This window comes from Phascolarctos cinereus, unplaced genomic scaffold, assembly GCF_003287225.1.
Source record: "Phascolarctos cinereus isolate Bilbo 61053 unplaced genomic scaffold, phaCin_HiC Scaffold_7;HRSCAF=346, whole genome shotgun sequence".
NCBI lineage: Eukaryota > Metazoa > Chordata > Mammalia > Diprotodontia > Phascolarctidae > Phascolarctos > Phascolarctos cinereus.
The window spans coordinates 155,929,272-155,992,665 of record NW_027556180.1 but is presented as its reverse complement, the minus strand read 5'-3'; the positions used below and the strand labels follow the sequence as shown (position 1 = coordinate 155,992,665).

Genomic DNA, 63,394 nt, shown 5'->3' with positions numbered 1-63,394 from the left:
AGCCTAGAATGGGGCAACCCAGATCTTAAAGGCACTGAAGACTGTGCCACCAGAAGTCTGATTGAAGGAACTGCCAGCCATTCAGCAAGCATTTATTCAACACTTACTATGTGAGAGGTCCTGTGCTAAGGAGTTAGAAGTGACATGAGGTTTGACATGGTCAGACTGTAAAGAATTTTAAATCATGTTCTTTTTTTCCTATTTTGGAGTCCTTGTGATAATATTAGAAGACAGAAGGGCTCATTTTACAGTCATGGATTTTTTTTCCCTAAGATCCTTCATTGTGGTGGATGAAGGATGAAATAACTGAGGAAAACAAAGATTCTGTCTTCTGAGCATATATCAGTTTATTGAGCAATGCAGGCCAATTGCCTAACAAATTGGGACCAGGCCTCTTCTTCAGCTAGGGGCTAATTTGTTAAGCAATTGGTCTGCATTGCTTCATAAATTGATATGCTCTAAGACTAAACCTTTGTTTACCTCAGTCACTTTTCAGCTTCCACCTGCCACAATTTTTGGCCAGCCATGCTAAGTGGAGTCAGAACTCAGACACCTGGCCAACAGCCTTCCATAAAAACTCCCTGGAATGCTGGGGTTTCACTTGGGGACTTTTTCTTGGAAGACTGCCTTCAGAGGTAGGATTTCTGCTCAATCCCTCCTTCTTCTGTGCTAAGGTAATATTTAGGTTTAGTTTTAAATTTAATTTATCACTGCGATTGAAGTGGTGTAGATTTAGATTAAGTTTGCTCCAGGGATTGAGACTGTTTAAATTTAGGTTAAATTTGCCCCAGGGACTGATACAGTTTAGGTTTGGGACCACCTCAGGGATTCCCAAAGTTTAGATTTGGATGGGGCAGCTAGTTGGTACAGTGGATAGCGTCAGGAAGACTAATCTTCCTAAATATAAATCTGGCCTCAGACACTTAACTAGCTATGTGACCCTAGGCAAGTAATTTAACCCTATTTGCCTTAGTTTTCTCATCTGTAAAATGAGCTGGAGAAGGAAATGGCAACCTACTCCAGTATCTTTGCCAAGAAAACCCTAAATGGGGTCACAAAGAGTCAGACATGACTGAACAACATGAAATTCCAAAATATTGGAAAATCTATCAATTATTCAATCAAGAATCATTTATTAAACACCTATTATAGGCCAGTCACTGAGAATGCAGAAATAGAGAATAATATTAAAGGAAGCAGCTTGACAGTGCAGTGGATAGGGTGTTGGACCTGGCATCAAGAAGACCTGAGTTTAAATCTGGCTTCAGCACTCGCTAGCTGTGTGATCCTGGTCAATTCACTTAACCTCTGTTTGCCTTAGTCCAATGCAGAAGGAAATGACAAACCACTCTAGTATCTTTGCCAAGAAAACTCCTAGGACAGTATGATCCACAGAGCAATAACATGAGCAATAGGTTTAGATTAGGTTTGCCCCAGGGATGGGGGAAGTTCAAATTGGATTTAGTTTGCCCGAGGAATTGGGGAGGATTAGGTTCAAAATAGGTTTGCCCCAGGGAATGGAGACCAGTTAACAATTTTCTTGGACTGTTGTAGTGGGGATTTTTGTTCCAGTATGGGTTAGAAAAGATGGCCTCCGAAATCCTTTCCAACTCTGATCTTCTCAATGGAACAGGCAACATAAGCACTAATGTTCTGTTTTCTTGGATGAGACATGTGTTTTCATTTATACGAGATCAAAGATTTACACATTAATGACCTTGGTAATGATCTAATCTAATAGAGGCCCAAAGAAGGTAAAGGACTTGCCTATGGTCGAAAAAAGTAGTTAAGTGGCACAGCCAGGATTTTACTCAAGTTCTTTGATTTTAAATACATCACTCGTTCCATCATGCTGTCTTTAAGTAACACCCAGTATACAAACTCCGTCTTCTCAATGCCAGTCTGTACCTACTTTACAAGTTACCTGGAAACATTGAGAAGTTAAATGATGAACATATGGTCTCATATCTAGTATGTGTCAAAGGTAAGACTTGATCCTAGGTCTTCCTGATTCTAAGGCCAGTTCTCTAATCATCGTACCATGCTTTCTAACTGTCATAAGTCGTAAAAGAAGAGGAACTAGGACTCATGGGTATTAAGTGATTTGCCCAAATTGTAAAGTGGGAGCTTGCACCTGGCAACTTATGATTCTAAGTTGATTGTGATTTTTCACTAGACCATGATGTAGCTTTTTTTTTTTAAGTACTAAGTTTGCATTCCCATTTTGAATAGTGAAGAAGGTACTTAGGAAGGCTAGGTAGCTGTACTCATATTGTAGTGGCACATAGTAGGTGTCTAATAAATGTTTATTGACCATAGGGATGCCAAACCCAGTGCCACATGTGGAATTAGAAGGGAGCATCTGGGAATATATAGCAAGGCTTTATTTATGAAGGGACTGATACCCAAGTGAGGACACAGTAATATGCAGTGTCTCTGTCTCCTTCATGTGGGAATTTATTATCAGAGACTCAAACTGAACTCTGAGATTCTATGTGGCTCCTACTTTTTTATACTTAGACCACTAGAAAGAATCTTCTGAAGAAAGCTGATGAATGGAAACCTGAATAAAGTCTCATGAAGGTAACTATTATCCAGTTTTCTCTAGCATTTCTTCTCTTACCCTCTGACCCTGAATCACAGGTGTTCCTATCTTCTAGGCCACTGTTTAAGAAGCAAAGTTAATTATTGCATTAAAAAGACTAATATATTTTTTCTACAAACTCTTATCCTCATTTATTGTGAGGTCTTATAACTTGAGGTGAAATATATAAAAACACACCTTAACCATGATCCCTAATCTGTATCCATTCAGGAGGGAGCCTGCAGTACACAAATTTAAGGCCAACTTTGATCTCTATCCATTCCCTTTGCCCCACTTAGTTTGTCCTGCATGTTTAATGGAGAAGATCTCTGGTCACTACAGCAACCCAATTCAGTCCAAACGTACTACAACTTCCAGAATGCAACCTTTCCTTCCCTCCCTCCCTCTTTCATTGTCTCACTCAAATCCTATCCTATGGGACGCTGGGCATTGAAGTTTCTTTTCCTATCTCTAGAAGACCCTCCCCTCCCACTACTCATCCCCACACCTTTTGAGGGTAGTAAGGGAGAGGGAAGATATTCATAACCAAAGAGTTCAAGTCTTTAATTAAGAGTCATTCAATTCCGAAATGATGCTTTATCTTTAAGTTCCGACCTGTGAATATAGAGCTATCCAGTGATTATGAAAGTGTAAATTTCTGAGATAGTTGAGTTTTGGGGAAGCAAACAGGATTCTTTGTGATGCCAAACTGCAGTGCTTCATATTCTGAGTATTGATTAGTATGAATGATAATTTTTCTTCTCACTGAAAACAGGTAATGTGTTGAATAAATGAGATTCTGTTAAATGCTATCCCTCTCAGATTTCCGGTATTTCATTTACATGAACTACAGATCCCAGAATGCCCCTGAAGCCAAAGATATTTAACAATTACATCCATTTGGAAAAGAGATTATTTAGCAAGTCTTTGAGAAAAGAGCCAATCACTTTTGCTTTCATCTTTGGCTGGTCCTGGGGGCCAACTCACCCAAGGTGATGCTCTTGCTGCAAGAGTGTAAAAGAAAAGTTCATTTTGTCCGTTGCAAAAGGAACAGTGTAGTGCTTGGTTGAAACCTCTGTAGGTTTGGCATACTTTGAAGAGAATCTCCATCTCCTGCTAATTCTCCTGGAGGAAAGTAGAGGTACTCGAACTTTGAATTATTATTTTTAAGGAAAATCTACTTCCTATGTACATGCTGTTGGAATTGGCAGATATATTTGCAGCTATAATTGGTGAATGAGCGTTTCTTCACGGACAAAGTGGCACGTTCCCCACTGGTGCTGGCCGAGTTGGAAACTTCATAGTCAGTGTGTTGTTTCACTAGTAAATTTTGTAAATGTTTAGCATTTTGTTGCTTTGCTACCTCTTTCTGGAAACAACTCCAGCATTTGCTGCGACTGGTGAAGAGCGACGAGTAAACCCAGAAAACTGTTTAATATGGGGACCTGGCCTAAAAGCCAATGTTGTTCTGCCTGCCCGGTATTTCTATATTCAGGCTGTGGATTCCGCAGGTCAGAAGTAAGTAACACAGCTTCTTCTTAATACTATTTTTGAGCATGGTTAAAATCTATCCTAATTTCATAGGTTGTATCTGGGAAGAGAGAAAAAGAAGAAATAAGGGAGTAAACAAGGGAAATTCTTCAAATAAATTTTATTTTCTAGAATTTTTAGATTCATTCTTTTTAAAATTTGCTAAATTCCTCTACTGTAAGTAGTGTTAACCTTATAACTGCCAGTTCATTCACCTTCTGCCTTTTATTGACCAATAAGGCTTGACCACTAAGCCTTTTATTGATACTTTTTCCTAAATGTGAGGGAGAATAATCTCAACCGAGGTTGGAAACCCATCCATCCTGATCCATCCCGATCCATCCCGATCCATCCCGATCCATCCCGACTCATCCCTCCTATATCTGATTTATTTGGAGAGAGCCTCCTTTGTTTTAAATCTCTAACATTGTCAGCAGCAAGAACGTGAGCTTCTTCAGAGGAGGGACCGGGTTTTTGTCTTTCTTTGTATCCCCAGTGCTTACCCACAGTGCCTGGCACATGGTAAGTGCTTAATAAATACTTTTTGGTTGACTGATCTAGGGTTTAAAACATCTGAAATCAATTTCAACCCCTTTACTCTAGAGTAGACTACAAACTACATTTCAGCTCCATCTAGTGGTCTCCCCTTTTTTTTCTTCCTTAGATTGTTCTCTTCCATTCACCGGAAGTTAAACATGTTTTGAAACTTAATGTTTGAAGGAAAATTACAACATTATTTCTAACATAGAAGTAGCAAAATATGAAACCCCTGAGTTGTTTGTTACAAGAGCAGTGTTTCCACGTTAAGATGTTCAATTCACCAAAAGTGTTTTATAATCAGTGCTTTTTAAAAACTATTTTTAAACAAATACATCTGAATTCATGGCTAATGGATACTCTACTAAGTATTCTGTAGAAGTAGAATCTTTGTAACTGGCCAGTTAATACAGATATGGAAAAGTGTGTTTTGGAGTAGGAACAAATAATTCTTTATTGGGTTTTAAAATTAAAGGATAGTGACTTTGATCACCTGGTGACTTAACTGCTCAAACATTCAGAAAAATCAGTGTCCTGATGCATATGCACAGAGCTTAATAGCCATTCCTTTTAAAATCTTCACTTCTGTTCATTTGAAGTAGCTGGTGAGGTGGGAGTGGTACATAAATGGAAGTTACAGGTCATAGAATATAATAATGTACCAACTGTGCTAAGATATATTTTGTACAAAATTGATCTTGCTCACATAGATATATCTAACACTACTCTTGGACAATTTTGTACTGAAAACATTATTGTTACTACTTCAAAAACTGCCTTTTTTTCCATCTTTCTGCATTTGTAGCTCATCTTTGCCACTTCTATACCAGAAATGCACAGCAGAAAATGGAGAGGCAGAGAGTAAGATAAAAGGCAAAGGAGAGTAATAAAGGCTATTTACTGTCATGATCAGGCAACAAATTTCCTGTGGGTACAATTTGGAGAACATTTAGAGAACTTTATTAAAAGATAATGTTATGTCCTTACAACTTGTCATAATTCCTATTATAGGTTCACTACCTCTCCAGGTGAAAAGGTATTCCAGGTTAAGATCTCAGCACCAGATGAACAGTTCACACGAGTGGGAGTACAGGTTTTGGACCGAAATGATGGATCCTTCATTGTGAGATACAGAATGTATGCTAGCTACAAAAATCTGAAGATAGAAGTTAAAGTCCAGGGTCAACATGTAGCCAAGTCTCCATATATTTTGAAAGGTAATTTAAGAAATGGTTAATTGCAACATTTTTGTATGTTATATTTCTTAAAAACCCAGAAGCAAATACTAATTTCTTATTCTTTAGTAGAAACATCTTGACATCAATTTATAAACATCATATTTTGAAGGCCTTTAAAAGCAGTAAATTGAAGCTGAGTGTGAGGGTGTACTTCTGTAATATCTGCTACTGGAGAGGCTGAGGCTGGTGAATTGCTTGAACCTGGAAGTTCTGAGCATTAAGTCTGGCATTCCTTTGGTGGGCCCTGGGTTAGGGGAGGCCACTAGGCTACCTAAAGAGGGGCAGATGAGCCCAAGTTAGAAGCAGAGTGCCCTTTAAGTGCAGTGGCATACCTAGCCTGATTGAGATAAGGAGATCAAGCCTCCAAAAAAGAGGAGTAAATTGAAGACATCCATATGAAGGAGGGATTCAGAAGCTTGACAAAAGGAGATAAGGTCTTTCAATACTGCATCTGAAAAGAATTTATAGCTTAGCTAAAGAGGAATAGAAGTGTTTAGAAAAAAGAACACAATCTATGAAGAAAAAACTAGACAAATAAGCAGTTGTGGTTGTTTTGTTTTGTTTTCTCAGAAGATCCACAATTATTTCTTGGATATAGGTGCTATCAAAATATTCAAATCACAAGCCCTCCAGCTATTATTAGATTGGCTTCATGGGTTCTTGAATCCCCAAAAAATCCCCACCTCATGAATGGGCATCCTCCTCTGAACCTAGTTAGCCTGGTCTTGGCAGCTAAGTGAGGAAAACCAAACATTCTTGCAGCTAAACATGTCATGTTTATAGATTAGAAAACAATTTGATAGTTTTTAAGATATTTGGTCATTTTTAATAAAAGGTATTCATGGAGAAGCATAAATGTGGTCAGTTTTTTCTTCTCCTACCTAGTATTTCATTAAATATTAAGTGATGTTCAAAACACTATGCAAGATATTGTGAAGAATACAAACAATAAGATTCCCTGCCTCTCAGGAGTTTACAATCTAGTTACAACTTATTTCACCCAGATCACTTAGCATAGGTTAAATAGTATTGGGGAAGCAAAAGAGCATTTTAAACTTATCAGGAGAGTGGCATAGCTACCTACAAAGGAAAGAACTACAAAACTTTGTGCTCCCAGAACTGGTACAATTGGTGATTCTTGAGACAGACATAACCTCTATTTCAGCAAGTAAAATAAGAAAATAATGCTGTGTTTCCCAGAGGGAAGTTCACATCCAGGATGGAAAATGGTCAAATTAAGTAGCTATTTATTTAACAGCTTAGGTCTCTAAGTTTGTGGCCAGAATGCTGAAGACAGTATTTGCCTTAATAGTTAGAGGATTTCTGATTTCATTCATGTGGATATTCTTGCTGATGCAAATAGTGACCCTTCCACACCTTAGTAGAAGACAGTCTTCTTGAGTCTTGTGGCCAAAAAAGTAATCATCCTGGGGCCAGTTGGGGAAAACTACGTGTCCCTATGCGCCAAGTTTATCTATGCAATTCCTTGCACAACAGATGTGGAATCTGTCCTTGAGGTTGGTACTCAAAGCCTTTCCAGCTTGGTAGAACCAATCAGTGTTTGTGATGCTCTTTTATAGCCTTTTGAGACATAGAGTCACCTTCGTGCCTTAATGACACATCAAAATAGGATTTTGGTTAGGTGTGGGGGGGACAATATATTAAGTAACTATTAAAACTTTGTGTCTGTAATTTCCAGTGGAGACCCAAAATCTAGATTACCAAAGGGCAAAGGGGTTTTTTTGTCTTTTTAATGAGGAGAGAAAATAGATGTTTGTTAATTAAAAATAAAGTTAAAAGAGAGAAAAGAAAAAGAAATGGAAAAATTCATGTAGTCCGAGGCTTTAAATTATCAGTGAGAGAATTGTTAATACTTAGCAGTAATTCTTTATCTTTGAATAACTTTTTATAATTTACAAAGTGCTGTCATGTCATATGGCAAAGAATAATTTCCAGGTTTTCTGACTTTGTCTTCCACACTTTTTACTTTCTATCAATTCATATTCTTACTCATAAAGTGCCAACTATAAATTTAGACCTCTAATCTCTCCAATAACTCTGTGAATCAAGTTCAGTTCAGGAGTTCATACAAACCACAGGAACAACTTTATATAGTCTTATGTTTTAAAAATAAGTGCCCATTAAAATTAAGTTCATCATCAGTAACACAAGAATTCTGCCCTGAATAGAAGAAGCCCTTTATTTAGACACTGTATTCTGATATTAACAAAGCGTCCTAACTCTACCAATTACTGCCCAAATGACTAAGGCCACATATCCATCTGGTCTATTAAGTTACCTATAAATACAATCATTTTTACTTTTAATATAAGAACTTGTCCACAGGTAGTGGTGGTGGTGGTAGTAGGGATTGTCTTCATGGTTGGCTTAGTAGAGGTCACCACATGAACTCAAAAGGACAGTACAATTGTAACAATATATTTTTTTCAGTACATAACAGAATTTGGTATATAATGGGTCTTTCTTGACCCCCAGATAAGTTTGGTTCCTATCATCCTGGAAAATTGGCACTAAGAATATTCTAGCATAATAAAAAAAAATTTAATAGTCTATCATTCCCCTTTAATTTGTCCAAAAGCTTTTATTTATATGTAATGGTGGTAATGTACTGTAATTGTGAGAATACTAAATGACATTATTGCTGCTACATTTTGACATGTGACTTGTATGTAATTAGGGCCTGTCTATCATGAGAACTGTAACTGTCCGATTGAAGACAGTGCTACCTGGCTAGAGGAGATGAACTGCCCCCAAAGCATTCCCCAGATCCAGAGAGACCTTGAACCTTTCCCCACAGTGGATCCAGATAAGATTGCAGTAGAAATTCCACAGAGGTTTGGACAAAGACAGAGCTTGTGCCACTACACTGTGAAAGACAACAAGGTACTGTTGAAAGGAATATTCTATGTTGGGGCCTTCATCCTGATTAAAGAGGCAAAACTCAGTGAGATAAAGTCAAAAAGGAGTTTATTAACCCCAAGGCAGAGTGCTGGGGCTACCCAGATTTAAGGAGTGAACAGCCTTTATAAACAGAAGTAACATCTTCCATATAAGGGCAAAGGCATTTTGATTGGATCATAGAATTGTGAGGAGGTGAGATTAGTGCTGCCTCAACTTTTCTCTGTGTATTTTTGACTGGTCTAGGATTTTAATATAGAGATAGGGTTAGGGAGCTTGAGTAGAACCTGCCACTACTGATTATGAAGAAACTGACTTAGTGATAAGGAAATACCATTAGGGCTAATGCATATTTCCTTTTCCAGCAGGACCATCCTCCCCAAAGTCAAGCAAGATTAAAACATGGGGTCACTCCCAATGACTCTGCATTAGTAACTGGTTTTACACAATACGATAATGCATGCAATAATATTTTTGATTTGTTTTCAATTTTTCTTATTATATGTGGGTGTGTGTGTGCATACCTCACTAGCTAAACTTTGGTCAAAGATCACAATAACAATCATATTACCTGCTTGCTCTTAATGAAGGCAATACTTTTTGACTGGTATGACTGATTTCAAATTTTCTTTCAGATTTATATCAAGACTCACGGTGAACATGTAGGTTTTAGGATTTTCATGGATGCCATACTACTTTCTTTGACCAGAAAAGTGAGTATATTTTATCTCTGAATTGGAATGCCCATCTCAAGCTCAGGTTTCTTTCTATGCAGGTGCTCTATATTATAGCATTGTTTAAATGCCACCCCTTACAGTCCAAGTCAGAGGACAACCTTGCCTTAGAATGAAGTGTTTTGGATACTTTGGTACATAAAGCCTACATGCATTGGGAGGGGGGAGGGAGAAGATTCTAGTGCAATATTTTGGCATCAATATTTAAATAACTCATGTTAGACAGTGCTGATGACCATCAGACACTAACTGTTGATGCCACAAACTGCCTCCTGGGCATCTCCAACTCGATTTTTCCATATGTTTGAAATTTAAAAAAAAATCTTTCCCTCAGAACCACCTCACCTTCCTAATTGCCTTATTTCCATTTAAAATTCCACCTAGTCACCCAAGTTCACAATCATTCTCAACTCTGCCTTCACCTTCTCCCTTATATCCAACCAGTTGCCCAGGCTTGTCAATAGTACCTCCACAGTCTCTCTGATATCATTCCTCTCTATCCAGACATATGGCAACTATCCTAATTCAGGACCTCATTACCTTTCACCTGGACAATTACATTGGCCTCTGAGTTGATCTCCCTGTCCCTCAATGCATCCTTCACATGGGTTAGCAAATTGATATTCTTTTTTTTTTTGGCTAGGCAATGGGGTTAAGTGACTTGCCCAGGGTCACACAGCTAGTAAGTGTTATGTGTCTGAGGTCGGATTTGAATTCAGGTCCTCCTGAATGCAGGGCCGGTGCTCTATCCACTGCATCACCTAGCTGCCCCAGCAAATTGATATTCTTAAAACTATGTTCTCACCACATCACTCTCTGGCTCAGGAAGCTCCAGTGACATCCAATTGCCTTTAGGATAAAAACTAGATTTACTGTAATATTTTAAACCTTTCACACCCTAGCTGCTGCCTAACCTTTCTAAGCTTATTGTACATTTTCCTCCTTATAGTACTTTATTTTCCAACCAGGTCTACATGCTGTTCCTCATACACATTTCCATCTCCTCTCTCTTTGCCTTTGAACAGGATGCACCTAATGCCTGAAATGAGCAAGCTCTTTACCTCAGCCACCCTTAAATAAATCATTAGCTTTCTTCAGCTCAAATGCCACCTCTCATAAGAAACCTATGTTGATTCCCTATGTAGCTAGTGCTCCCCAAATCATCTTCTATCTCATTTGTGTAATATATTGCTTATCTGTTTGAATGATGCTCTACACTACTCCCCCTTATAACTCCTTAAGGGCAAGAGCCATTTTGTTTTTGTCTTCTCATTCCTAGTACCTAGCACAGTGCCTGCTACATTGTAGGGATTTAGTAAATGCTTGTTCATGTTCACATTCATGTAATGGTGGTAATTAACAAATTAGTTAAATAATCACAAATATTTATTGAACTAAAGGCACCTTTCCTGTTTGATTATATAATATATAATATAAATGAAATATAATATAACAAAATTTATAAAGCATCTTCTACAGGCCAGGCAAATAGACTAAAGGATCATGAAGCACTTGCAAATATTCTGTATGTATGGATCTGTTTAGGAAAAATTCCTATCTTTCTTTTACAGAAGAAACATTGAAATTGGTTGCACAGTAAGAGAATCAGGAGAGAGAGAGAGAGAGAGAGAGAGAGAGAGAGAGAGAGAGAGAGAGAGAGAGAGAAGAGAGAGAGAGAGAGAAAATAATAGCCATGACTCCAATATTCTACTCCATTGCATTGAACAGTGGGCTGAGTTTCAATTGTCCCCTGCTTGCTAACTCAATGCAGATACTCAGGAAATGAATCTACTTTACAAGTAACATAAGTATGTAATTAGATGTCATTTATATTTCTGAGCCTAAGTTTCCTGATCTACAAAATGGTATAATAGTATCTGTCCTATCAACCCCACCAGAGTATATTAAGGAGCTAATGAGATTATTTTTGCAGTACTTTGTAAATGCTACAAATTATTTTTATTTTTAAGAAAAGTCAAAAGAGCAAGAACTCTAATTTTATCACCAATATAAATGGTAATCCCTCTAAAATTTGGTAGATAAATCTGAGAAACTTGCCTGAGGCTCATGAGAAGTTAACTGCCTTCTCTAGAGTTAAAGAGCTTCAGATCTGAACCATGGTCCTTCTGACTCCAAGTTCTTCATTCTGTTCTGCCTCATTATTATTAAGATAGAGTTAACAGGTTTATATAATACATTAAGTATAACTTATTTTTCAGCCAGTAGAAAAAAATCAACTGGTTGTATTTTTAATGATTTAAACTGCTAGATCAAAAACTGAAGTTTAAAAAAACCCGAACTTCTCTCCCTACCACAGTGTCTCTTTCCCTCCCTACTTAATCCTCCTCCTCCTTCCTCTCCCTTCTTTCCCTCTCCCTTTCCCACTCTCCTTCCCCTGCTTCTCTTTCTCCTTCATTCTCCCTCTGCAGATGATTTCACAATTTCTTATTTTGTTGTTTCTAAATTATTCTCATTTTTCTTTTATAGAAGAAATGGATCTCTTTTTTAAGAGAAACACTTATCAATCAAAATCAGTAATAGAAACTCAGTGAAATGATGGGTCCCCAGGCCATGATGTGTGGGCCTAAGCAAGTTTAATAATAATTCCACTTAGCAAATATATACTGTGTGACATTTTTTTTTCAGCCAAAGACAAGGTTTATTGAAGATCCGTGTTTTAGCTAGACTCTTAAGGAACCTGAGCATCTGTGGGCTATTGGCTAGATTGTGAGCTATTGGCCAGATTGTAAAAATCTCAGCAGTGGCTAGATTATAAGAATCCCGGTATCTTAATGCAGACAAGAGGACTTTATATACAGAAAGACTGTGGGAGGGATCTAGGAGTGGCCAGGTCCTTGAGGTAATAGAATTACCAAAGGTGGGAAGTGGCCTGGGGCCATAGGGAGGCAAGACAATGGAGGGGAGATTGGCTACCCTGAAAGGCCAGTTGATGGGATTATAGCGAATGCCACAGATTTGGCTGTGTGGGAAAGTCCAGGGTTTTTCCCTTTCTGGGGTCTAGATCCCATCCTCATCATTCCCCCCTCAAACAAATGGGACCCAAATTCTTTTGGAATAAGGGGAGAGGGTCTCAGCTTCTGAAACTGCTTCCTGCTGGCAAGGGGTATAGAGTTGTCCCTGCCTCAAGGGGGTCTGAAAGAGGAGGTTGACTGGAACCAAGCAGAGGCTGCATCAAGGGAACAATGTGGAGGCATTGGCTAGTACCCGCTGTTTTGAATGGTCCATAGTCTAGAAGACACAAATTTCTAAGTTTAGAAGCTAGCTTCATTACCTTGAGCAGGATGTGCTGAACCTGGGTGATGCTTTCAGGCAAAAGTTGCCCTAGAGTGCAAGGCCATTGCCAGGGGGGTCCACGCTGTGGCTGCTGCCCCTCCCCCCTCCTTCTGACGCAGTTTAGGGGTTCAGAGGTGCTGGAACCACAAAATCACCACACCTGGGTCCTGGCCAAAAGAAGCCTTCTTTCAGCCAAAGACAAGGTTTATTAGAACATCCATATTATTGGGCAGACTCTTAAGGAGTCTGAACATTAGTAAACTATTGGCTAGACTTTAAGAATCTGAGCAGTAGCTAGATTAGATTATAGTGGCTAGATTTTAAGAATCTCAGCCCGTGTGACAAAGTGCTTTCATGCACTATATATTTGCTGAGTGGAATTATCCTTATTATTATTAAAGCTGCTTGGGCTCACACATCATGGCCTGGCAACCCATCATGTCATTGGATTTTCATTTCTGATTTGACTGATAAATATTATTCTAAAAAGAACTATATGACACACCTAACTACTCTAGTGGCAGTCAGTCACCAGAATTATTTTTGTTTTCTTAGGTGAAAATGCCAGATGTTGAGTTTTTTGTTAATTTAGGAGATTGGCCTTTGGAGAAAAGGAAATCCAATGCAAACCTCCATCCCATATTTTCCTGGTGCGGATCTACTGACTCCAAAGATATCGTGATGCCGACCTATGACTTGACTGATTCTGTTTTAGAGACTATGGGCCGGTAAGTGGTCACTTAGAGTTTTCTCAGAGTAGGAGTTTTATTTCTCTGTTGACTTTTATCCAAATCAAGGTATGATCTACTCAGGTTTATATAAGCATATGATTTTTAATATAAAGAACCTTTGAATTTTAGCAGGGAACGTCTTTTGATTCTTCTGTCTTCTAGAGTGAGTTTGGATATGATGTCTGTCCAAGCTAACACAGGACCCCCATGGGAGAGCAAAAACACTACAGCCCTCTGGAGAGGGCGAGACAGCCGGAAGGAAAGACTTGAGCTTGTAAAACTCAGTAGAAAACACCCAGAACTCATAGATGCTGCTTTTACCAACTTTTTCTTTTTTAAACATGATGAAAGTTTATATGGTCCCATTGTGAAGCACATTTCATTTTTTGATTTCTTTAAGGTAAGACATCAATAGTTTCATAAGTTCTCAGGGTTTTAATTTTTGTAACTAACATTTATAACACCCAAGTTTCTACCCTCATTTAAATTCTGTATTCTGTTTTATTAAAGCATTTTAACCCAGCTTATATTTTTCCTAAAGCCATACATATTGTTTACAACTGGCTCAGATAAGAATTACTTGGCATCCAGGTGGCTATTCCCAAGCCATCTGGTGGGAAAGATGCCAAAAGCTACATCACCTCTGTTTTCCTAAGATCAAAGGAGGCTTCTTATGCCTAACATGTAAATTTCTCTTACATCTGGGGAGTATCCCCAACACACCATACCCTTTTCCAGTTTGTGGAATACTTTACTTCACATTAGGCTACCAAGTAACCTTTGAAAATTCTGTGGCGGTGGTAGAGGTGGGTAGGTAGGTGAACCAAGGCAAGGGAGTAGCCCTATAACTAGGAACCTGCATGCATACTGGGTTTTCCACTACAGCATGTCTTCTAGCCTATCAGATTTCTTTTTTGTATGTGAAATTATCAATCATCAACAAACACACCATTTTGCTATACAAAGAATAAGGAGCTTGTATAAGCAACTGAATTGTAACAGTTTGTTCTGATATATATTAAATTTAACAAGGTGATAACAAAACTTTTATTTGTATCCCCTTCTGCACTTTTTGTGTTTTCTTCTGCGCATTAAAAATATTTTATTGATTTTTCTTTTTTTTTTAACATATCTATCGCTATCTACTGGTCAACCATCCCCCCATAACTCCCCAGTAGAATCTCATACATGCATACACATATACATATGTGTATGTATGTGTGTATATGTATGTGTATATGTGTGTGTATTCCAGCAAAAGAAATCAACACATTGACCATGGCTGTGAATTCCTTTCTCAGTCTATTGTCTGTCAAGAAATAGAAGGTATGGGGCAGATGGTGCAGTAGATAGAGCACCGGCCCTACAGTCAGGTGGACCTGAGTTCAAATGGGGCCTCAGACACTTCACATTTACTAGCTGTGTGCCCATGGGCATATCACTTAATCCCATTGCCTAGCATATAAAAAGAAATAGAAGTTATGTTTAATCATCAGTCTTTTGAAATCACTAGTGTTGGTTGCTTTGATCAGAGACTGGAAGTCTTTTAAACTTGTTTTCCTTGACATTTTTTTTGCTGCCATTAAGTAAAATGTTCTCTTGATTTTGCCCATTTCACTTTACATTGATTCATTTTTATAATGAAAATAGGGTTTTGGGGTTTTTTTTTTTTAGCTCTACCTATATTTTGTTAATCATTAAATGTTTTGTTGTGTATCTCCTACCATTGACAGCTGCACAAAACATTTGTGAAGCACTTTAGATTAAGGTACTGTGGTAGGTGCCAGCAATACAAATAGTTCTTACAAATCTCCTATTTTTCTGAATTCATGTTTGTCATTTGCTATGGCTGCAACATTATTCCATTATGTTCACATAACACAATTTGTTAAGCTATTTTCCAGTTGATGGGCTTCTATTTTCCATTTTTTTTGTTATTAGAAAATGTGTTGTTAAAAATATGCTCATAAAAATGGATCCTTTCTCTCTGTTGTTGCTCTCTGGACTATATCCCTATAATTAGTATTTCTGAGTCAGAGGTTAATACACTTTAGCACCTTTTTTTTTTAAATATAGTTCCAATTTTTTTTTCCTAAAGTGGTCACACCAACTCACAGTTCCACCATTAGTGTACCTACTTTCCTTCTGGTGACTGAGTTCTCAAAGGCTTCTGTTATTTTCACATTAACTTTTTTATTTTTTTTAATCCAAAGCATTTTCTACATAGTACAAGCTTCCAATTATAACAGTTCTGCAAATGTTCAGTTTTCAAGCTCTTTCATCCCAAGGCTTGTTATTCCCAGAAGACATTTGTGTAGCCATCTGGTGTTTAAGAGAGAGAGTTAACATAGTACAGAACGTGATCTCATTAGGCACACGAGTGAAGTAAATAAACGACTGCAGACATTACACTTTCACAAATAAACACAATGTTCCTTATGCTGTCACCTTCTGAGTACAATCTTCAATTAAAAAAAGGTTCTTTCAAAGTTAGCCTTGTTACTGATTTCATGATCTCCAGGGCAGCGTCTAAATTGAACATTTAGTTCCCAGTCAGTATGCATAGAGAAATAGAACATTAACAGAGTAACATTAACTAAATGGTGAAAGCAGGGAAGAAAATCAGCTGCCCAAACTGTGTCTTGGGGAATGAGAAGGAAACCTAATTGCAATTCTCGTCTGGTGTATCTTGTTCTACAGCACAAGTATCAGATTAACGTGGATGGTACTGTTGCAGCGTACAGGCTGCCTTATCTACTAGTTGGCAACAGTGTTGTGCTAAAGCAAGACTCTATTTATTATGAGCACTTTTACAAAGAGCTTCAGCCCTGGAAACATTACATACCAGTGAAAAGCAACCTGAGTGATCTCTTGGAAAAACTTCAGTGGGCTAAAGACCATGATGAAGAGGTAAGACAAAATTCAACAAATATGTGTTAAGCATTGACTGTATGCAGAGCAATGTGGTAGTTAAGGAGGTGGAGATTTGAAATGTAGTTAAGGTGTCAGTCAGCTAACATTTATTAAGAGCCTACTATGTGCCAGGCACCATGCTAAGTGCTAGGGATACAAAGATGAAAAAGAAAAACAGTCTCTGCCTTCAGGGAGCTCACAAACTAATGGGGAAAGACAACCCACAAAAGGAAGCTAAAAAGGAGGCATGGGGAAAGGTGGAGAGAAGGAAATGTACTGGCAGAGGGGCCCAATGGAGAAGTCCAAAGATGTGTACCAAATGGGTCACTTAAATGCTCTGGATCTGGCAAGCCTTTAGGATCATATTGTATAGACCTTCTCCAGAAAAGAGTAAACTTTTCCCCATGGAAGCTACTTTATTTCCCTCCTCTTCCACCTTCAGAATTTACATAGAAGATGCTCAGTCTAATTCCCCATCATACGCTTGTGGCTGAAAAACCAGTCTTTGTGGTCTGCAAACCAGCAATGACAGCTGTGCCACCTAATATAACAAATGGATCACTGCTGGCATCAATAAGAAAATGAGAGGGTCATTAGGCACTCCATTAGGGAGCTAGCACTCCTCTATCCGTAGGGGAGTAATTGTAGTTTTCATTGAAATGAGGAGTTTTAGGAAAGCAGCCTCTAAAATAAAAGAATTGAAATTGGGTTCTTACTCATTTCATGAGGCCATTGTCTCCTTGTTTATTTTATTTATCCTTGGGGAGGGAGAAGGGGACTTATTTCTTCCAATTTTGGGGTGGGTACTTTTCTTTTCTCTCTAATTTGAATTCCCAAAACACCTTGCTTTAATATGCATTTGCTTAGCCTGTGAGGAGAACACCCTATTAAATGTCTCCTCTGCCAGATAAGAACCCCCATCCTTCTGTTTTTCTGGCTTCACCTCATTACTCTTCTGCTGTATCACATACACAAACTGGAACATTTTATTCACTTCAAAAAGAAGCATATTGTAAAATTATATAATAATGAAGAATGTCATTTTCTTCCATAGGCAAAGGCAATAGCAAAAGCAGGGCAAGAATTTGCAAGAGACAATCTCATGGGTGATAACATATTTTGCTATTATTTCAAGCTTTTCCAGGTCAGTATTTGCAAAGGTGATATGAACATAACTTGTGGTTGTAAATGCCTCTATGGTATAGGTGATATACTGCTAGATAATTTGTAAGCACACACACACACACAATTGTGCAACTATATCTTTTCACAATTGTGAATGATAGAAAGTCAGACAATGTAAATAATCAAAAACTAAAGAACAAATAATGGAAAAGGTCACTTTCAGTTGATAATATGTCATTATCCTTAGGGATAGGTGGTGGTCCATTTGTCAATGAACTGGTCTGTAATCATACAGCACTAAACATAGATTCATATTTATTCCTTATGAAATATTTCTTGCAGTAAGATCTCTTTGTTTAAATGCTGCAAATTATGTTTTGACCTGTTGCTATGCTTCTTTAAAAAAAAATAACCAGGAAGGAACCTAGGAAATTGTTGCCAAAGACACAAACTCTTAGGGCTAGTATTCCAAACACAATTGACAATAAAAGCTGACAGCATGAAATGCCTTCTGCAGAACAGAGAAGTAATAAATAATTTGTATTTAATAGTTCTCCGTGTTCAGAATTTGTTTCAGCATTGAAAAATTCAATGTAGCTTCACTCTAGTGTGCCTTGCTGTAGCATAAAAGCTTGGTATAGCAAGGGTCTGTAAGGATGTGCTTCCCAATACCCATTTTTTCTTTGATTTAGAAGATAGTACATCACACCTGTGGGTCAAGGAGCAAGTGAACAATTTGCATTGTTCAAATGGCTTGTGAAAAATTGCTGCTTGGATTTCTTCTGTCCCATTCATTCATAGATGTGTGAGCTATTTATTCATTGTTTACTCTGTATAGGACATTATGTTACATACTGTGCAGGATTCACAAAGGCTAATATGTCTGCCCTCAAGGAACTTATACTAAAGCAGGGGAGGTAAAGTACACATACACCTATTTATAACACAAGTCAGATCAATTCCCTACTGTGTGTAGAGCACTGCTAGCAGCTAAGAGAGATGCAAAGTTTAGATAAGGTACCATCTTTGCCCTCATAGAACCTATTGCCTAGTTTGGAGATATGACACATACAGAGATAAAGACAAATTATGATATGTGTTAAGTGATAGATGAATAGGGCAAACCAGGTGTTAGCTATACAGAGAAAGAAAGAATCAGAAGCCAGTGCTGTGTGTATGCTCAGAACAGTTGGAAGCTCTCCCTGTCATCTCACACTTGGCAGAGGAGGGTGAGGGATCTCACCATGTCAGAAGTCTGTAGCATGGATCTTGTTAGCAGAGATTCAATTCAGCAAACATTTATTATATAAAAGGAAAGCTCTAGCATTTTCATTTCTTTAGAAGGTATTGGAAATCCTGTATCTTACAATGGAAATGTAGTGTTTTTTTAAAGCTATTTAGTATTTAACAATTTTTAACATTTGTTTTTAAAACTTTGAGTTCCATATTCTCTCCCTTCCTCCCTCCCCACTCACCTCCCATTGAGAAGATAAGCAATTCCATATAGGTGACACATGTTTAGTCATGTAAAACATATTCATAATGGTCATGTTATGAAAGATAGACAAGGGAAAAAAAATCAAGAAAAATAATATTTTCCTTTAACTAGGAATATGCTAGTTTACAAGTGACTGAACCCAAAATTCGAGATGGCATGGAGAAGGTGGAATCTCAGTCTGAAGATGACCTCTTTCCCTGTAACTGCCACAGGAAAAAGGTGGGTCTGGCTATTGTTCTATTTCACCAAACTGGTCTTCTTCTGACTTTGCTCTTTTTACTGTTAACTACCATACATTTAGTCTCCCATGTTTGAAACCTTGGTGATATCCTTGACTCTTCCCTTTTACTCATCCCAAAATCTGATTTGCCAAGTCCCTTTAATTACCTCCATAGTACCTTCTCACATCTGTCCCCTCCTCTTTATTCTAGTTACCACCCTAGTATGGGATTTCATGGACTAATCCTTGGAATATATCACTTATATCTCTAGTTTGGCATCAATGTATTAATCATTACATTTTAGATACTGTTAAGAACTAGTTCTGAATTTGCCTTAAGTAAATGATTGTCTAGCACATCTTCATTTTGTCCACAAAGAATGAGAGATTTTGTCAAATGTCATGTAGAAATTCAACTGTATTATTGGCTATAGCATTCCCCTGACATACCTGTCTTAGTAACCCTATAATGTCAGTCTGGCATAAAGGTCACATAGAAGAAGGTTAACTTTGGTTTCTTGTTCCCAAAACGCTATCACTCAGATCAGTATGACACAGAGGGAATCTTTACAATAGATCAGTTAAAAGTATAATAGGCTATTTGGGGAAATGATGGGTTTCTCATCACTGGAAATCTTAAAGCAGAAGTTTAATGATCACAATAGCTATAACTATAATAATAGCCAACATTTGTATAGTGCTTTAAGGTTTGCAAAATGCTTTACATATGTTTTCTTGTTAGATTCTCTGGAAAACCTTGTGAGGTAAGTGACTGTATTTTCCCCATTTTACAGCTGAGGAAGTTGAAGTTAAATAACTTACCCAGAGTCACACAGTTAATATATATATGTGGTTGTGGGATTTTGACTTAGGTCTTCAAGATTCCAAATCAGACATTCTGTCCACTATACTCTGTAGCTGCCTCCTTAGCTGATCACCTAACTACTTATTTGTCAGGGATGTTGTGGGGGGAAGTCTGTTCAGGTTTGTTTTGAACTAGTTAATTGCAGAGGACCTGCTGAAGAGAAATAAGATGATAACTTGAGGGCATGGTATGGTCAAGGGAAATGTTTGTTTGTTTTAAAGGATTCCTGAGCTGAGATTTCTATTTTCAAAAAGTGGAAAGAAAGCCAGAAGAAAGGGAGAGACTAGAGATGATAAAGCAAAATAGAATGATAATTAAAATAGCAAGATATTGGAAGGCACAAGTGGAAGGGTTGGTGCTGACAGAGAAAAGAAGTACTTTATTCTCAGAGACTAGAGGATTTGAGGTGGAGAGGAAAGGAAATGAGGAAGTTCATAATAGATGGGCTCAATCTTTTTAGAAGGTAGGGCATCTGTCTGGAGGGAAAAGTGTTGGACAGGGTGTTAGGGGTAATAATAGAATTAGAACCTAGGTTTGAAAAAGCTACTGTGGAGAGTTTGTTAGGGAATTAATCAAAGATAAATGAAAGGATTGCTGTGCCCTACTGTATGCCTGGGCAGTTAGGTAAAGCAATGGATAGAATGCTGGCCCTGGAGTCAGGAAGACACCTTCCTGAGTTCAAATCTGGCCTCAGACACTTCCTAGCTATGCAAACCTGGGCAAATCACTTAACCCTGTTTGCATCAGTTTCCTCATCTGTAAAATGAGCTGGAGAAGGAAATGGCAAACCACTCCAATATCTTTGTCAAGAAAACTAAACAGGGTCGCAAAGAGTCGGACACAACTGAAACGACTCAACAGCAACATCAAATGCCAACTGGATGCCCAGCTGAAGTTAGATAAAATGAACATGTAGTGAATCCATTCAGCATCCTTTTTCAGTGATTCAGGAGATGGCCAGTGACGAGGGTGACTCTTGGGTATTGAGTATCAGAATGGCAGTGTCAAGATAAAGGATTCAATGGCAGAGGATAGGTCCTTGTTGCATACACACACACACACACACACACACACACACACACGATATATAGATGTGGATCTTATGAAAAGGCCAAATAAACTTTTTATGAAAGGTCTCTGAGATCAAGGGAATTGAGAAGTTGATAAGGTTGAGTTTTCCAGGATCTTATGTAAAACTTATGATAGCTTTTTTTTTAATCAAGGTGTATATAGTTGTTAGAGTCTTTTACATTTTTTTAAATGAGCAGTTCAGTATACCTCAACTTTACTTATTTAAAAGTTTCATATATATATATATATATATATATATACACACATATATATATATATACATACATATATATATATATATATATATATATATATATATATATATATGTATTCATGGAAAGTATTTTGATGTTATTTATCTTAATAAGTCCCTGGTGCAGAAATGCCAGTTAGTAGAATATATAAAGACTTCTATGTAAACATGCTTTGAAAGTGAGTAGATGTCCATTAACATCTATTTTATCATATTTTTAATGCATGAAGACTATATTTCATTTTTAAAATAGATTAACTGATTTCCCATGTAAGTGTTTATAATAGAACAGAATTGATTTGGGGGATTATATTCCTGGATTCTCCAAACTTTATTTTTTTTTTAAATCTTAGAGCTAGAGCCTCTCAATAATGAGTTTTCTATTTTTAATGTAGACAATATTAGTCTTCTTTAGGTCCCTAGTGTAATAATAATATAAAAAAGTTACAGTACCCACATTCATGTCTAGTCAATCATCCCTCTATACTAGCATAATGAAGGACTAGGTTTTTTTTAGGGATGATTTTATAATGTAAGATTATTGAAATCCATTACTTACAACTGTTATAATTATTGCATAATTTGTTCTACCACCCAACCCAACCTTCCCTAATGGCTGACTAGGCAAAGACCTGGGAGGTAATTGGTAGGAAAAAAGATAGCTCACTGCCAGTTAATGGAAAGACAAAAAAGAAGAAAGATATTAGCTATTCTACATAATCAGGCTATAATTATACCCTATGTGCATTACTTAAGCAAAGTAAGGACTGGGCAGTAAGACTGCCTCTCTTCCAAATCCTGCCTTTTTATGATTTGAAGTAAATACAGAAAACCTTAGAGATTATCAAGTCTGAGACCTTCTTTTTGCAGGTGGGAAAAGGGAATCCCATAGAGTTTCAGTTGCTTAAGGTCACACTTCCAAGTATTTGACAAGATTATAATCAAAGCTAGCACTAACCCCCAGATCTCCCTACTCCTAGTCTCTCTTCTTTTTTCTCTCTGCCATATTCTCTTTTCTCCTTAGTGACTGCTCTTGGCATTCATTTTCACCCAATTTTTCCTAAGCATTTAGGGTTAAAGTTAGAGTAGGAGAGTCCACAACATTATTTACCTTGGGTCCAGAGGCCCCATAGTGAGAGCCCTGGCCTCCTTCCTATTTTGCGTACTAAGAAATAATAAAGAAATATAGTAATAGAAATGAAAGGATTGTGTAGACATTAATAACTTTGTTCTTTGTAATTTCAGGCCAAAGATGAACTCTGAAGTTAAGAAATGTCTTTTCTTGGAATGTTGGTGCTCAGAATAGTTCCTTAAGGGAAAAAAAAGATTATTTTTATTACACTACTTAAGTGAACAAAAATAAAACTTTGCAGTGCAATGTTTCAAATTATGAAAAGACAATTTTTTCTTTTATTATGTAGTGTTATTCCTAGGACTTTGTTTAAAACACATTTTTACAGTTTTGTAATAAAAGAATAAAATCATCATTATGTTAAAGCCTTGTGTTATATGAAGTGAATTGTTTATTATATCTATACAATGAAAGAATTTTTTTTACCTGAATAATATTTCCTGGAGAATATAACAGATTCAGGGTTTTTCTCAAGATGAATTTGTCATTTCAGGAGATGGACTCATTCTTTCAAGTCACTAGTGATCCATGTCATGCCAAATATTAAAAGGTAATTGAATAATAGAATTTTAGAATTGGAAGGAATACTTCTTAATCAAATTTAATTTTTTCAATTAACAAACATTTATATTTTCTTCCTCTCAAACTTCTTATCCCCCAAATTGGTTAAAGAATAAAAAGGAAAAAATTATAATTGAACATTTGTAATAAATATGCCTAGTTGAGTAAAACAAATTGCCTCATTGTCCATGTCAAATATATGTCTCATTCTGCACCTTGAATCCAAAATTTCTGTGTCACAGGGTGGGTAGCAGAATTCAACATACTTGGTCATTGTATTGATTAGAGTTCTTAAGTGGTTCAAAGTTGTTTCTTAACAATGTTGTTGTTGTGTAAATTATTCTCCTGGGTTTTTTTTTCACTTCACTTTGTATCAGTTCATACAAGTCTCCCCAGATTTCTCTAAACCATCCCTTTTGTCATTTCTTATAGCATCATAATATTCCATCGTGTTCATACTAATTTGTTCAGTATAATAATAGTAATACTAGGCAAAAGGGTATGCACAGTTTGGTGACTTTGGGGGCATAGTTACAATTTGCTTTCCAGAATGGCTCCACCAACAGTGAATTAAAGTCCCTGTTTTCTCAAAGTCCTTCCATCACTTTAATTTTCTTTTTTGAATTCCTGTAACTCCTATACATTAGCCCAAGTTTTGCCCTCTAGTGCCACAGAGTACATACTTAATAAATTTTGTTTTGTTTTGTAATTAAGATTGTGGTCTGCTGGAGACAGGTTCAAGAGCTTCCGAATTTCAGTTAAGACTCACTGAAACTTCTTCAGATGCCTTGGTCATTAATCTCTTAGCCTTTTTTAATGGGATACTTTTACTTGGGAAATATAGTTGTATAGATGGAGGTGTGTCTTAGGTATTACCATTAAATGTGTCTGCTGTTAAATAAGCCGGATGCTCCTCATGCCTAAATGTCACTAGAAAGCACCCATGTGTGACTGAGATACATGGTGTGTTTTTGGAAGACATTTTTTGTATTTATCAGGCAACGCTATTTGTTACTGAGAAATTTTGATGTATGAGATGCTTATACACTGTGCAACTGAGAGATGTTCCATGTGTCAATGGAAAAGAGAAAATACCAGAGTGAAAAGAACACTGAACTTGGAGTCAGAAGACTTGTGTTTTAATATCAGCTCTACTGTGTGCTAGCTGTGTGACCTTGGGCAAGTCATTTAACTTCTCTGGGACTCAGTTTCTTCATCTGAAAAAACAAAGTGAATTTTTTTAAATTATGAAGTTAATAAGCTTTCCTTATATAAAGAACAGAAAAATTAGATTGTATAATATTATGAAATTATATTATAGTGGTTCTTATAGTCTGTGGACCCCAAAGGATATATACACACACACACACACACACACACAATGTATAAATATACAATACACAAATGCATATATGTGTGTATATGTATATATGCATATATATATGTGTGTGTGTGTGTGTGTATGTATATCTCCTTGTGGTAAGCCAGATTTTCATGTACTTCAACCAAAACAATGTATCACCACAGATTAAATAAAAAGGCAGATATGAGAATCTATCTGTTTTTTATTAAGCCAGACACTAGAGAGGTTTGCAAGAAATATATAAAGAAATGTCACTCTTCTCACTTTTTTGTGGGGGCAGAATAGTTACTTTTCATAAAAAATGGTATTTATATTAGCATACAATAGATTTATTATTGTAAATAAATTAATATTTTAAAAATATATCCATTTTCATTTATGATATAGTAAATATCAATAGATATAAGCTCTTTGGGGTCCTCAATTTTTAAGAGTGTACAGGGTCCTGAAAACAAAAGTTTGAGAACATTTGCTACATGCCTCTTGGAATTTGTTTTTTAAGTACATATTAAACACATTGGTTCCAATGCTGTGCTGCTTGCCTGTGTCCCTTTTCTTCTTTCTTCTGCGTATTTTAAAAAACATTTCCACGTATTTTCCTCATTTTTTTCTGGTATCACTAGATTTTTATAACTACCTTCCCCACTTCCTCCCTAAGAAAAAGAAGAGAAAAGGTCTCCTATAACAAATAAATATGGACTTGATATCTACAGGTCTTTCCTACAGGCCTACCAAATTAAACCACCTAAGACAGCTTTAGAAGCTTTGTTGGTTCTCCACCATTGGGGTGGCATTTAGTATATGAAAGAAGTAACTTACTAAATTCATGTCTACTTAATAGCATCTCAATGTGTTAAGAGAATTAATCTACCATCTAGAAGCTCTTAATCTATTACCAGTAAGTAGTTATTAGGAGAATTTAGCTCATTGTTTCTAAAGTTAAAGGTCTGTAAACTGAATTCTGAGACTATATTTTATCTTCTACATATGATAGTAAGGCCCTGTTATAATTAGTTATGGGTGGTTTTAACCCTACCTTTTACACTATCATACTAGTTCAGAGATGGAAGGACCATTAGAGATCTGCTATAGCCATTTTATAGAGAAAAGAGCTGGGGCACAGAGAGGGAAGGAAGGAAGGAAGGAAACATGTATTGAGCATCTACTATGTCAGGCCCTATGCTAAATGCTTTATAAGAATTATCTCACTTGATCTTCATCATAACCAGGAAGTAGGTGCTACTATTATCCTCATTTTATAGTTGAGGAAACTGAAGCTGAGAGGCTAAGTGACTTGCCCAGGGACACACAACTCGTAAGTGTCTGAGGTAGGATTTGAACTCAGCTCTTCCTGACTCCAAGACCAGTACTCTCTCCACTAGTTCCCGTGAGAGAGGAGGGAAGGGAAGCCTCATAGAGAGTAAGGACTAGACTCCAATTCTCTTTGGTTCTTTCTAAACCACTCCTCAACTCCCACCCCATATCAAAACACTAGTGCTTTCCCATTCCAAAATTAGCTTGTATATACTTCATATATATTTTGTATTAAATGTTAGGTCCTTTAGGGCTCTTTCTTTTTTGTCTTTGTATCCCCAACACTTTGGAACACAGTAGGTACTTAATTAATACTCATTGATCAATATCTCCATTAAGGAGGACCTCGAAATCTGAGGGGCTATAAAGTGGTAAGCAGTCACTAAGTCCTTTTGAATGGACTTCCTCCCTCCACCCCCCATACTGATTTTAGGATGTGATAAGTAGAATTTCCAGGATAAATTATTATTATTATTTTTCCAACTTAAATGGATTCACCAATTTAAAATTTTAATAACTATGTTGATTTTTTATTTATTTTGTTAAAACATTTCTCAATTTTAATCTGGTTCACATCTCTTAGTTGATCTTTTCACTTCCCATCCTGCTCTGCTTTGTGAATTGGCTTCAAGCTTTAGTAATAATCAAGAAGGCACTAAAATACTGGCTTTTTAAAAATAGAATGATAGTGAGCTTGCTGTCTCAGGAGATATTCAGGGGAGTTTTGTAGAGGGAATTCTTCCACCGTGAAGAAGGTTGGAATAGATGTCCTCCGTGACCCCCTCCAATTTCAGATTTCTGTGATTTTGATCTTTTTATCAAGGAAGCCTCTGCTAAAATCCCCATTGTCCATATCTCACTGTGGCTTTAAAGTGAGCTTGGGATCTCAAAGGCTATGCCAGTAGAACCTAAGCTCTGTTAGGTCCTACCAAGCAGGGGAAACTTGGAGCATGAGCCTAGAAATAGTCTGTGTCTTTGTTGTCTAAGGATTTGCCCTGAAGGGGCTTGTCACCATAAGGTTGGCTACTATGTTATAACATTTTCAGCAGTAGCAGAAACTGTCTCCTGTGCCATGGATGGTGTTGCCCTCTGCATCTACATCATGGATTCTTGAATGACTGAAATTAATACAAAAGCAACCAGAAGACTAAGTAGGATTTGGAAGAGCAAGAGTAGTTTCAGGAAATTTTACCCCTCAGGTGGTGCTAATTTCTGCAATCCTTCCAACTGCTTCTCCTCAGGTCACATTATTAAGCATTGAGAGGTATAGATAGATACATCCCAATGTTCAAAAAATATGTCCCAATCTATACTTAAGTAGGTCAGAATTCTTGAGTAATTCCGTCGAAGTTGCTTGTCTTTACAACGTTAAACTATTTTCCTGGTTCTTTTCTCTTCACTCTGTATCATTTCATAAAGCCCTCCCAGGTTTCTTATCCCTTTTACCATTAAAAAAAATTGTATTTAAATAGTATTCCATTACAGCAGCTAGATTGGTTCAGTGGATAGAGTGCTGGGCCTGGAGTCAGGAAGACCTGAGTTCAAATCTGGCCTTAGACACTTAGTAGCTGTGTGACCCAGGTCAAGTCACAACCTGTGTTTGCTTTACTCCATTGGAGAAGGAAATGGCAAACCACTCCAGTATCTTAGCCAAGAAAACCCTACGGACATTTTGGTTCATGGGGTCATGAAGAGTTGGACACAGTGGAACAACAAAAGTATTCTATTATATTCATATACTATAATTTGTTCAACCATTCCCCAACTGACAGGTAATACCTTAGTTTTCAGTTCTTTGCCAACATAAAACAAGAGCTGCCATAGATATTTTTATACATATAGATCCTTTTCCTCTTCCTTTGATACCTTTGGGCTATAGGCCTAGTAGAAGTATCACTGGGTCAGGTTAAGTCAGGTCAACAAGTAAAGTAAAAATGCATTTATTAAGTACTTACTAAGTCAGGCACTGTGGTTAAGTGCAGGAAATACAAAACACAAGAAGAAATACAATCCCTGCCCTCAAGAAGCTTATATTCTAATGGTAGAATACAACATAAAAAGGAAGCTGAAAAGTAAGGTAGGGAGGGGGAGAGATGAAGGTACAAGGTTGGAGAATGGTAAAGAAAGTCTAGATATTTAGGAATGCATCTTGTATAGAAATGAAGACATGGCTAACTTAGGCATTCTTCTTAAAATAGAGGTTATGAGGGGAACCAGACAATCAAAAGGTTGGATGTTACTTTCAACCTTTGAAATTCAAAGTGAGTATAGATTTTCCAGGGTAAAGCAGTTTCTATGGAAGGGGAAATAAAATCTAGAGAGTCAGGAGTACAGACATTTTAGTGACTTTTGGGGAATAATTCCAAATTATTTCCTAGAATAGTTGTTCCATTCATTTCTGCATCAGCAATGCATTAATGTGCCTGTTTCCCCTGCAGCTCCTCCAATATTTGCCATTTTCCTTTTTTTGTCAACTCTGCCAATCTGATAGGCATGAGTTAGAACTTCAGAGTTGCTTGAAATTTGCTTTTCTTTATTAGTGATTTGAAGCACTTTTTCATGTAGTTGTCAATAGCTTGGATGTCTTTCTTCGAGAACTGCCTGTTCATAAAAAAGTTATGTATAAAGACATTTAATTATAAAGTCAATTGTTTATTATGTGCATTATTTTTTATATAAATCATGAGTTACTGGGGAATTGAGGCAAATGGGATGGAGAAGAGAATAAACGAGTGAATGAGTAAAAAAAGCATTTGTTAAAATGATAAAGTTAAATGCCTACTATGTGTCATACACTGTTCTAAACACCCAGAGGAAAGCATGAATTACAAAGTTAAATGCCTACTACATGTAAATTCCTAGAGAAAAGCATCAATTATTTCATTCCAAAGCCCAATAAATCCATTTTAGATTATTTGCTGCTTTCTGATCTTTGTCCTTGTGGTCTTTTGATATCTTCCAATGATGTTGATGTGAAAGAATGACTTTCTACATACAATCTGTATATCTAAGGACTAACTCTTCCAACCTGGACAAATAAAACAATCTCCTTTGGAACCTTCAGTACTGTTATTACTCATCTCTGGAATTAGGGCTACTTTATGCAGCATTAAGTGTCAAGAAGCACAGGACTGATTACTGAACTAAAGAACATTTAATCTTCTAGTACTTTAAATCCTGAAAACATTTCCTAAATGCTATCAAATGCTGAAAATTGCTTTCTCACTGCCTTGCCCCAGGCCCTTTACAAGCTGAGACATGGTTGGAGAATCTTGTAGGAGAAAAAAAGAACTCATTTTACCTTTTGATTACTGTGAAAATTTCCCTCTTGTGAAATTTCATTAGCAAGTTTTTGAGAAAATTTTTAAAAGGATACACTTGTCAAGGCAATTATCGCTGACTTAACTAGACTAATGAATGCTCTCAGTGTACTTCCAAATTTATACTCTAGAATCATGTGTTACTTTCCATAGAGCTATTTGAAGGGGGGGGGAAGTCTGACAACAAAATGCTTTGGCAGTTTTGTTCCTCTATATATACTACATGCAACAGAAAAGAGAGCTGGAGCCGGGCCAGCAAACTGGGGAAAAGCAGTTTTGTTTGCTTAGAGAGCGGGCCATGCCTGCTGGGAGGCATGGGGAAACAGAAGATAAAACCAACCGCAAATCTGAGATTAGAGTAAGAGGGCCCCCCAGGTTGGATCCCTTCTCTGCTATTGACTATCTGGGTGACTTTGCCCATTTTCCCTCTCCCAGCTCCTTCATCTGCAACTTGACAGATTTTAGCTTAGAATCCTTAACCTTTTTGTTAGTGTCGCGGATCTGTATAGTGAAGCTTATGGGACCCCTTCTCAGAATTATGTTTTTACAATAAAAATGTATGATTACAAAGAAGACCAACTTCGGAAATACTGTTATCAAAGTATTAAAAAAACTTCATGGACCCCAGGTTGAAAAACCTCCTAGTAGATGACCTCTAATAGATCCCATGGAGCCAGGTAGGTGGTGAAGTAGATACTGGCCCGAGCTTGGATTCAGAAAGATCTGAGCTCAAATTCAAAGACACTTACTAGCTGTCTGACCCTGGACAAGTCACTTAACTCAATGTTAAATGCCTCAGTTCCTCAGTGTGTAAAATTCAGACACACTAGAGGAGGAAATGGGGAACTCCAATATCATTGCCAAGAAAATGCAATGTACAAAATAAAATAGGACACAACTGAACAAGTTTTTCATTTCTTTTTTAAAATTTTATTTTTATTGGGGTAGGGGTCAGCGATGGATGGGGCTGCAAGAAAGGGGCGTGCTATGTGTCATCGTCTTACAGGACGGTAGCAGTGAAGATGAGTGATTGCTCAAAGACATCTGTGCTAGCAGTGGATAGATCTCCAGGAGCTGGGAAGCCCTTAGTTCATATTCTGCCTCTGACAGTTAACTAGTCTTGGGACCTGGGGCAAGTCGCTTAAACCTCCCCTGGCCTCCATTTTATCAACCCCAAAATGCACCTCACCCCTTCCCTATCGTCAAGAGGTTTGCTATGTACTCGGGACATAGTAGGTGCTCAATAAGGGCACGTCCCCCTCTCCCTTTACTTTTCCCCTTCCAGCTCTGAATCCAATGAGAGGCTAAAGTTTTTTCTTTCTCTGACGCTGGACGAAGCTCAGGAGCGCCGCTAGTCCACCCAATCCGCGGATTCACGTGACTATTAGCATCTGACCATAGAGCCTGGCATTCAGAAGGCGCTCAATAAGTGTTCGCAGACTGTTTTATTATAGAGCAGCTGCGGCAGCTGAGAGAGTAGGGGAGGATCGTAAACGTTAACGGCTGCGTGCGGCGTGGGGAGGGGCCAAGATACAGGAAAAGACAAATCAGACCCAGGGTCTACCATCGGGGAGGGTGGGAGGTGGGGTAGCAAAAGCCAAGCTCCCAGAAGCCCGCCCGTGGACTCACGGCTTTTTCCAGGTAAGCAGGGTTTGGAACAAAGCAAGTGACCTCCTCCCGGATCCTGTGCACAATTGCCCCTACGTGCACACAATTGCACCAGCGTGCAAACGCTGAAAGGAACCTTCAAACTAGCTTGATTGATGCATTCGGATTCACCTAATCAATTTCCCGGGCGGGTCTCCCGGCGCCTTACTCCTTCCTGGGGGTGTGCGGTGGAAGCTGCGTGCCGCGCCCTGATTGGAGGAACTGGCATCTGGGAGGAAGCTCTCCGTGCTTAATTGCAGCTCTTTTAGTGACCTGGAGAGAAAGCGCCGTTAGATAACTGTTACTTTCAGGACTGCAGTCTGCGTTCCCCAGCTAGACTGTAAGCGCTTCACGGGCAGGAAGCGGCGTTGCTAATGTATTTCTGTGCTCAGCGCCCAGCATTGTCCCCGGCCCGTAGTGGTAGCTCGGGAATTGTTTTACTGGGCGGAGAAGGGCGGCCAGTGGCCTCCAACGTCCGCATCTCTGCGCTGCATTGCGGCGACGCACGCCTCCACCCCCAGTACTATGCCAGGTTTAATTTCCCACCCCAGAGTGTGAAAGGACGTCGTGTTGTAATACAGAACATTATTTTGCCATTTAGGTAGTAGGGCCCTTTAAGCCATGGAAAGCAAAAGTTGGTGCTTAATCTTGCCCCAGACCTCTTTCCTCCTAAATCTAAACGATAGTGAAATGTACTCTTGCATAGCTCAGCATAGCCCATACCTCCAACGCAAATGGATAAGAAAGCTTGCAATATAATTGCTTTAGATAATTATGTTTGTACCAGAGACCAGGACACCTGGTCTGGTTTGTGTGATCTCTGATCTGTAATAATGGGGTGCTTGTGCTTGTACTTGTGCCCCAATTTCTCCCTAGTCTCAGAAACACTGTCTCTAACAACCACTCCCCAGCTCAAGGACAGTGTGCCTAGCAGTTATTCATGCATGGGCCTCAGCATGACCCTTATCTCTCCCTGGTACAACTACACAGAGCTGGGCTGCTCAGGCCCCAGCCCTCAGGTCATGTCTCTGGAAGCCTCCCAATTCCTCAGTAAGTTCCTGTGTTGTGAGAAAGCTTTCCCTTGTTGCAGAGCATTCTCTCATCAAGACAGAGGGAGAGGGGTGTCCTTGACCAGCCCAAGAACTCTTCCTCTTGCGAGACCAAAGATCCATCCTCCTCCCTGTCCTGTACACTCCCTGTACTTTCCCATCCATAGCCCCAAAGACACCTGCATCTTTGGATTACCTCATCAGTGTTCCTCGCATTTCTTTCCCATGCTCTTTTCTATATAAACCCTAGCTCGACCTCTGATGGGGGCTGCTTGATTTGGATGTGAGTATCCCTGGCAGCCGCGCGCTAATAAAGTCCACAATTTAAAATTAGCTTGGGTCGTCAACTTGCTCATTTCTCGGTATAACAGTGTCCCTCCTGATGTTTAGCTTGCTTTGCTCTCCTCCATGGTCGGTCCATTTGGACGGAGCTGGGGAAACCATACAAGCCTCTAGGAGGCTGCAGTGGGGGTGAAGGGAGGTTTCAAGACACGGAGGTGAAGAGGGAAGAAAGCCTTCTGAGAATTCGGGATTGAGAGCTTGGAAATCTTCCATATAATCCAGCCCCCTCATTTTACAGTTGAGGAAATTGAGGCTCGAGGTCGTAGAGGTAGTAAGTGATAGTAGGGGGATTTAAATTATGGCCCTTCGAGTAGAGCTCAGTATTACCCCTCTCCCTCTCCCCTTCCTCCTCTCCTTCTCCTTCCTACTCCTCCCCCTCCCCTTCCTCTTCCTCCTCTTCCTTTTAGATTCCTAGAGGATTCGGTGGTAGGAGGATCCACAGGAGCCACCGAGACCCTTTCAGGGGGCCCATGAGGTCAAAACTATTTTCATAGTAAGTCTGATGTTACAGGCAACACTCCTTGCTTTTCCAACTAAATATATGTGGGAAGCCAGATTTTCTTTATATGTTACAACCAGAATAACGTATTGAAACAGATTGAATACAGAAGCAGGTATGAGAATTTGCCTTCTATTATTAAGCTAGAAATTAGAGAAATTTGCAAAAAATATTGTAAAGTGTCACTTTCCTCACTTTTTTATATGTAATTATTTTTAAAATATGAGTTATTTATGTTACTGTCATGGATTTATTGTTATTTTTAAGTGAATTAACTAAAATTTTAAAAATTTATCAGTTTTAATTTCTTATAATGTAAATTTAGTAGCTATAAACCACATAAACAAAAGTTCTTTGTAGTCTCAGTAATTTTTAGTGTGCAAAGGTGTCCTGAGACCAAAAAGTTTGTGAACTACTGACTTTGAGCACTGAGTTGCTCAGGGTCACACAGCCAGTATGTGTCAGAGGTAGGACTTGAACCCAGGTCTTCCTAGCATTGAGGTCCTCTCTATCCACTGGGCCACAATTTGGTGACCCTATATAAAAGCAAAAATTGCTAGGTCTTGCAGTTTGCATTCTCCGAGGGTGGTCGTTGTTCATCCTTCATTTTCAAAGAGGACCAGTGACATCAGGAGGTTAGTGCCTTGACTTGTGATTCCTTCAATTTCTTTTTCTTCTTTTATTGCTGTTCTTAACATTTCTAGTACAATATTGAATAATAAAGGTGACAATGGGCATTCTTGCTTCAACCCTGATTATACTGAGGCTTCTATTTTATCCCCATTACAGATAATGCTTACTGATTGCTTGAGATAAATATTACTTATCATTTTAAGCTCCATTTATTCCTATGCTCTCTAGTGTTTTAAGAGGAATGGGGTTGTATTTTGTCAACGGCTTGTTCTGCATCTGTTGAGATAATCATATGATTTCTGTTAGTTTTATTTATGTGGTCAATTATGCTTATAGTTTTCCTAATAGTAAACCAGCCCTGCATTCCTGGTATAAATCCCACCTGGTCATAGAGTATGATCTTTGTGATATATTGCTGTAATCTCTTTGCTAGTATTTTATTTAAAATTTTTGCATCAATATTCATTAGGGAAATTGATCTATAATTTTCTTTCCCTGTTTTGACTCTTCCTGGTTTAGGTATCAGTGCCATATTTGTGTCATAAAAGGAATTTGGTAGGACTTTGCCTGTTTTTCCAAATAGTATATATAGAATTAGAATTAATTGTTCTTTAAATGTTTGGTGTATTTCACTTGTGAATCCATCTGCTTCTGGAATTTTTTCCTTAGGAAGCTTATAGATGGCTTGTTCAATTTATTTTTCTAAGGATTATTTAAGTATTTGATTTCCTTTTTTAATCTGGGCAATTTATATTTTTGTTTATTTTCATCCATTTCACATAGATTGTTAGATTTTTTGGCATATAATTAGGTAAAATAGTTCCTAATAATTTCTTTAATTTCATCTTCATTGATGGTAAATTCACCCTTTTAATTTTTGTTACTGGTAATTTGGTTTTCCTCTTTTTTAAATCAAATTAAGAAGTGGTTTATCGATTTTATTCAGTTTCCCCCCCAAAAAAAATCTCCTAGTTATATTCATTAGGTCAATAGTTTTCTTACTTTTTGTTTAATTAATCTCTCTTTTCGTTTTCAGGATTTCCAATTTGGTGTTTAATAGGGGATTTTTGATGTTTTCTTTTTCTAGTTTTTTTTAGTTGTCTGCCCAAATCCTTGATCTTGCTTTGTGTCTGTTTTATTGATGTAAGCATTTGTATAGAGTTATACATTTTCTCTTAAGTACTGCTTTAGGTGCATCCCATAAATTTTGATATGTTGTTTCATTGTTGTCATTCTTGTTAATAAAATTATTAATTATTTCTATGGCTCATTCATTCATTAGGATTAAATTATATTGTTTCCAATTAATTTTTAATCTATATCCATGGCCCTTTATTGAATGTAATTGTTATTGCATTATGATCTGAAAAAGATGCATTTAATAGTTCTGATTTTCTGCATGTGGTGGTGAGGTTTTTATGCTCTTAAACATGGTCAATTTTTGTGAAGGTGCCATGTACAGATGGAAATTAAAAGGTAAACTTCTTACTATTCCCTTTCAGTTTTCTCCAGAGGTCTATCATAGCTAACTTTTCTAAAAATCTGTTAATTTTCTTAACTTTTTTTTTGTTAGATTTATCTAGTTCTCAGAGGAGAAAGTTAAGGTCCCCCAATGGTATGGTTTTACTATTTCCTCCTGTAACTCATTAACTTTTCCTTTAAGAATTGGGATGCTATATAGTATTTGGTGCATATATGTTGAGTATTGATATTATTTCATTGTCTGTGGTATCTTTTAGCAATATATAGTTTCCTTCTGTATCTTTTTAAATTAGATGTAATTTTGCTTTTGTTTTGCCTAAGATCATGATTGCTACCCCTGCTTTTTTTTTCTTTTAATTTCAGCTGAAACAAACTAGATTCTGCTCTAGCCTCTAATTTTGGCTCTGTGTATCTCTGTTTCAAGTGTGTTTCATATAAACAACATATTGTTGGATTCTGCTGTGAGTTCATCCCATTCCCATGCACATGTGTATTTCCCTTTAATGTAAAAGCAGCTAAATCTTGTGTTATCTTGACTATGGCTCCATGATATTTGAATTGTTTCTTTCTGGCTGTTTGCAACATTTCATATTGACCTGGGAGCTTTGGAATTTGGCTGTAATATTCCTAGGAGTTTTCATTTTGGGATTACTTTCTTTTTTATGTAAATAGCATTTTTTTCCCCAATTACATATAAAGATAGTTTTCAACATTGATTTTTTTTTATAAGATTTTGAGTCCCCAGTTTTTTTCTCTCTCTCCCTTCCCAAGTCAGCAATCATGGATATAGATTATATATGTGCAGTCATGTTAAATGTAACAGAACAAAAGGGAAAAAAAAACAAAGAAAGTAAAAACAGTTTACTTTGATCTGTATTGAGACTCCATCACTTATTTTTCTGGATGTGGATAACATTTTCCATCATAAGTCTTTTGGAATTGTCTTAGATCATTGTATTAATGAGAAGAGCTAAGTCTCTCACAGTCAATCATCATACAATGTGGCTGTTAATGTGTACAGTGTTCTGGTTCTGCTCACTTCACTCAGCATCAGTTCATATAAGTCTTTCCAGATTTTTCTGAAATCTGCCTGCTTATCATTTCTTTTTGCACAATAATATTCCATTATATTCATAAGAACTTGTTCAAGCATTCCCTAATTGGTGGGCATCCCCTCAATTTCCAATTTGCTACCACGAAAAGAGTTGCTGTAAATATTTTTGGACATATAGGTCCCTTTCCCACTTTTATGATCTCTTTGGGAGGTAGACCTAGAAGTGGTATTGCTGGGTTAAAGGGGATGCACAGTTTTATAGCACTTGTGGCATGGTTTCAAATTGCTCTCCAGGATGGTTGGATCAGTTTACAACTCCACCAATAATGCACTAGTGTTCCAATTTTCCTATATCTTCTCCAGCATTTATCATTTTCCTTTTCTGTCATATTAGCCAATCTAATAGGTGTGATGTGGTACCTCAGAGTTGTTTTAATTTGCATTTTTCTAATCAAAAGTGATTTAGAGCACTTCTTCATACGCCTAGAGATTAGTTTTAATTTCATCATCTGAAAACTGCCTGTTCATGTCCTTAGACCATTTCTCAGTTGAGGAATGTCTTGTATCCTCATAAATTTGGCTTAGTTCTTTATATCTTTGAGAAATGAGGCCTTTATCAGAAACACTTGCTGTAAAAAATCGTTTCCTAGCTTTTTGCTTTCCTTCTAATCTTGGTTGCATTGGTTTTGTTTGTGCAAAACCTTTTTAATTTAATGTAATTAAAATTATCCATTTTGTATTTCATAATGCTCTCTATCTCTTGTATGGTCATAAATTTTTCCCATCTCCATAGATCTGGCAGGTAAACCATTTTTTTGCTCTCCTAATTTGCTTATGGTATTGCCATTTGTGTCACTCTTTTGACTTTATCTTGATATACAGTGGGAGATGTTGGTTTATACCTAGTTTCTGCCACACTATTTTCTTGGTATCTCTTTCAGAAGTTAACTGGTGGATTCTTTCAACGTATGTTTTACTCTGTAGTTCTAGGATATCTGGGCAGTTTTCCTTGATAATTTCTTGAAATATGATATCTAGCCTCTTTTTTTGATCGTGGCTTTCAGGGCATCTAATAATTCTTAAATTATCTCTCCTCAATGTATTTTCCAGATCAGTTGTTTTTCTAATGAGATGAGAAAATTGACATGTTCTATTTTTTTCGTTCTTTTGATTTTTTTTTTCCCATGATGTCTCATGAAAACATTAGCTTTTACTTGCCCAATTCTAATTGTTAGGGAATTATTTTCTTCAGTGAGCTTTTTTATCTTTTTTTTTTCATTTGGCCAATTCAACTTTTTAAGGAGATCTTTTCTTCAGTGGATTTTTGTGCCTCTTTTACGATTTGGCCAATTCTGTTTTTTAAGGTATTATTTTCTTCAGTATTTTTCTGTATTTCTTGTGCCAAGTTGTTGCCTTTCTTTTCATAGTTTTCTTGCATCACTCTCATTCCCTCCCCCCAATTTTTTTCTCTTTTTCTCTTACTTGATTTTTAAAATCCTTTTTGAACTCTTCTAGGAATTCTTTTTGGACTAATGTTCAATTCACATTTTTCTCTGAAGCTTTGCATGTATCTATTTTGACTTGTCTTCTCTTGAGTTTGTGCCTTGATATTCCCTGTCACCACAGCAACTTCCTATGGTCAGATGCTTTTTTTTGTTGTTTGCTCGTTTTTCTGTACTACTTCTTGACTTAAAACTTTACATTTTTATGCTCCACTTCCAGGTTGGCGGGGATACTGTCCCATATTTCAGGTTGTTGTGTACTTCTGTTTTCAGAGCTAGTTCTGGGGGTCTGTAAGTTTTCAGTTCTTCCAAGATAATTATGATCTGAGGAAAAGTGTGGCCAATGTTCTCCTGGCCTGCGCTTTGGTCTGTGAGCAACCAAAAGCACTCTTCTTCATTCAGGACTTCTGACCAGGACTCCTACTCTCTTGTGGCCATAAATACTGTCGCTTCTTATGTCCCTAGAAATGTGACTCGGGCCCCGGCTCTCCTGTAGTTGCAAAAGCTGGTGCTTTTTTCTGCCGTAGTCCTGACACTAGGGCCTCTGGTCCTTTATAAGTGACCACAAGTGGTTTTTCTCTGCCCTCAGACGGTGACCAGGGCCCCTGCTTGCCTGCAGAAGCAAGCACTAGTGAGCTAGCTCTTCTTTTTTGCTCTGGGATTGTGAGCTGGCATTGTGTATGAGCAATGCAACAGAGCCCTGTAACTACCCAGCACCAACAAAGAATCTCCTGTAATCTCCTTTTGACCAGTTGTCTACCCCTTTATTCTGTGTGGGTTGAGAGCTCCAGAAGCTATAGCTGCCTTATGCAGCCGCCTCCAAGGCCAGATGCTGGCTTGCCAGGGCATGGCCAAGCACCACACTGCACTGCAGACCCACTTGCCACTCCCATATTGGGAACAGGACTTTCCTGCCAATCTCTCAAGTTGTCTTGGGCTGGAAAATTATTTCACCCCAACCTTTGGTTGGTTTTCCCACTCTGGAGTTCTAGTTGAGAATTCTATTTGAGGTGTTATTTTAAATTTGTTTGGAGGGGAATTTGGGAGAGGTCAGGTGAGTCCCTACCTTTACTCTACTATTTTGGCCCCACCTCATCAAGGGAGAAACTTAGTGAGATTGCTGTGTTCCTTCTCCTGTATGTGTATTTGTAGAAGGGAGGTTGTTTTCTCCTTGTGAATGTTAAGGTACTTGAGGGCAGAGACTATTTTTACCTTTTGGTGTGTTCTTAGCATCTAGCATGGCCCATCGCTTAGTTCTTAATGAATGCTTGTTGACTACATTCTGACCTTTTTTTTCCCTTTTATTTTCTTTGTGTGTTGATGAGTCATTTCAGTTGACTTTATTGGGGGTTTTCTTGGCAAAGATACTGAAGTGGTAGGCCATTTCCTTCTCCAGCTCATTTTATAGATGAGGAAACTGAAGCAAATAGTTTGCCCAGAGTCACACAGCTAGTAAGTGTCTGAGACCGGCTTTGAACTCACGAAGATGAGGTTTCCCGACTTTAGGACCAGTGATCTGCCCTCTGTGCCATCTAGCTGCCCTTTTCTATGTGTGACCTTGGACATGTCACATCTCTGTTCTAAAGCTCAGTTTTCCTTCTCTAAAATGAAAGGGTTGGTCTTCATGGTCTGTCTCCATGTTTATTGGCTAATTGTGTGAACAGCTATGTTAACTTTGTGCCAACAGGACAAGACCTGTGCCGATGACCTAAAGACTATATAGACTGTCATTGCCTGCCTACAGTTAATACTGCTCCTGAAATGTTCTAGAATGTTTCTTCTAACCGTTGCCACAACAAATGCTAAGTTCTCAAAGGTTGGGGGGAAACGCAGGAGAAAAGAAAGGTTTAAATCTCTAGAAAAGGTAAGAAGGGCTAGTTCAGCCAGGGAATAGTAGAGTCCCTGGTAGTGGTTATAGTACGAACAATGGAAGTTTTTGACAAGTAAGATAGTAATGAAAAAATTGAAGAGAACTATCTCTGAATAATGGTAGGATACTGTAGCCCTGCTTTGGGGTTGTCTGTGTCTGGGATGAATGATTTTGAGAATCTTGTCCATTTCAATTCAGCAAACATTTATCAAATATCTACTCCATTCAAGGCACCTATGTAACTGGTGGGAATGCTAAGATTTTTTTTTTAAATGCCATGGTTTTTTATCTTAAAGAGCTTATGTTCTTTTGTGAGGTAGGATGTAGGCAAGTATAATATAAGGTTGGGAGTGATCGGGCCAAAGGGATCCAGTTGACATGCTCTCTGTAAGGAAAACTTGAGGAAGAAGAAGTAATTTTAGCCAAGGCAAGGGGTTATTCAGAAAAGACTTCCTGGAGGAGGTGGCTTGAAGTTTTTTGAGATAAGAGACCCCATCTTCTTCATCTGTGAATGCTCTGGTTGAGTGTAGTGCCTTCTATAAATTAAGATTCTTAATGCATCAAATTTCTGAGAAGTAGAAAGTGCAGGATTCTGAAGGTCAGAAATGGGGAAGGAATACATTCCAGGCGTGGCCTTCCCAAAATAGTATCTTGTGCTTTACAGTGGAAAGAGCATGGCTCTGTATTCAGAGGATGTAATAAAAAATCTTCCACTGATAATGTATGACCTGTATGAGTTTGGACATATTACTTAACCTCATAGGGTTTCACTTGCCTTAACTATAATAGGTGATTAGACTAATTGCATCTAAGGTCCTTTTCCATCTCTAGGCCTCTGATTCCGTAATGGTAAGGTGGAACCACTGATGCAGGATTCTCTCTTCCAACACTAGTTTAGTGGAGTTCATTACATTTGTCTTAGGACTGACAGTTGAGTTTTCACCACAGTCCAAGGTTCTTGTTGAAAGACCTTTTCAGACTCCTCAGGGATTCGACTTCCTCTTTTGGAGAGGAAGCAGCCTCTCCCAGCTAGCCCATTTGATCCAGACTTCCATGTTGGCTTTTCAAGACAGCATAGGTCAATTCCCTCATTTTACTGGCAGCTTGGTAGAGTTGTGGATAGATTTCTGGACTGGCAATAAAGGAAGACCTGAGTTTCAAATCTTCCCTCAGACATTATTAGTTGTGTGACCCTAGATAAGCCATTTAACTTCTCTGGACCTCATTTTTGTCCTCTGTAAAATGAAGATAATGGTGTCTCCCTCTCTATGTCAGTGCTAGCTATCATCGTTATCATCATCATCATCATCATCATCATCATCATCATTGTTATGGGAAGAAGTTCCAAAAAATGAGGCGATCAGGGTTCCACAGGTTGAAGGTCACTAGCAAAAATCAACTTTTTCCCACTGTGCCATGTTGCTTGGTGTCATACTCTGCTCTATTTATTACTCTCTTACTCCCCCTTGGTCATAAAACCAATGAAGAGTATCCATGGGAACCATGAGAAATGATGAAAAGAACCTTCAATACTTACCATCCACTGTGGTCAAAATCAATTCAGAGTGGCAAGTGGCTTTTAGCATGTTTGTCTTTGCTGTTCAAAGTGGTCATTCTCCTCAGTATTTTTTTCTGATTGCAGGTCAGAGGTGTTTGCTTCAAAGAAATTCATGCTGAGTTTCTAAATTGATCCTGAACATGAGTAATTATACAGAGGTAATGCATGTGTCCATTCATTTACTTTATTTCTGGATTATTGAATTTCTCTCTTCTTTTTTCTAAGATGTTTAACTTCAGGCCATCTTTTCCTTCCAGTTTCAACCTCCAACAATAATCTTACTTGTTTATATCTTGTTCTCTCTTGAGACCAGGCATTGTAACCCTGTGGCAGATGCCGGGCTATCTCTCAGAGCTAAACAATCTGACTACTGTTACTCAGGGTAAGGAGTAATTATTTCTCCATTTGGTCTATTCCTTTGTAGGTTCAAGTGAAAATACCATTTGGAAATAAGAACCTAGATGCTGTTTGTTCTGTCCCTGACAAGATATTAACTGACCAGGTGTTAATATACGCAGTGATTCTTACCCATGGAGCCTCAGGAGATATGAATTTTCCTCAGTTGAAGTCACTGGCAAATCATCTTGCGAGTCATGGGATCCTGTGCCTGAGGTTTACTTGCAAAGGCCTCAATATTACCCACAGAATAAAGGCATATAAAGCAGTTTTGGTAAGATAAGTCAGTTGCTTTGTTTCATAAAGAAAGATTCTGTTGAAGAAAATCCAGTGGAAATGAATATATTCATTTGGTTCAGGTTTTAGCTAGCATTTCTGGGGCATTTATTCAACAGACACTTATGGAAAACCTACTTTTAGGCAAGGTACCCAGAGGTGAATAAGATGTGGTCACTTTCCTCAAGGCAAGACCTTCAAATCCTGCTTCACACACCTGCCACATTTACTAGTGGTGAGTCCTTTGGCAAATTACTTAACCTCTCCTGGCCTCAGTTTCCTCGTCTGTAAAAAGAAGATAATTATAGTACCTACCTCATAAGGTTATATGATAATCAAATGAGGTAATACATATAAATGAGGCATGTTGTAAAACTTAGAGTACTATACAGATGTTCACTATTTTCTAAGTTAAGAATGGTAAGGAAGTGTGTCCCAGTAACTGAGATACATAGTGATATGTAGACAGTGCCACCTGAGAATTATAAACAAAATATTATGAGCATGCAGGAGGGAGCTATCATTTCTGACCATAGGTGAATCAAGGAAGGCTTTATGGAGGTGACCTTGTAGTGAAAGAGGGGATGGTGAGTGATAAAGCACAAGGGTATATTTGGAACAGATTGTTAATGACCTTGAATACCAATTTCAGGAGTTTGAGGCTCATTCAGTAGAAAATGGAGGGCCATGGAAGATATATCCTTACAAATAATTTTTTGGGGGAGCAGATTAAAATTTTTATCATCACATTCTCCTGTTTGCTAGTGGGAGAGTTGTTTCCGTGGTGATAAGCCCAGTATCACAATTATAGCCCTGTGACATTTCCACAAGGAATCTCAGTCTAATGGAAGTATTGGTATAGTCTTGGGATTCTGAACTGATACTAGATTATGGGGTTATAGCAAAATTTGTAGGCCCTGCTTGTGTTCATTACCTACTCTTTCCAGAATGATCTGTTCTTTCTCCAGGCTATCTTAACAACCCTGTCAGATTATGCTTCTAATGCACAGCTCTGTTCATGCCACTCCCCCACTCCCAAAACTTTCAGTAGCTTTCTGTTGCTTATTAAATGAAGTCTAAATTCATTAGCCTACCTTGAAGCCCCACCCAACTAGTTGGTTACCATCTACTTCTCTAGCTTTAGCGCCAGCTACTCACTTTATATTCTGTTCCATCTGAATAAGATTATTATTCACTGTTCCCCACATATATTTGGTTCTCTGTGAAACAATGCCACCTTCAGCATCTCTCCCAGTTGAAATCCTACCCATCCTCAAAGCCTAGCTAAAATGCTACTCCCCCTGTAAGACTTTGTTTGATTTAAGGTGAATGCAACCCCTCCCTTCTTTGTTTTTTTGGTAACATTTTGCTTTTATATTTTGTATTCATGTCTTAATTGCTCTAGAACTGACTGAAAGTTCCTTGTGTCTCATATTTTACATTCACCTTTGTACTAAGCATAGTGCTTTGCAATTAATAAATGTGGAACTGAAAAATGAAAAATATCTTTAGAATCTCGGGTGGTATATTTTTCATGGATTTTCACAGATTTGAGGAGGACCACAGGTCCTCCTAATAAGGCAGCATCTTGCTATACCCCTGAAATGTTATTTTGATTTGAAACTTCTTTCAGAATCTCTTTAGTTGAAAGGGACCTGAGAGGCTAGCTAATCACCTGTCAAACCCATGTTTGAAAGTCACCATCAAGTCCCCATCTGAGGAACCCCTCACCTTCTGAGGCAGCTCATTCTAATTTTGGACAACTCTAATTTTTAGGAAATTTTTCCGTTCATTAAGCCAAAAATCTTTCTTGAGACTTTCACCTATTTCTTTTTTTAAAAAAATAATTTTTATTGATGTTTTCTGTTTCTTACATCATCATAGTATCCCATATATCTTTTCTCATCTTCTTCCCAAGAGCCATCCCATATGATAAATAGTATTTCGATTTTTTGGAAAAGAAAAAGAGAGTCAGCACAATTGGTGAATACATTTAGAAAGCCCAAAAATATGTGCAGTGTATGACACCTGTGAACCTCCTACCTTTGTGACAAGTTTTTCCTTTTTTGTTTAATGTTATTTAAAAAATTTTAAACTTAAATATAAAATGAGAAAAGAAAATATAAAATGAGAAAAAAGAAAAAAAAATTGCCACGTACACAGCGGGCAACAGGAGAGGATTCAATATGAAACAATAAATTTCCATTTCAATAAAACCTATGTGATAAATACCGCATGTTGTTTTCAAAGCTGCCCAGCTTTTGTTTGCTTCCTTGTTGGTTTTCTTTTGTTCTCTTCTGTGTACTTTTTATTTTATTTTATTTTTTCCCTTCCCCCTCCCCAAAGAAGGCTACAGTTAAGCATGTGTGTGTGTGTATGTATACACACACACACACACATACACACATATACATACATACATACATATAGATATCTATAAACCTACACATAGTTAACACATATATGCTCATACACACATATGTAAAACTGTAGCTTATTTCCACTTGTCATCTGTTTGTCTGAGGATGGATAGCATCTTCCTTCATAGGTCCAAGTCTTTCCATGTTTTTCTAAATCAACCAGCTCATCATTTTCTACCCCACAGTGGTATTCCAACCCAATCACATCCTATCTGAGAGATTGTCTATGAAACTTTCACCTATTTCTCATAGTTCTACCCTGTGGGGCTAAGTAAAACATAATGAACTTGTCCATGTTACAGATATGGTATCCAATACTTGAAGACAGCTGTTTTATTCCTTCTGTCTATCTCCATCTGTCCTTAGTCATTTCTAGTCTGATCATGCTTTGTTCCATTAAACAAATATATCTTAAGCATTGCTGTGCTAGGCACTCGCAATACAACAAACAAAATCATCCTTTTTCTTAAGGTGCTTTTAAATTCTACTTGAGCTGAGTGATGGATAACAAATAAGTTTAGTGCAAAATAGGCATTGATAGTCACCAAGGAGAGAGCCAGATAGAGTCCTTTAGAAATAATTGGGGTGTGAAGAGTGTATGTTTACGTAGGGGTATTGGGAAAAAGGTTCTTTGGAGTAAGTGGTATTTGAAATGAACCTGAAATGACAATAAAGATTAATATTAGGAGGGAGTATATATCCCAGGCAATAGGGGATGTGAGCCCATATGTCTGGAAATTAGAGATGGCATGTTGGATTTGATGAACAGTCCCCTTTTTTTTTCCAACCAAAGACAGGATTTATTAGAACATCTACCATATTGGCAAGACTCTTAAGGAATCTAAGCATGTGTATTGTTAATGCAAGTGGGCCAGATCTTAAGAATCTGAGCATTAGGTTCGATTTTAAGAATCTGAGCACCTTAATGGAGACAAGATGAATCTTATATACAGAAAGACTGTGGGAGGGATCCAGGAGGGGCCAAGTAGTCTGAGGTGACGGCAGGAGGGGTCTAAGAAGGATCTGGATGGGAGTGGCCAGTAAGCAGGAGTGAACTGAACATCAGAGACCTGGACCATGTGGCCATGGGAGACTGGAGTCTAGATAAGATTAAAGGTGGGAAGTGACCGGGACAATTGGAAGGTAACCAAACAGAATTGGGAGATTGGGTGTAGCCACAATGAAAGAAGGCCAGTTGAGTGGATTACTAAACAGTCCCTTTTGACTAGATTACTGAGGGCAGGTTAGAGAGTACCATCCTGGTATTCTCCTGGGGAGAGTCTATCCTAAAATGTTATTCCTAGAAACAGACAGTTCAGCTGAGAGTTGATGAGATCAGAACATAGCACTTCCCTTGTTCTAAATCTTTTGTGCTTATTAATGCAGTCTATGATCATACTGTTTTGTTTTTTTTTATAGAATCAGCCCATAGTTGGATAGGAAAGCCCTTTTCAACATCCTCAACAAATAGCCATCCAGCCTTTTACCTGGAGACCTTTAGTAATCATTAGTTACTGGACTTTGTCTAAAGCTTTTTTGTTACACACACATAGAAATATTGTTCACTCCTGACAGAAAACACCAATTAATCTCAAACTCAAAAGTATACCAAATACTTTATTTAACATGGATATAAGAACCACCCACATTATATGTTTTCCTATGCCTAGGGAAACACTTTCTGCATTAATTTCTTCATTTTTGGTTCGTTTTTTCTTAGGAATACCTGAAGACTTCAGATAAATACAGACTTGCAGGTATTTTCCTTGGAGGTAATTTGCTGATCTTTTGATTTTTTTGTTATTTAAGGATCTCCCTCTCTTTTTTTTTTTTTTTAAGAAAAACACATGCAGTCCATTACTGAAGAGGTGCATTATGTTGACTATTGGATGATGAATTTTGGGTCCATAGCAGCTTATAAAGGCAGTCTTTAAAAGCACAGAGGTGCTTTGACCTCTTTTGGTAGAAGGGAATACCCCCATTGACAAAATTATGGATTCTAAAAATATTGAGGAAATGATAGAAGAGGAATAAAATTGAACAGATGCTAGTGTTAGGATCCTCTTAAAACTTGTTCTAAATGATAACTTAGTAGGATCTCAAAGCACTTTTCTGGCTTTCATTAACTTTGTATCTGCTGTCTACTTTGCATGAGAAAATGGCGCTAAGAAAAGGAGACAGGCATCCTCCCCTTACCCATAATTGTTCAGGCAAGAAGATCCCTTTGATGGATAGTATTGTCTTCAAAGGGGAGTCAGCAAATAGAACACAAAATTTAGAGAAGGAAGATCTGGGTTTCGTATCCCAGTTTTTTCATCGATTGCTAATCTGTGTGACCTTGGATAAGTCACTTAGCACTTCTAGGCCTGAGTTTCCTAATCTATAAGATGAAAAGACTTCTTAGGTCCCTTCCAGCTTTCCACCTGTGAGCCTCAGACCCTTAGACAATCATGGCGGCTTGACATTTGTATGGGCAAGATTTGTTATTAACCTTTTATCATTTCTTCTAGGACCTTCAAGGCCTCCTCTGCTTATCTAAGTGCCACATTCATTGTGTAGAAGAAAGTGAAAAGTGAATGATAATCCGTGGGTGGGAGATGAGCTTTAAAGTTGGACCATCTTTACTATAGGACTACTGTCTGTCCTCCTGGCTAACTTTTGATTTTTTTTCAAAAAATGATTCTAGGTCGTTCTATGGGTTCTAGAGCTGCTGCCTCTGTGATGTGTCAGATTGAACCAGAAGATGTTGATGACCTTATCCGAGGTCTCATTTGCTTTTCTTATCCCCTGCACCGTCCAAAGCAGCAGCAGAAGCTCAGAAATAGAAGTTTGCTGCTTATAAAAGGCCCCGTGCTCTTTATTTCTGGCTCCGCAGACGAGATGTGTGAAAAGGTAACAACTGTGGTGTAGAGTGTTTATTAGAGGAGATTCTTCAGGAAGAAATAAACTTCCTTGGGAAATTCAGAATCGGTTCAGAAGAGCGAATCTTGCTTGTTGGCTCATTTATACCCAAGGTCCTCTGAGACATGAGAGAAGCAGAGAGCATAGATACCATAGTTGCACTGGCCCATTTTGTATGGTAGGTAAGGACTACTTGGCCAAGTGAAGATGAACACTGACATACAGGAACAAGAAAAGTGACATCTTTAGTCTTTTGAGAATTTTCATCTTCTGTTATAGCTATGTTATTAGCTCTGTAGGCTATTTCAACTTTCTGGCATTCAGCCATATTATTCCTTTGTAAAAATTATTCCCAACATAACCTTATACAAGCATAACCTTGACAAGGACGTTAATATTTAACACACTGACTTCAGCCTATAACATTGTAAAAATGGATCATTTGAAAGGACATAAGAACTTAAGATCAACTCAGTGATGATCCAGCATGATTCTAGAAGACTGATGATGAAGAATTTGACCCACCTCCTGACAGATGATAGGTTCAAAATGCAGAATAAGACACACATTTTTAGATATTCCAATGCAAGAATTTGTTTTCCTTAACTTTTTCTTTTTTCAGTGGATATGGAGGAGGTGAGGAGAGAAAATGTTTATTAATTGAAAATAAATTGATTTAATATGGTGCTGCAATAACAAACTATCAATGTAAAGGTTTTAATGCAGTTCCCCAAACATCTGAATTTGTCTTTGGGAGCAGCATACACAGTTCAACTGACCTACAACTGATAACACAATTATCAATAATAAATGCTTTAGCAAATTGTTGTCCTTCCAGAGCTGCGACAGATGGTTTGTCTCAGACATTAAATGAGTATCTTTGCATATATTCAAAGAGGGGGAGAAGGGAAGGTCCTAGTAACTTACTTGGTAGATGGGATCATAGAACGTAATCACAAAATTAGCATTAAATCTGTTTTCCTCTATATATGTTTTCTTTTAGAAATTGCTGGAGAAAGTAGCAAAGGCAATGCAAGCCCCTACTAAGATCCACTGGGTTAAAAAAGCCAGTCATTCCATGATTGTGAAAGGACGATCTGCAGATGATGTTTTGAAGGAAATCAACTCACATGTTCTTTCTTGGATCCAAGAAGTCATTGAACTGGATAAGAAATAATTCATTGATTAAAAGCCATGTGTCATTGGGGATTTGTATATTTGATTTGATATGCAAAAGAGCAAATCTCTCAGAATTGTGAGGCACGTGTTAGACCTGTTTCTAATATGTCTTTATTAATGTGCTTTGAATGCTAATGTTACCTCGTTAAAGAAGGAGATGTGAAAATATTCAGGTTATAATAGATCAAAATGGCTTTTGTCAAATCTGCTTTTTCAAAAATTAAATATATAGTTTTTCCCACTTACGCTACTTTGTTACATAATTTGATACTCATCAAATATTTCTTTAGAAATTTCTTTTAAAACAACCTAAACTATGCAGTATGTTTGGTACATTGGTATTTTACAGAGTGAATGAAATTATAGTTTAGTCTGGTACTTTATACTGGTAAAATTATAGGTTTGGACAGCTAAGTAAAACCAGTCATGTAAGTATGTAACTAATATTTTCTCTGAACAAGGAAGAAGCAGTTACTTTCATATCACTTTACGTATACAAAAAAAAAACCAAACCCATAAATGTTTGTCATCTTTTATTTATTTCTACAATAGATACATGCCATAGTGAGGTTAATAAAGTGACTGCAAAAAGAGGGAGCATTTCTTTGGAACAAGAAACCTAAGATACATACAACTCCAAAGTGAAATAACAATTTTTTTAGCAGTGTCTTGGATAAAGGTATAAATTATAAGCTTACCAAATTTGCAAATGGCACAAAGCTGGGAATTATAGCCAGAACTTTGGATTAAACAGGATCCCAGAAGATCCTGACAGGCTAGGCCATTGAACTCAGTCTTGTAAGATGAGATTTAATAGAGATGAAGAAAAAGGTTTTTGCTTTTTTTTTTTTGAGATTTAATTGATGCTCTTTTTCACATTACTCAGTTTCTAATGACTCCACCTCCTCATTCTCCAATACAAACCCTCTCTTATGCCAAAAATGATAGCTAAGCAAAAGAAACCAACATATCAACCAATAAAATATAAAGTCTTACATTTAGGTTTAAAAAAATTACCTTCACAAATATAAGACAACATGACTAGATAGTCATTCATCTGGTGGCTTTAATTCAGTACAAACAGTTTGAGTCAACAGTGTGATATGGCAGCTAAAAATAAGGGATTCCTTAAGAGAAGTATAGTGTCCGGTACTAGAAACACGATAATCGTCTATATTCTCTCTGCTAGGTAGGTCATATCTGGGAATATTTTGTTCAATTTTCAATGCCTTCTTTCAGGAAAGGCATTAATAAGTTCTAGAATGTCCTCTGGAGAGCAGCCAAGAATGGTGTTAAGACCTCCAAATCTTTCTGTCTGAGGATGAGGTGAAGGAATTGGAGATACAGTCTGAAGAACAGGAGACTTTAGGAAGCATGTGATAACAATATTCAAGAATATAAAGGGGGAGGAAGGACTGGACTGTTATTATACTTACCCTTGGAGAGGTGTAGGTTATGGAGAGCCAGATTTTAGCTCCACATAAGTAAATTTTTTTCCTTATTTTCAAAAAAATTATTTATTTATTTATTTTTAGTTTTCAACATTCACTTCCACGAGATTGAATTCTAAATTTTCTCCCCATTATCTTTCCATGTAGGAATGTAAACAGTTCAACAGTCCCTTATGATTTCTCTTTCCTGTTTACCTTTTCATGCTTCTCTTCAGTCTTGTATTTGAAAGTCAAATTTTCTATTCAGCTCTGGTCTTTTCATCAAGAATGCTTAAATGTCCTCAGTTTCACTGAATATCCATTTTTTCCCCTGAAGAATTATACTCACTTTTGCTGGGTAGATGATTCTTGGTTGTAATCCTATCTCCTTTGATCTCTGGAATATTATATTCCAAGCCCTCCGGTCCCTTAATTTGGAAGCTGGTAAATCTTGTGTTATCCTGATTGTGTTTCCACAGTACTTGAATTGTTTCTTTCCAGCTGCTTGCGATCTCTGGATCTCTGGAATTTGGCTGTAATATTCCTAGGAGTTTTCCTTTGGGGATCTGTTTCAGGAGGTGATCAGTGGATTCTTTCCACTTCTATTTTGCCCTCTGGTTCTAAAATATCAGGGCAGTTTTCCTTGATAATTTCTTCAAAGATGATGTCTAGGTTCTTTTTTTGATCAAGGCTTTCAGATAGTCCAATAATTTTTGAATTCTTTCTCCTGGATCTATTTTTCGGGTCAGTTGTTTTTCCAGTGAGGTATTTCACAGTCTTCTATTTTTTCATTCTTTTGGTTTTGTTTTACAATGTCTTGATTTCTCATAAAGTCACTAGCTTCCATTTGCTCTATTCTAATTTTTTGTTTTGTTTTGTTTGGTTGGGCAGTGGGGGTTAAGTGACTTGCCCAGGGTTACACAGCTAGTAAGTGTTATGTGTCTGAGACTGGATTTGAACTCAGGTCCTCCTGAATCCAGGGCTGGTGCTTTATCCACTGTGGCTCTGTTCTAAATTTTAAGGAAGTATTTTTTTCTTCAGTGAGCTTTTGGATTTCTTTTTTCATTTGGCCAATTCTGCTTTTTAAGGCATTTTTCTCCTCATTGGCTATTTGGACCTCTTTTGCCATTTGGGTTAGTCTATTTTTTAAGGTGCTATTTTCTTCAGTATTTTTTTGGGTCTCCTTTAGCAAGCTGTTGACTTGTTTTTCATGATTTTCTTGTATCACTGTCGTTTCCTTCCTAGTTTTTCTTCTACTTCTCTTGCTTCTCAAAATCCTTTTTGAGCTCTTCCATGGCCTGGGACAGATTCATATTTTTCTTGGAGGCTTTGGATGTAGGAGCTTGGACTTCACTGTCATCTTCTGATTGTATGTTTTGATTTTCTTTGACACCAAAGAAAACTTCTGTGGTCTGACTTTTTTTGTGCTGTTTGCTCATGTTCCCAGCCAATTACTTGAGTTTTAAACTCTTTGTTAAGGTAGGGGTCTGCTTCCAGAGTAGAGAATGTACTGTCCCAGGCTTTGGGGGTTTTGTGCAGCTGTTTTCAGAGATACCTCTAGAGACCTGTAAATTTTCAGTTCTTCCAAGGTGGTATGATCAAGGGTGAGGTGTTTACTCTTTTCCTGCCTGGGCTGTGTTCTATGAGTGACCACAAGCATTCTTTTCTGCCTTGGGATTGTGAGGAGGATTCACTTTCTGCCACCACTACAAGCTCCACCATGCCAGCACTCCTCCTTACCGCAGGACCGCCACCCAAAACTGTGACCCAGATCCAAGCACTAGCAAAGCAACAGAATCCTACCTTAGCACCAGCAAAGAGATCCCTGCAATCCCCCTCTGATCAGCCACTCGATTCCCCCTCCATCTGTCGGCGGAGAGCTCAGGAAGTAGCTGCTGTCCCACGGCTGTGCCAGGACTGGGGCTAGACTGAGCTTCTCTCTCACCGTGGTCACAGACCTTCCTACTGACCTTCTAAGTTGTCTTTGGCATTTGTGGGTTAAGAAGGCTGGAAACTGCCATAGCTGCCTGTGATTCAGTCCTCTGGGCCTGCTCCAGGTTTGCTGAAGCTTGGTCTTAGCTTGCATGGCCCACACTGAACTGCACTCCTCTCCCAGCCCAGCACAATAGACCTTTCCAATCAACCATCCAGGTTGTCCTGGGCTGGAAATTTGTTTTGTTCTGTCTTTTTGTGGATTCTGCTGCTCTAGAATTTGTTTAGAGCCATTTTTTACAAGTGTTTGGAGGGGTTTGGAGGAGATCTTAAGCAAGTCACTGCTTTTACTCCACCATCTTGGCTCTGTCCCCCTACTACAAAAACTTTCTAATTACTACAAGGTGGAATGGGCTGTTCCAGAAGACGGTTTGTTCTCCCTCACTAGTTCCTTGAAAAAAAGACTGAATGGCCACTAAGGTGTATTTGAAAGGGGATATTTGGTTGTCTTTCCCGACTCTGATAGTCTGTGCTGCTATGAACTCATAACTTAGGTAAAGAAAAAAGCTCCAATAGAAATATCTTGCTGTTCTGGGGAGTTTCTCAACCAAACTTTTTTCTTTTGGGAGGGTCCTTATAGTGTTCCGTGGAAATAGCTAAACACAATATTGGACCTAAAGGCTTTAGTAGTAGGGAACTGAGGGGGATGATGGTAGAAGGGAGATGATGTACATGTAATACAAATATGTTTGAATATTCATAGGGTCAGTTTGATGAGGGACATCCATTCTCAGGGTTAATTAATAATGGCTAATATCACTTCCACATCATGGGGATTAGAGGTGCAGTGGTGTCTTCTCGATCTGGAAAATCTGTACAAAATTTTTTGGCTTTTCTTTTGTGCCAGAGAAGAAGTCTGAATTATTATGGTATTAAATGATAAAAGTATGTTGATATTACACAATAATGTACATATACTTTATACATTTCTGAGTTTCTAAATTTTTTCTGTGGTATCTACTGGCCTTCAAGTGTCATCTACAGGTCTCACAGAACTCCCAAAAAATTCCCATTTAATTCATTATGCTGATCTGTGATATATCATTTTTTTAAAATTTGTTTTGTTTTTGTTTTTTGCTAGGCAATGGAGTTAACTGACTTGCCCGGGGTCACATTAGTAGTAATGTTGTGTTACATGTCTGAGGCTGGATTTGAACTCAGGTCCTCCTGACTCCTGGGCTAGTGTTCTATCCACTGCACCAGCCATCCTTCGTTTTTGAAGAGGATCTATGAAGTCATGGGATGGTGTCTTCATTTGCCCTTGAATTAAATTTAAGTGAGGCAGAGCTGCACCAAGTCATCAGCTTCACCCTGTCTTCCAGAGTCGTTGAAGTCCAATGGCAAGATAACAGTTAAGATGACTTTCAATGGCCTGAGATACAGTGGATGATGACCTGGGTGTCTTTAATATCTGACCAAGCTCTAAGCTCTCCACAGTGCTTGCTTCAGCCATCTTCATGGCCATTGGAACAAATTGTTCTCATCAGCCCATTCCGCCAGAGGAAGTCTTAACATGCTTGGGGTAGATATCCCTCCAATTCACTGATGGATTTGAGGCTGTTTGTTACCTTCAGCCTGGTTTAGCCTGTCTGCCAAGTTGGTTTTACCCAGGCGTGGCCACTGTACACGCTACAACTTCTTGGAGCCACAGGTGAGAGTTAGGTGGCAGGTGGACACCAAAGGTAGATGAACAGCCCTGAAAAGGGCTCAGCAAGCCCTCACGTCAGAGGTGCTAGTCCTCCCTGAATGCTCACAGACACCCCACTGCTTACTGGTTACAGTTTGGCAATAAGATGTTAAGCAAGGAGCTGCAAAAAAAAAATTGCTGATGACACCAAAGTGAGATTTCTGACAAGAGACCCTACCTTTAGAGATCTAAGCCTATGGGCACTAGCTAGCTGGGGCTGCTATATATGTAAGGGCGTAGCTGCTGTATGGACCCTCTCCTGGAGAGAAAACAAATGTCCATTACTATCACAGCTCTGAGAAGGGATAACCCCGGTTCCTCCCTGCCATCTGTTCTGTCCATTCACACACATCTCCTTGTGAGAGACATCATTGAGGGTTTCCCCACTCCACTCCTGGGTTCATGAATACTCGATCTTTCTAGAACCCATGTTAGCAAAAAGCACTGGGCTTTAAAATAAAAGTGAGAAAGAAACCACCCTCCCTCTTATGGTGGAGTAGCACCTTAGTTGAGGATGGTAACTAAAAGTCAGAAGCTGGAAGAAAAGAGAAGCTCCATACCTTCATGCCAATAAATCTGTTTCTGGCAGCACCTTCAAATGGTGGCTATGAGAGATGGGCATAGAATAGGTAGCCACACCTGGTACATACTACACATGGACCATAGCACCAACAGATAGCATGCCTCATGTGACCAGGTGGGAGCAGCTGTGCAGCTACCCATGTCCTTTTGACCACCTTTGTTCTCTGTGTGTGTGCCCAGACTATACCTGACTCCAAATTGTCCCTACCTATGTCTGTTTTTTTCCCTAGGGATGGCATAATTTATTCGTGGAAGAGTGTGTCCCATTTTCATAGGGGGAATGTTTCATGCTATTTTTTGTACTATGCTATTGAATTAAATGCCTTTGAATGAATGAGAATTCAGAGAAACAGTAAGGTTTGTATGAACTGATGTAAAATGAAAGGAAGCAAAAGCAGAAAAAATATGAACAGTGGCTACACTAATGTAAATTAAAACAGCGTTAAAAGGAAGCCTAAATCTGAATGATTTGTAATAGACAATCTTGATCCCAGCAAACGTAATGAGAGTCAAGGGAATATGGGGCAGCATGTTGCATACGTTTTAAGACATCATTTTATATTGGCTTGCTGTTTATCTTTGTTGTTCATTGCTGTTAAGTCATTTCAGTTGTGTTTGATTCTTAGTGACCCCACTTGAGGTTTTCTTGGTAAAGACACTGGAGAGGGTTGCCATTTCCTTCCCCAGCTCATTTTACAGAGGACGAACTGAGGCAAAGAGGATTAAATGACTTGCCCCAGGTCACACATCTAGTAAGGTCTGAGGCCAGATTTGAACTCAGGAAGATGAGTCTTCCTGAGTTTTTGTCCACTGTTCTATCCACTTTGCCACCTAGCTATCCTATCTTTGTTACAACGGTGCTTTTGGTAAAGACATGAGTGATTTAGGGAAGGGTGGGAAGTATATCCAAAAATTTCTGTGATGTAAAAATAAAGGCCCCAGTAAAATATACTAAAAAAAAAATAGAGACATACACAGTAACAACAACAACATTGTGCTATGACCAACTTTGATAGACTTAGCTCTTCTCAGCAATACAATGATCTAAGACAGTTCCAAAGGCTCATGATGGAAAGTGCTATCCACATCCAGAGAAAGAACTATGGAGTCTGAATACAGATTGAAGCATACTATTTTCTTTTTTTTTGTTGTTTCATTTTTTTCTTTCTCATACTTTTCCCTTTTGTTCTGATTCTTCTTTTGCAACATGACTAATACAGAAATATATTTAATGTGATTGTATATGAATAGCTATATCAGATTGCATGCTGCCTTGAAGGGTGGGAAGAGGAAGGAGGGAGGGAGAAAAAAATTGGAACTCAAAATGTTGAAATCTATTTTTATGCATAACTGGAAAAAATAAAATACGATTAAGTGGGGGAAAAACAATAGTATTGCACTCTAGGGATACTCATAAACATCTGAAATGGGGGGGGAAAAAAGGAAATTTGGTCTTGATTTACCCTTGTGTAAAGACAGAACAAGCAGGAGGGGGAGCTATTGTTCCTTTTCATTTCTTTAAAGAATGATTTCTTCTGGAGTCTAAACTGGAGTTAATCCATACTAAACATTAATATAAGGAAAAAAAAAGACATTTCGCCTAGAAGTTAATCCAACATAAAACATCTCCTTTGAGGTAGATGCATTTTAGATGGGTCACGCATACATAGTGATTGTGTTCTCACAAAAGAAAGGTTAATAGTCTGCTACTTATTCTAATAGTCTACATTTATTCTTATGCTATAAACCAAAAGATTAAGAACATTAGTGGAAAGAGTATTTGGAAGGCAAGTCATTTCAGCTCTTCGGGTTTCAGTTTCTTCATCTGTAAAATTAAGTGGTCAGACATCCTTTAAGGTCTTTCCAGTGCTGATTTTGTTCTAGTATTCTATGCTAGATACAATAATCTCACTAAACGGAGGCAATTTCTTCCTCTGTAGGTACTGGCTACCATGGGTCATGAGGATCTATACCTCTCCCTTTTCCTCTCCTCCTTAAGAGTCCCCCAAACTCCTGCTATGCCAGTAAAAAAAAACCCTTTGCCTCTTGTCAGAGGGCTGATCATATGTTAGTTTCTACTCTTCTGGGTTCATGAATGCTCTGGAAATATATAAATCCAAAGGGTTTTTTTTTTTTGTTTGCTTGTTTGTTGTTTTTGTGACCAGCCAACTCCTTACCTTGACATTGTTACATTCAGCTCATAGGATTTAGGGCTGGAAGGGACCTTAAAGATGTGTTGTGGTTCTTTCAGATTGCCTTAGGACTTAACACCCCTAAATTGGAGCATGAATGAACTCTTCAGAGGAAAGGCAAGCTGCAAATTCTCAGTCAGGGGAGCACTGAAAGTCAGAGCTGGAAGGAGCCTTAGAGATCGGTCAGTTCAATCACTTCATTTTTATAGAAGAAGAAACAGAGTGAGAGAAACTTGAACAAAGACCCACAGCATGTAAGGGATTCAATCCTAGTCCTAAATCTTTTGGTTCCAGTTTCAGTGTTTTTGACTACGGTTGACGATAGTAAGGTTTAGGAGAATATTTGCTGTATAGAGTCTGCAGGCTAGTAAAGGCTTTGAGGGGAGCAGAATCAGAATCTACTGACCACAAAGGTCTCACTCCGACTCTTGGTTCTGACCGAACTTAAATAATTGCTTTATGGAGAGACCATAAACCACACTTTGAGGCATAGTGAAGCATCATTGTGTTACAATGGAACAGTTTACTGGGAAACTGCTGTAGTGAAACCAGTACAGAATAAAGCAATTCACATTGAGACTGGTGTTTTAAAAGGTCTACTTATGTATTTTTAAGTCATTTTTTCCATATATTGCCCCTCCCCTTCCTCCCTGCTCTGACATAGACTCTTCCCTTGTAACAGAGGAAAACGAAGTGAAGCAAAATGAAGTTAAGTTAGATAGTATCTAATAGCATATGCAATATTTCACATCCATAGCTCCCCACCCAAGAGAGAACACACATTTCATCATCTGTTCTCCAGGACCAAGATTGATCACTAATTAATCAGTCTGGCTGCTTTTAGCATTGTTTTCTTTTTACATTACTGCATGCAGCATGTATGTTGTTCTCTTGGTCCTGCTCTTTTCACTGCACAGGAGTTAATGCAAATCTTCCCATGATTTCCTTATGTCCATGATTTCTTAAAATGCAGTAATATTCTCTTACTTTCATGGACTATCACTCAGTCAATCAATAAACATTTATTAACATGCTTGTTATGTGCCAGCCACTGTGTTAGATGTGGGTTTACAAAGAAAAGCAAAAATAGACTCTATCCTCCTGCATTCTAGTAGAAGGAGATAACATGGGAATAATTATGTATACATAAGATGTAAACAGTATTGATAGAAGGTAATCTTAGAGGAGAAGGCTTTAGTACTTGGGAGACACTGAAGAGATATCCTGCAAGTGGTGGCATTAGAACTGAATCTTGTAGGAAGCCAGAGATGGCAAGAGGCATAGGTGAGGCGCCAGAATCTTCCATGCATAAAGGCATAAAGATAGGAATTAGAATGCCTTATCAGGTTATGAAGAGCTTTAAATACCAGATGGAACAATTTATATTTGATCCTAGAAGTAATAAATAGGGAGCCACTGGAGTTTATTGAATATATGTCTGTGTGGTATGTGTGTGTATGAGTGAAGTAGGCAGTGTGTGACATGATCAGATTTGTGCTTTGGGAATCATCTTGTCTACTGTATGGAGGATGAATTGGAGGAAGCAGAGATTTGAAGCAAGGAGACCAATCAGAAGGCTATTGTGTTATAGCATACTATTATACTATAAGAAATGACAAACATGGTTTTTCTGAAAACTTGGGAAGACTGTATGAAGAGACAGAGTGAAATGAGGAGAAATAAGAGAAGAATTTATACAATAACAGCAATATTGTAAAGATAAACAATTTAGAACTCTGATCAGCACAATGACCACCCACCATTCCAGAGGATTCAAGATGAAACATACTACCTACCTCCTGATAGTGGTAATGGATTCAGAATACAGATGGAAACATCTTTTACATAATCAATGTGGAAATTTTGCTTGACTATACGTGTTTAATGGGAGTTTTGCTTTTCCTTCCTTTCTTAGTGTGTGATGGGGGCAGAGGAAAAGGAAGATGGGAAAGAATGAATGCAGATCAGAAAATAAAATAAAATTTTGAAAAGAAAGCTATTTTAATAGACCAGGGAGAGGTGGTAAGTCCTGAATTAGAAAAGAAACTGTGTCAATGGAGAGGAGATGTATATGAGAGATATTGAAAAGGTAAAAATGACAAGATTTGACAGCTGATTGGATATGTGTGGCAAGAGATGTTGAGAATTAGAGGATGACATCAAGATTAATATCCAGGTTGTGAGCCTAAGTGAATGGGAGGATGGTGGTAATATTGGTAGTAATAGAGAAGTTAGGAAAAACTAGAATTCGAGAGAAAAGATAATGAGTTTTGTTTTGGACATGTTGAATTTGGGATGTCTATGGGAATCTAATCTGAAATGTTCAGTAGGTGTTTGATGATATAGGACTGTAGCTGAAGATGGAGAGAAAGGCCTTTCCCCCAAGATGGTGCCAAAAGCAAAGAAGGAAGCAGTTGTCCAAGGCATGAAGGCTACGAAGGCAGTGTTGAAGGGTGTCCATAGCCACAAAAAAAAAAAAAGATCCAAACATCCCCCACCTTCTGGCGATGCAGGAGACTAAGACTTTGAAGGCAGTCCAAATACCCTCAGAAAAGTCCCCTCGGAGAAACAAGCTTGATCACTATGCCATCATTGAGTTTCCCTTGACCACTGTGTCTGCTATGAAGAAGACTGGGACAACAACACCCTCATCTTCATTGTGGATGTCAAGGCCAACAATTATCAGATCAAGCAGCGGTGAAGATGTATGACGTTGATGTGGCCAAGGTCAACACACTGATCCAGCCCAATGGAGAGAAGAAGGCCTATGCCTGACTTGCTCCAGACTATGATGCTTTAGATGTTGCCAACAAAATTGGAATCATCTAAACTGTGTCCAGCTATCCCACTCCACCTAAAAGTTTTCCAGTAAAGAGAGAGAGAGAGAGATCATGGGATCATTTGCAGAAAGATGATAATTCCCAAAAGACTCATAATGGAAAATGTTATCCACATTGGATATCTGTTATGGAGTCTGAATGCAGATTGAAGCATACTATTTTCTCTGTCTTGTTTTTTTTTTATTTTTTATTTTTTATTTTTTGTGTTTTTTTCCTTTTTGTTATGTTTTTTATTTCACAACATGACTAATGTGGGAATATATTTAATATGATTGTACATGTATAGCATATATCAGATTGCTTGCTGTCTTGGGGAGGGCCACAAGGGAGGGAGAAAAAAAATTGGAACTCAAAATCTTATAAAAGTGAGTGTTGAAAACTATCTCTACATGTAATTGGAAAAAATAAAATAATATTAAGTAGGAAAAAAAGAAAGATGATAATTGAACCAGTGGGACTTGACACCAATAGATTTGATGCCAGTGGATAATTGAATCAATGAGGTCATCAAGTGAGATAGTATAAAACAAAAAGGGAAGAGGGCCTACAACAGAACCTTGGGGGATACCCATGGTTAATGAGCATGACATGGATGAAAGCCCAACTAAAGAGGTTGAGGAGTGGTCAAAACCAAGGGAAGATGCAGAGACAAGAGGGTATTTAGGAAAAGGAGGTGATCCATACTGTCAAATGGTACAGAAAGGTCAAGATAAATGAAGATTGAGAAAGGGGCATTAGATTTGGGAATTAAGATCATAACTTTGTAGAGAGCAATTTCAGTTGAATGATGAAATTGGGAGCTGGGTTGCACAGGTTTTAGAATAGAGTCAGAGGAGAGAAAGTGGAGACACTATGCTTGTTAATGGCTTTCTTAAAGAGCTTAGCCAAGAAAGGAAGGAGCAATAAAGGAATCTAGCTAAGGGGAATGGTAGGACCAAACGAGGATTTTTAAAAGGATGGGGTAGGAGGAATGATGTGGGTGTTTCTATAGGCAGCAGGGAAGGAGCCACTAAATTGGGAGAGACTGAATACAAAAAAGAATGGGGATGATAGTGGGAACAATCTGCTGGGGAAGATGAGAGGTAGTGGAATCAAAGGTATGTGTAGAGGAACTAGCTTTGGTAAAGACTACCTCTTCATCAGAGATGGAAATGAAGGAGATAGTGAGTGATGATGTCAAATGGATGTATAGGAGAAGGGGAGAAGACAGTATACTTGTCAAATAGCCTCAGTTTTTTCAGTGAAGTATGAAGTGAGTTCCTCAAATGAATAGATGCAGATAGGAAGTGCTTTGGGAGGCTTGAGAAGACACTAGAACAGGGGTGGGGAACCGGTGGCATTGAGGCCACATGTGGCCTTCTAGGTCCTGGGTGTGGCCTTTTGACTGAGTCCAAGTTTTGCAGAACAAATCCTTTTATTAAAGGGATTTGTTCTGTGAAGTTTGGATTCAGTCAAAGGGCCCCACCTGAGGACCTTGAGGCTACAGGTTCCCCACCCCTGGACTAGAACATCAGGAACAGCAGCTGTAAGAGTAAAAGAAAATCAGGGAGGAGTAGGCCTCTTGTCTATTCCATAAACAAAATATTCCAGCTCTCCTCCAGGCATTTTCTCTCACTGTCACCCATGCCTGGAATGCTCTTCCTCCTCCTGTACTGACTATTGAACTCCCTAGCTTTAAGTCCCAACTGAAACCCCACCCCCCCACCTCTTTTATAGGAAATATTCCCCAACCTCTTAACCATATTTATTTCACCTCATAATCATCACAACCACATAATTGTTACACCCTATTTTTTCAGTCCAAAAATTGGTTTATAGCCTTTCATTATGTAATTGGCACATGGTATAATTCTCCTCATCAAGCTATTTTGGATGCTGCTTGGAAAAGCTGACTTGCATGGTTTGTTTAGAGCACGTGATATGGTAAGACTTGCATCTTCCTAATTTTAACGTAGATTCATAAGTATTCTGTGTATCCTAATCTTGCACCAAAGACAGCTTAGTAATAAATGATTTTTAAGTAATACCGGCACAATTTAAAAAAAAAACAAAAAAGCTTCACATAATGGTTGCACCCCCACTTTTTTGCAAAAAAAATTGGCATATACTGTTGACATTGTAACCTAGATTTTGTATATTCTGGGGGGAGGGAGGGTGGTTTTGAATATTTTTTCAAATTCTGGATGTTTATTTTGTACAGTTTATGGGCCTTTACAACTATTTTTAATAGGCTCCCAAGCAGAAATAACTAATTGTAACCAAAAAACGACTGTGTCACAATTTCTACCTGTAGAAACTTTTTAATATTTGACAAGAGAATTAATGGTTGCTTCTAAAAATTGTTTTCCTCAGTTCTGACAATTGATACCTGGGTGACTTTTTTCTTCATCAGTTAAATGGAAGGGTTGGACCAGGTGACTTTTAACATACCTTCTAGATCTAAATCTACATTCTTACAGAATTTAAGAATTTATAGAATTTAAGCTGCTGGAAGGCAGGGATTATTTCAATCTTGTCTTTATATTTCCAGAATTTTGTGTTTAATAAATGCTTGTTGATCAGTGTAATGAATGATCAGGCTCAGATACTTATGAGCTCTGTGACCCTTTGCAAGTCACTTAACCTCTATTTACTGGAGAAGGAAATCTTAAACCACTCCAGCATCTTTGCCAAGAAAACCCCACAAGGGGGTCACAAAGAGTTGTACACAAATGAACAACAACAACTGGGGACAGTTAGGTGGCAGCAGCTAGATAGAGCACCAGCTCTGAAGTCAGGAGGACCTGACTTCAAATTCGGCCTCAGATACTTACTGGCTGTGTGACCCTGGGCGAGTCACTTAACCCCAATTGCCTAAAAACCAAAACAAACAAACAAACAAACAAAAAACCAAAACAAAAAAAAACAAAAAGAACTTACTAGCTATGTGACACTGGGCAAGTTACTTAACCATGTTTGCCTTAGTTTCCTCATCTGTAAAATGAGCTGGAGAAGAAAATGGCAAAACCACTCCAGCATCCAAGAAAACCCCAAATGGGGTCACAAAGAGTTGGACATGACTGAAAACAACTAAAAAAACCAGGAAAAAAGTCTTATAATGTTTTCTGAAATCAGTAGGCCCTATTTTTCTAGATTTTGATAAACCAGGTGGCCAATGGTCCCAAATGTCTCTCTAAAATTTAGTTTTCTTAGTGGCTAGAGTCAATTGATATGAGCTCAGTTAGACCCATTATGACACGTTTCTCACTGAAATCAAGGCCAAGACCAGCCACTGTTACACTTGATAGCATAATGGGCTGTGGTGATACTTCCCCCCTGACAGAGCATTGACTGTGGTTATGAGAAATGGCTGTTCCAACTATGAGTGTTTTCGGGCATTCTAATTTGAAAACTTAAGAATGGAACACCAAACCCAAGTTATAAACATTATATTACTCTATAAAACAGATATTATTGAGCTAAAGAAGGGGAGAAAACAATAATGGAAAAGGAAGCAGCTGCTATGTTACGGGACTATCTTGAGTCCTGGGTTTCTGTCTCTGACTGGAAGGCTGTTTTTATCATGACCTTCCTGGCAGTTGTTTTTGAGCTACTCCTCCTGGAACTTTGTAAGACTTGTCATAAAAAGATTTCAGAAAGAAAGGTCCAAAAGGAGAGCTGCTCAGATTCTTCGGAGGTAAGTGAAGGAGAAAAGGTTTATTTTGTTGTCTTCAATTTTTTACACAACTATTTTGTTAAACATCCATGTCAGACACCTTGATCTGCATCTTTTCTTAAAATTTGCAATTTTTGTCATTTTTTAAAAAACTGATATACTTTATTTGAGTTTATCACTTACTAACAAGCAACATGCCCCTGCCCCTTTCAGGCCCATACCAACTTCCCATAAAAATACAAACAATTAAAACACACTGGTTTGATTTTCTAACCCATCACTTTCTTCTTTGAAATAGGAGGAAGAAAATTCTTTTCTGAAAAACTTGGAATATGGTAAATATGGTGCCATTTTAATAACTTTCTATTTTATATAAAACATACCCTAATTAAACTAACCTATTAATTGTTCCCCCCCCCATTTACCTATAGAGAACTGGCCACATGCTGAATTACCTCCAAAAAGAAGGTAAGTGAAATATCTTGGCATTAAGCAACATTAGTTTTTCTTTATAAAATTTTATTCATTTTTTTGTTTTCAGAAAACATTTCCATTTCTAAGAGTTTTTGGATGTAATTTTAATAAAATACTTAATATATAACATAAGAAATAGCAATTGTAAGGATGATCCCTGTGTAGCTGTACTACAACTTTTAAAAAAATCAGCCTATTCACTTTAAGAAAAAAAAAAGTCAGATTTTTTTATTTGCAGAACCATTATTTTTTCACTGCCTTCTGAGATAGTCTGTTACACTGATTTTTCAAACATCTAAATCTCTCCCACATTGAAACTTCTACCCACCAATCTTAGTTCTGCCTTCTGGTGACAAGCAAACCAAATCTAATTTCTTTCCTACTTGACAACCCTTCACATATTTGAGTACAGCTATAATTTCCCCAAGTCTTGTCTTTTCCAGCTAGACATACCCATTCATTCAAACAATTTTCATAAGAAGTTCAAGTGATCTTTCACTATCCTGTTTCACATCTTTCTGTACATTTTCTA

At 38.0% G+C, this 63,394-nt stretch overlaps 3 protein-coding genes across 8 annotated transcripts in view; all 3 read left to right on the top strand.

Moving 5' to 3' along the window:
- The first annotated feature begins 3,417 nt into the window (after positions 1-3,417).
- POGLUT2 (protein O-glucosyltransferase 2) lies at positions 3,418-23,009 on the top strand. 2 transcript variants are annotated; one of them, XM_020972388.2, is made up of 10 exons: positions 3,418-4,102; positions 5,663-5,868; positions 8,588-8,793; positions 9,444-9,521; positions 13,392-13,564; positions 13,730-13,967; positions 16,268-16,477; positions 17,535-17,624; positions 19,215-19,322; positions 22,758-23,009. In XM_020972388.2, exons 1-10 carry the CDS (start codon positions 3,921-3,923, stop codon positions 22,773-22,775), a joined length of 1,509 nt encoding a protein of 502 aa, XP_020828047.1. In that variant the 5' UTR covers positions 3,418-3,920; the 3' UTR covers positions 22,776-23,009. The 2 variants fall into 2 exon arrangements, with proteins under 2 accessions (XP_020828047.1, XP_078003430.1); XM_078147304.1 differs by having other exon boundaries at positions 3,429-3,725.
- Positions 23,010-30,443: 7,434 nt separating this feature from the next.
- TEX30 (testis expressed 30) lies at positions 30,444-48,255 on the top strand. Of its 5 annotated transcripts, XM_078147303.1 has the most exons (7): positions 30,449-30,843; positions 32,648-32,733; positions 40,923-40,996; positions 41,263-41,508; positions 45,651-45,702; positions 46,617-46,822; positions 47,835-48,255. In XM_078147303.1, the coding sequence occupies exons 3-7, from the start codon at positions 40,979-40,981 to the stop codon at positions 48,006-48,008; spliced, it is 696 nt and encodes a 231-aa protein (XP_078003429.1). In that variant the 5' UTR covers positions 30,449-30,843; positions 32,648-32,733; positions 40,923-40,978; the 3' UTR covers positions 48,009-48,255. The 5 variants fall into 5 exon arrangements, with proteins under 5 accessions (XP_020828053.1, XP_078003429.1, XP_020828049.1 ...); XM_020972394.2 differs by lacking the exon at positions 32,648-32,733 and having other exon boundaries at positions 30,444-30,843; positions 45,651-45,687; XM_020972390.2 differs by lacking the exon at positions 32,648-32,733.
- Positions 48,256-62,037: 13,782 nt separating this feature from the next.
- LRTM3 (leucine rich repeat transmembrane protein 3) overlaps positions 62,038-63,394 on the top strand; it is a 16,812-nt gene continuing 15,455 nt past the window's right edge. Inside the window, exons 1-3 of the mRNA XM_020972399.2 lie at positions 62,038-62,409; positions 62,687-62,723; positions 62,820-62,856. The gene's annotated coding sequence lies outside the window, so the exon portion shown is untranslated. The remainder of the gene's footprint in view (positions 62,410-62,686; positions 62,724-62,819; positions 62,857-63,394) is intronic.

What these genes read in the sequence shown, in the direction of transcription:
- POGLUT2 (XM_020972388.2), top strand. Translation starts at nt 3,921, where the DNA reads ATGTTTAGCATTTTGTTGCTTTGCTACCTCTTTCTGGAAACAACTCCA. An exon ending in CATTTTTTGATTTCTTTAAG is followed by an intron (nt 13,968 to 16,267) that starts GTAAGACATCAA and finishes CTTGTTCTACAG; the next exon opens with CACAAGTATCAGATTAACGT. An exon ending in ATTATTTCAAGCTTTTCCAG is followed by an intron (nt 17,625 to 19,214) that starts GTCAGTATTTGC and finishes TCCTTTAACTAG; the next exon opens with GAATATGCTAGTTTACAAGT.
- TEX30 (XM_020972390.2), top strand. An exon ending in TGCAGGTATTTTCCTTGGAG is followed by an intron (nt 45,703 to 46,616) that starts GTAATTTGCTGA and finishes AAATGATTCTAG; the next exon opens with GTCGTTCTATGGGTTCTAGA. An exon ending in CAGACGAGATGTGTGAAAAG is followed by an intron (nt 46,823 to 47,834) that starts GTAACAACTGTG and finishes GTTTTCTTTTAG; the next exon opens with AAATTGCTGGAGAAAGTAGC.